We start from the raw sequence: 63787 nt of genomic DNA, 5'->3' as shown, positions 1-63787 counted from the left end.
CTCCAGTGAACTGTGATTACACCACTGCACTCCAACCTAGGTGAAAGAGCGAGACTCTGACAAAAACAAGCAAGCAAACAAACAAACAAAAACAACAACAACAAAAAAACCCAAAAACAACTATGGCAAGAGGGCAGTTCAATGAAATTCAATAGCGATGACATGTTATTCCAGCAGAAATAACTTACATATTACAGCTTAGAAAAATAAAAAATTGTAAAAATATATGTGTACTTTTCACATGTCCCTTCAAGGGAACCTGATATGAGTAGCATTGTTGACTGTTGCCCTCTGGCTTCTATACCATTAGATGCACCTGTACCTTCGCACAAAGTTCATGGTTCCCTTGGCTGCTCCCAGACAATGACCAGACACAGTAAGAGAATGAGAGCTAGGCCATTCTGGCCAGAAATGAAACTCCTTTAATGGTCAACTTTTGCATGAGGGCTCTGAACTGGCCTGGTTAAGACTTTCTCAGAGCTGCACTGAGGGCTGATACTTTTCTTAGGCAATCTTTCCTTTTCTCTCTCTTTTCTTAGTTGTCAGAGCTGAATCATGGTCTAAAGATTCTTTTCATGTTTTTCTCCCTTCTTACCCTTTACATTTCACATTTTTCCCCCAATAAGCCTATATGATGATTAATCCTATCTAGTTGTCTGCTTTGTAGAGCACTAAACCCAACACAGATCATAATGAGAGTGAAATGATACATTAGGGGACACATTTAATCCCCCAGCACAAGGAAGTGACCCAATGTTGAAAATTTTACCAATTGTGATGTGAGAAAATGCACTTGCGGAGGGAAATGCCCTGGCTGGTACAACTCTTTTAGGCATTTGAAAGATATGTGGAGGGGTGGACAATGGCAGGAAGGACAGTGGAGCTGACTGATTATTGCTATGCTATATTGAAACTACATAGAGTAATAATGACAAAATGAAGGCAGTTAACAAATAGTAAAAATTAAGTGTGATAGATTGCAAAGCTTGCAAAGATGCTCTTATCTCCTGAAGTAAAAAGGGTAACAACAACTGGGGAGTAAACTTGGGGCATGAAAATTGAGTTTTGGCCGGGTGCAGTGGCTTTTGCCTGTAATCCCAGTATTCTGGGAGGCTGAGGCAGGGAGGGCTCTTGAGCTCAGCATTGAGACCAGCCTGAGGCAACATAGGGAAACTCTGTCTCTACAAAAAGTACAAAAATTAGCCAGGTGTGGTGGTGCATGCCTATAGCTCCAGCTACTCGGGAGGCTGAAGTGGGAGAATCACTTGAGCATGTGAAGTGGAGCTTGCAGTGAGTCAAGATAGTGCCACTGCACTCCAGCCTAGTGGAGCTTGCAGTGAGCCAAGATGGGACCACTGTATTAAAAGAAAAAAATAAAAGGAAAGAAAAGAAGAAAAAGAAAATTGAGTCTCAGAACGCCATGATTGTTTAATGCTTAACAAGACAGAACTATTATACCAAGGTGTGCACTCTGGTTTAGAAAATCTGGGACAATGAAACAGGGGATATGGGTATCTGAATGGATGAACTTGAAGATGTGTTTTGCAAACTAGCTCACTCCTTTATTTGTAACATGAGAGCTAACACTACTGTTACACAGGAAGATAATAAAGACTATGGTTACTGCCCTCTCTAGATTGTATGGTTACCCATACATTCTATGGTTACGGCCCTCTCTAGATTGTCAGGCTGGTAACTATGGTTAAATTCCAGTATGATTATGGCATGAACAAGCTGCAAGAAATACATACTGTGCACTGGAAGAAGTCAGGAGTTTGAAAATTAAGGGAGCTTAATCAAGAGGATAAGATCATAAGATATAAGAACATAGAGAATAAGCAAGAATTTATTGACTTGGGAAAATTATTATGGACATTATATTGAATACCCTGGTCAGAATTCCTGGAGATGGGTCAGACTCACTATGCCAGTGACTCTTTGAAGCCTGGAAAATGTGATGGATGATGATAAGTCAAGTGGTAATGGCTGAGTTTCCCTGGCAGCTGGGCATTGCAATGCACTTGAGGAATGCAAAGATGAAGCAACTGGGAATGCTGAAATCGACATATTACATGAGGCCAAAAGAGTCACTAGAGAAGTATGTTCTGTGGAATGCCCCACAGAACATATTTCACCAATGAATACACTAGTGAGTGGGGGCACCAGTATTACTAAAATGTTCAGTTATGGCTCTCCTATTCAGAGCAGGTGTGAGGATAGGAGAGATAGTCAAAGAGCTGGATTGTCTAGTGGTTGTGAGGGTGATAGACCTTTGAAGTAACAGATAGCAAGTTGAGGCAAATAACTGCCAGAAGCCAGGGGGCAGCAATTATTTAAAAACTAGCAAGGGTAAACTAGGAGCCAAAGAGGCTTCACTTGCAGGGAGTTATGGAAATGGTGTCCTTAAGAGCAAATTAATAGGCAGCGAACAAGGGGGTTGCTTGCTGCAATCACAAGAAAGCAGGAGTGGAGGAGCAGAAAGTATAGGCAGTGGCCTCAATGAAATATCATCATCTCCCTTTTCCAGTTTTCTGAGTTGAGCCAATTTTCCTACCTAGAACCTTCTAACTGAGGACATGGACAGGACCCCAGGGATAAGGAACCTATCTGCAACACCTATCTTTCCTGCGGGAAATACACCAAGAGTACCCCATTTATAATAGTTCTATTTAAATTTTTTTTACTTTACCATGGTGCAAAAGCAATACGCATTCAGCACATTCCTCCACTTGTAATGTGGTTACATCTGGATAAACTTATAGTTCAATACATCATAAGTCAGAGTACACTTTTGACTTAATGATATTTTCAATTTATGATGAGTTTGTTAGAGTGTAATCCCATTGTAAGTCAAGGAGTGTTTGTATATTCTACTGATTGTTCCAGTCCTTTGAAAATAGATTTCTGGCCATTGACTTGGGTGACAACTCCTGGGAATAAGAGAATGTCTGGGCATTTTGATGCTATTGATAACTGGACCATCATGTCTCCCACAAGCAGTCTGCCTTTGTTAAAATGTGGGGTAGATAGGAACAGGTAATAAACAAAGTCCTGACTGAAGTCTGGTTTTCAGTAGGGTCTGTTCTCTCATGGATCCATCTATTGGTCATTCCCTGGCCTATGTCAGAAGTCTATGATCAGAAGTAATTACTACACAAACAGTCTCTGACTTACAATGGTTCATTTTAAGATTATTTTACCAAGGGGTGAAACCAATACTTACTCAGTGAAAACCTTTTTTAACACTTGGAATTTCAATATTTTCCTGGGCTATCAATATGTGATAAGGTACTCCTTCATGAGGCAGAGTAGTGGCAGTGAGCTGCAGCTTCCAGTCAACCATGATATTACTAAAACAATTCATATTGTCTAATGTACCATAGTGAATAAATAATGTGAGCCTTTCAACACTTTGTTATAAAGTAGGCTTTGTTTTAGATAATCTTGCCCAACTATAAGCTAATATAAGTGTTCTCAACATGTTTAACGTAAGTTAGGCTAAACTGTGATGTTCAGTTGGTTAGAAGCATTCTATGTATTTTCAATATTACAATATTTTCAGTTTATGATGGATTTTCAGAGACATAATGCATTGTTATTCAAGAAGCATCTATATTGCTTCCTAGGCCTTTTGGATATAGTATGTAATGATATGTGGAAAACCATAAAACTGATCCTCTAATAGAAGATAGTAAATCTTTAAAAATCACATTGAAACAGATAGAGATTAGTGACATCATTAAGTATCTAAATAACCTACGTGATGATAGTTTCAATCATATGTTGATTTACTTGTAATGGTTAATATTAAGCATCAACCTGATTGGAGGGAAGGATGCAAAGTATTGTTCCTTGATGTGTCTGTGATGGTATTGCCAAAGGAGATTATCAATTGTTCAATGGACTGAGAGAGGCAGATCTACGCTCAGTGTGGTTGGGCATCCAAATAGCTACCAAAGCGGCTAGAATAAAGCAGGCAGAAGAAGGTGGGAGAAGCTGACTTGCTGAGTCTTCTGACCTAAAACTTTCTCCCATGCTGGATTCTTCCAGTCCTCAAACATCAGACTACAAGTTCGTTGGCTTTTGGACTCTTGGGCTTACACTAGTGGTTTACCAGGGGCTCTAGGGCCTTCAGACACTAACTGAAGGCTGCACTGTCGGCTTCCCTACTTTAGAGGTTTTGGGACTTGGACTGAGCCACTACTGACTTCATTGCTCCTCAGCTTGCAGACAGCCTATCACCTTGTGATTGTGTGAGTCAATTCTATTTAATAAACTATATTTCATGTATGCCTATATCCTATTAGTTCTGTCCCTCTAGAGAACCTTAATACAATTCTCCAGTCTAACACCTACAGAAACAGGATGGATCTTGGAGAATAACTGTAGGCTACTAAAAGTTCAAACAAGTAGCATTTACAATTGCAATTGCTAGGCTGTTGATCTTGGAAAAAGTTAATATGCTCCTAGGCAATGATTTACAGCAATTAATCTGATAATTGCATTCTTTTTTAATTCCAATAAAAAAAGAGAATCAGAAACAGTGCAAAGTGAAATGAGTAACACTACATATTCTTAGCAAAACACATTCAGTAGACACTGTACCTAAAATTTTGAAAGTTACTCTTTCCTTGGGCTAGAAATATGCTGTTGTTTTTTAGCATATGTACGGCTTTCTGCAGGCCTAGAGTGGTTAATAGTGTTGTTGAAGTCTACTGTATTCTTACTTTACTTTGTGTGTATTTTTTCCTTTATTAAGTATTGAGAACGAGTAATAAAATTTCTACTTTTGCTTTTAGATTTGTTTATTTTGTCATTGAAGATCTAAAAGTTCTTGTTTCATGAATTTTGAATTTCTTTTATTAGAGGCATAAACATTTACAGTGTTTATATTCTCTTGATTAATTTACCCCTTAACATTACGAAATTAGTCTTGGTAACATACTTTGCTCTGAAATTTACTTTGATGTTAAAATAAACACTTCAAAAATCAAAATGTTCTGCTTCAAGATGGCTGATTAGAAGCAGTTAGTGTGCACCTCTTTCATAGACAGAAATCAAAATAATAAGCAAATATTCATATTTTGAACAGATTGTCTAAGACAGCACACAAGAATTCATCAGAGAAGTGACAGAAATCATAGAAAGAAAGGAAAATGCAATTACCCTGTTCCTGCTGGAGCATTTTGGCTGTGGCCCAGTGCTCTTATGAGAACCCAGTTCCCAAAGACATGCATTTTTTCCCTGGGGCTCCCACTGCCTCTACTACTGCCACCACCTCCAGGCCTGGGAGGGAATGAGGAGTCCAGACATCTTTGCATGCACCAAGGAAGGACACTGTCACTTCTGAAGGAGGGAGGCATGAGCGAACCGTGCACCTTACAGCTGCCTGAGTGGACTGCTCCTGCTACAGGAGGCCTGCCCTCTCTAGCAGCAGGTCAGCAGTGCAGCTCCCTGCCCCATTGTGAGCATTTTGGCTGTGGCTGGGTGTCCTTCTGAGAGCCCATCCTGGAGAGGCTTGTGTTCTGCCCTGAGGCTCCTGCCATCATTGATACCACCACTGCCACTGGACCAGAAAGCAAATGAGGAGAACTGGCACCCCTTTGTGCACCATAATGACGTATACTGCCACTGCTCCTGTGGGAGGGAGGCACATGTCCCTCTCACAGAAGCCTGTCTCCACTTATCCCACTGAGGGATCCTGTCTTCTTCAGTGGCCAGCCTGCAATAGAGCTACCCTGTTCCCAACTGCTCATTTCAGGTGCAGCCCAGTACCCTTCTGAGGTCTCAATCTGTCCTGGGGCTGCCACAGCCTGAGTGTTTTGCTGCTACTTGAGAGTTTACCTGACCACACCTGAGCATTCTGCTGGTGACCTTGGAACCAGCCTGACCCTACTTATCACAGCCAGCGCCAGAAACCTTGGGACCTGAGGACAAGTCAACTAGTTCAGTTCCAGTCCAGGTCCTCCTATACTTGTGCATGCCATCCAGGGTGCCATTTAGGGGCCTGAGAATTGCATAGCCTAGTTCATCACCACAGGAGCATGTTGACCTCCCTTGGGGTGTGAGGTCCGGTGGCTCATCCAGCTAACATCACCACATTTGAAACCCCCTTGCCTGTGTGGGAAGGCAGAATCCCTCCACCTCTCTATATGAGGCAGCAGCATTTCTACATTGGAGAACAAACAAGCCATAAAGCCGTCTGCACTGTTACAGAGAAACATGGGACAGTTGTTTTCTGTGACTCTCAGCTGCATTATGATCTAGAGATAGACAACAGTGACTGTCTAAACTGAGAGTCACAAGTCCCAAGACATGAGGTGACATATTCCTGCCTGCCTAGAATGTGGAGATGGTCCAGCCCCAACCCCCAGTGCACAGACCAGGGCATATTTCACCAGGAGCTTCCCTAGCCACCCAGTCATGTCTGGTGCCTGCACTTGTCATTGGAGAATTTGTGGGCAAGTGGGTAAGCTTAGCGGTTCAACTCTGCCTAACTTTGTCAACTCTCCCCTGCCATTCCACACAGCATCTCTTCCCCTTCCCACTGAATAGGGAACTCAGATCACTTGACATTCCACAGACCATCCCACCTACTGAAACAACAGAAAACATCTTCCGTAAACAAAAATTGAGCACATACTTATCTGCTTCTGTTGCAACTGGCTCTTACCCATAAGCACCACCTACTGGCCTGTTGAACTGCACAACCCGATACAAAACCTGACAGATGTGCACAGTCCTAAATAACCAAAGACAAAGGATGCTATTCAACATATACTAAAATCACAGTCACACCATCAAGGAAGGACAAGTTCCATCCAAATGAAAGTCAATTAAAAAATAAGAAGTGACAGCTTTTCCAGAAAAGAAGGAACCAATGTAAAAACTCATACATTATGAAAAAACAGAGTGTGTGACACCAATAGAGGATCACATTACTTTTCCAACAATGAATCCTAACCAAAATGGAAATTCTGAAATGACAGAAAAATAATTTAAAATATGGATTGTAAAGCAGCTCAATAAGATTCAAGACAAAGTTTAAAACCAAGACAAATAAATCAGAAAAACAATTAAGGATATGAAAAAACAGGTAGATGACATTTAAAAAAGTACAGAATTTCTGAAACTAAAAATTAACTGAAGGAATTACAAAATAGAGTTGAAAGCTCTAAATGAGACCCAGCATAATAGTACATTTCAGAGACTGAAGCCAGGTTTTTAAATTAACCTAGAAGAAAGCAAGCAAGAAAGAGAGAGAGAGAAAGAGAGAGAGAGAGAGAGAAACAGAAAGAGAGAAAGAAAGAAAAGAAAGAAAGAGAGAGGAAGAAAGAGAAAAGAAAACAGGAAGGAAGGAAAACTTAAAAAATGAACAAAGCCTTTGAGAAACATGGGTTTATGTAAAATGATGAAACCTGTGAGAGATACAGGTATTCCTGAGGGAGAAGATAAATAAATAAAAAGCTTGGAAAACTTTTTTGAGGAAATAATTCAGGAAAATTTCTCTAGTTTTGCTAGAGGTGTAGATATCCAGCCACAAGAAACTCAGAGAACACCTGAAAAATACTGTGTAAGATGAATATCACCAAGGCATATAGGCGTCAGACTATCTAAAGTCAATATGAAGGAAAAGATCCTAAAAGCAGCAAGAGGGGCACATCAAAATACCTGTAAAAGAAATCTTGTCGGCCGGGCGCGGTGGCTCAAGCCTGTAATCCCAGCACTTTGGGAGGCCGAGACGGGCGGATCACGAGGTCAGGAGATCGAGACCATCCTGGCTAACACGGTGAAACCCCGTCTCTACTAAAAATTACAAAAAAACCTAGCCGGACGAGGTGGCGGGCGCCTGTAGTCCCAGCTACTTGGGAGGCTGAGGCAGGAGAATGGCGTGAACCCGGGAGGCAGAGCTTGCAGTGAGCTGAGATCCGGCCACTGCTCTCCAGCCTGGGCGACAGAGTGAGACTCTGTCTCAAAAAAAAAAAAAGAAAGAAATCTTGTCAGAGTAACAAAGTACAGAAATCTTACAAGCCAGAAGGGACTGGGGTCCTATTTTTAGTCTTCTTTAACAAAAGTACTACCAGCTAAAAATTTTGTGTTCTGATAATTGAGCTTTGTAAATGAAGGAGAAATAAGTCTTTCCCAGACAAGCAAACACTAAGGAAATGTGTCACCACTGTACTGGCCCTACAAGAAATTCACAAAGGACTTCTAAAACAAGAAAATAAAAGAGTGATACTTGCCACAATAAAAAACAAGTGAAAGTAAAAAACTCATAGATCTTCTAAAGCAACCACAAAAATGGGACTACAAAGCAATTAGGTAACAAAGAACAAAATCTCACATATTAATATTAAGCTTGAACATGAAGTACTAAATGCTCCACTTAAAACATATAAACTGAGAAAATGAATTAAAAACAATATTCAACCATATGCTGCCTATTAAAACCCACCTAATGAGCACAGACATTCACAGGCTCAAAGTAAAAAGGCATAAAGAGATGTTTCACACAAATGCAAAACAAAAGCAAGCAGGAGTAGTTAGCTATACTTATATAAGACAGACTTTATATAAACAACAGTGAAATAAGACAAAGAAAGACATTGTGCAATGTTAAAGAGATCAGTTCAAGAAGAAAATGTGACAAAATTCTGAACATATATGCATCCAACATCAGAGCAACCAGATTCATAAAACAAATACTACTGGACCTAAGTAAAATGGTAGAAAAAATACAATAACAGGAGTTATTATACACCAGTGACCGCCCTAGACAGATCACTGTGGCAAAAAAATCAACAACAGCAACAAAACTCTGGACTTAAATTGCCCTCTAGACTAAATGCTAAACAGACATTTACACAACATTTTACCCAACAACCACAGAACATACATTCTTTCTGTTGGCACATGAAACACTCTCAAAAATTGCTCAAATGCTTGGCCAGTCTCTATAAACTTTCAAAAAATGAAATAATATCAAGCATCTTCTTAGACCACAGTGGATTAAACTAAAAATGAATACCAAACGGAGGTCTCAAAAATATACAAATACTTGGAAATTAAACAATCTGCTTCTGAATAATCTTTGGATAAACAACAAAATCAAGGCAGAAATTTTTTAAACATTGAAACACATGAAATAGAGACACAATATACCAAATCATTTGGGAAATGGCAAAAGCTGTGCTCAGTGGGAAGTCTATAGCATTAAATGCCAACATTAAAAATATAGATGGATTTCAATTTAAAACCCTAACATTATACCTCAAGGAACCAGGCAAACAAGAATAAGTAAAACCGAAAGTTAGCATAAGAAAATAAAGAACAAATATCAGAGAAGAGCTAAGTGAAATCGAGACAGAAAAATACAAAGATAAAGAAAATGGAAAGTTGATTCTTTGAAAAGATAAACAAAATTGATAGACCACAGCAAGATTCATGAAGGAAAAAGAAAATTGGAACAACAAAATCAGATACAATCAAAATGACATGACAAATGATGCCACAGAAATATAAAAGATTATTAGAGACTATAATGAACATCTCTGCAGATACAAACTAGCAAACCTAAAAAAATGGATAAATTCTGGTTAACATACAACCTCCTAAGATTCAATCAAGAAAAAGTAGATATACTGATCAGACCAATAACAAGTAGTGCAACTGAATCTTCTAACAAAAAATGCCTAGGACCAGAGGAATTCCCAACCACATTCTACCAGACATATAAAGAAGATTTAGTAATAATCATACTGACACTGTTTCAAAAAATTGAAGAGGAGGTAATCCTCCTTAACTGGTTCTATAATCCCTATTTCATCCTGATTCCAAAGCCAGGTAAGGACGCAACACAAAAGAAAATTGCAGGCAAATATTCCTGATGAGAATTGATACAAAAATCTTCACAAAATACTACAAGACAATCCAACAGGACGTTAAAAAGACAATACACCTCAGTGAAGTGGGTCTTATTCCAGTCATGCAAAGGTTGTTCAACAAATGCAAAGGTGGTTCAACAAATGCATGCCCTTATGCCCCTGAGGCCTAACATAGGAGCATAACACAATTAAAAACAAAAGACTGGCCAGTGGCTCATGCCTGTAATCCCAGCACTTTGGGAGGCTGAGGTGGGTAGATTACCTGAGGTCAGGAGTTTGAGACCAGCCTGGCCAACATGGCGAAACCCTGTCTCTACCAAAAATACAAAAATTTGCCAGGCATGGTGGTGCATGCCTGTAATCCCAGCTACTAGGGGAGCTGAGACAGGAGGATTGGAGGATCGCTTGAACCTGGGAGGCAGAGGTTGGAGTGAGCCAAGATTGTGCCACTGCACTCCTGCCTGGGCAACAGAGTGAGACTGGGTCTCAAAAACAAACAAACAAACAACATTTTAATACATGTGGAAAAAGCTTTTGACAAAATTCATCATCTCTTCGTGATAAAAACTGTTAACAAACTAGGCACTGAGGGAACATACTTAAAAAATAGTAAAAGCCGTATACATCAAACCAACAGTCATCATTACTGAATGGGGAAAAGTTGAAATCATTTCTCCCAGCAACTAGAACAAGCCAAAGATGCCCATGTTCACCACTCCTATTCAACATAATATTGGAAGCTCTCTCTAGAGCAGTCAGGGAAAACACATAAATAAAAGGCATCCAAATTTAAAAAGAGAAAGTCAAACTATCTCTATTTGCTGATGATATGATCTTATATATAGAAAACCCTAAAGACTCATCCAAAAGGCTCCTAGACTTGAAAATTGACATTGGTAACATTTCAGGACATAAAATCAAAGTACATAGATCAGTAGCATTGTTATACACCAATACTGATCAAGAAGAGAACAAAACCAAGAACTCAAATTCATTTACAATATCTAGAAAAAAATATACAATTCTTAGGAATACATGTAACTATGCTGGTGAAAGATGTCTACAAGGAGAACTACAATACACTGATGAAAGTAATTTTAGATGATGCAAACAAATATGGAAAATCATCTCATGCTAAGGAATTGGAAGAATCAATATTGTTATAATGACCATACTACACAAAGCAATCTACAGAGTCAATGTGATCCCTATCAAATTACCAACATCATTTTTCACAGAATTAGAGTAAACAATTCTAAAATTCACATGAAACCAAAAAAGAGCCAAATAATCAAAGCAATCTTAAGTAAAAAGAAAAAATCTGGAAGCATCACATTATCTGACTTCAACTACAATGCTATGGTAACCAAAACAGCATATTAACCAAAATGTATGGTAACAGCATTTTCTTTTTTGTTGTGTCCTTACTCAGCTTTGGTATAAATAAAGACACATAGATCAGTAAAACAGAATGGAGTATTCAGAAATGAAGCTTCATACTTATGACAAACTGATCTTCGACAAAGTCACTAAAATAAACACTGGGGAAAGGTCACACTATTCAATAAATGATGCTGAAAAATTGGGTAACTGTGTGTAGAAGAATGAGCCTGAACCTCTATCTCTCACTATATGCCAAAACTAATTTAAGATGGATTCAAGATTTAATCACAAGATCTAAAACTATAAATATCCTGGAAGAAAACCTGGGAAAAATTCTTCTGGATATTTAGGCAAAGAATTTATGAGTAAGTTGTTGAAAGGAAATGCAATAAAAACAAAAATAGATGAATGAGACATAAGTAAACTAAAAAGCTTCTGCAAAACAAATGAAACAACACAGTAAGCCGACAACATACAGAATGGGAAAAAATATTTGCAAAGTATGTGTCTAACAAAGAAGTAATATCCATCATCTACAAGGAACTCAAGCAACTCAACAAGAACACAACACCATTCAAAAGTGGGCAAAGGACACAGACACTTTTCAAAAGAAAATATACAGGTGGCCAACAAACATATGAAAAAGTACTGAATACTGCTTATCATCAGAGAAATGCAAATTAAAACCACAATGAAATATTATCTTACATCAGTCAGAATACCTGTGATTAAAATGTGTATACACACCGGATTTTGTCATGGAGAGAACTTATATACTGTTAGTGGGGATGTAAATTGGTCAACCTTTATGGAAAACAGTATGGAGATTTTTCAAAGAAATAAAATTAGAACCACCATTTGAACCATTAGAACCACCAGCAATTCCACTACTCTGTATTTACCATAAGGGAAATGAATCATTATATAAAAAAGATATCTCCATTTGTATGATTATCTCAGCACTATTCACAATAGCAAAGATAGGGAATCAAACTAAATGTCCATCAATGGATGACTGGATAAAGAAAATATGAGATAGGCTGGGCACAGTGGCTCATGCCTATAATGCCAGCACTTTGGGAGGCTGAGATGAGAGGATCACTTGAAATCGGGAGTTGGAGACCAGCCTGGCCAACATATTGAAACCTGTCTCTAGTAAAAATACCAAAAAAAAAAAAAAAGGAGGGCATGGTGGTGCAAACCTGTAGTCCCAGCTACCGGGGATGTTGGGTTCATGGTAAGAGAGAGGGTTGGAAATACATTGGTCAAAGTTTACAAAATTAGTTCCAGCTATTTGGAATTCCAATGGGAAGGAATTGCTTGTGACCAGAAGTTCAAGGCCAACCAGGCTTTGCAGCCTATTTTTCTCTAAAAAAAAAAAAAAAAAAAAAGAATAAAATAAAACAAAAACATAGTTATATAGGAGGAATAAGTTCAAGAAATTTATTGTACAGCATCATATCTATATGTAACAGAAATGTAGTGTATTCTTGGACAATAAGGGAGATTCAAATGTTCTCACCATAACATATATGTTAGCTTTAGCTTGATTTAGCCTTTTCCACAATGTGTGTGTGTGTGTGTATATATATAGTTTCAAAACATCGTGTTGTACATGACAAACATCTACAATTTATACAACAATTAAAAAAGGAATACAAAAAGTGGGTAAGCCTAACAAAAGAGGCATTTCTTGTGACTATATACTGAGCCTACACCCCAGTCGTAGACAATATTTATTCTTTTCAATCACATATAAAACATTAAACCAATCCAGATCTTATTCTTGTTAATGAGATCACTCAATACCATCAACAAGCGCTGTAAAGAAAAATAAGTGAAAATAGTACAAGTAACTACTGTCACAATGTATTAAAACCAATAATATAAAATTTTTAAATCCAGTGTACTTACTACGGTAGCATAGTTAAATGTCAATTAGACAACAAGATCTTATCAACTTGGCATGTAACTATTGTCATGAATAAATGGGGACCCTAATACACAATAAAAATTTATTTTGAGGAAAATATCAGGTAAGAAATGTCATAGAAATATCATACCCATGTTCACTTATCATAGTATTTCTTTCAAAAGGATCTACATATATAAGATCAAGCTATGTTACATGAATTACACACATCTAACATGAACTTTTAATCAGCTATAGTAATTCTGTTTTGAAATGGACTAGTTTTATAATGTTAAATTAAAATTATAACATTTATGTTATAATACAACATGATAATTTTTGTTAAAGCATATCTAGTTAATGCATAGCAATACATATATATGATTTTAATTAAGATAAATCTATACCACAACTTCATTTTAAGTGTTAGAACTATGAGTACTTTTAATTTCCTTATAAACACCTTTATGTTTTTTCAGGTTACTCAGCACATGTTATTATTTTTATCTTCATAAAATGGATATAAATTGTAATCAGTTATTTTTAGCAATAATAAATTTTTAATTATTGTATCATGATGATTATTTCAAGGTTTGTATATTCCTCTGAGTTTTCCTAATTTAATGTATAAGTGTAATAAGTTTAAACTTTTGATTACATTTTAGATCACCCAAATATTCATAATTCATTTGTCTCACCTGAAAAAGTAAAAATTTTATTAAAAAACTAAACTTTTTGAACCTAGGGCTATATTTGCATAGTTCCCAGCCTGCTTTGGAAAGCAGAAAGTTCTAAATGAACATTAATTAAAAGAAGTAAAATGATATATTAATACAAAAAATTTAGAAAATGGATCAGTTTATGAATGAACAAAACATTCTCTACTTCTATGCTTTTGATATCTTTCCCACAGGGCAGTGGAAAAGAAGAAAACATTAATCTGCAGTAAGTATTAAATCCTAGTCTTTATTAAAAGAACTTGTGTTCACTTTCATTCTCTCCCTGACTCATATATACACTCTAACACACAAACACACACATATGCGATTATTTGCTTATATATGTATCATTATTTGGACACTAAGAATGGAAAGTTCTTGTTCTTTCTCCTCTTCCCATAGAGGTTAACTTGATTCTCACACCAGCATCTGTGTCTCTGATATTCTTAAACATCCCCTTGGGACACATAACACATATTTCTCTTTAAGGCTCAGTTCAATATTTCATACATAAAGGAATTTATAGGCTCATGGCCTTGGACATATATTCATTCTAGGACTGTGATTTTTTTTTACCAAGATTCTTTTTTTTTTTTTTTTTTTTAATGCAAGGAATAGGAAAACCAAAATATTCCTTTTATTCTTTTTTTTTTTATACTTTAAGTTCTAGGGTACATGTGCATAACATGCAGGTTTGTTACATATTTATACTTGTGCCATGTTGGTGTGCTGCACCCATCAACTCGTCAGCACCCATCAATTCATCATTTATATCATGTATAACTCCCCAATGCAATCCCTCCCTCCTCCCCCCTCCCCATGATAGGCCCCAATGTGTGATGTTCCCCTTCCCCAGTCCAAGTGATCTCATTGTTCAGTTCCCACCTATGAGTGAGAACATGCGGTGTTTGGTTTTCTCTTCTTGTGATAGTTTGCTAAGAATGATGGTTTCCAGCTGCATCCATGTCCCTACAAAGGACACAAACTCATCCTTTTTTATGGCTGCATAGTATTCCATGGTGTATATGTGCCACATTTTCTTAATCCAGTCTGTCACAGATGGACATTTGGGTTGATTCCAAGTCTTTGCTATTGTGAATAGTGCCGCAATAAACATACGTGTGCATGTGTCTTTATAGCAGCGTGATTTATAATCCTTTGGGTATATACCCAGTAGTGGGATGGCTGGGTCATATGGTACACCTAGTTCTAGATCCTTGAGGAATCGCCATACTGTTTTCCATAACGGTTGAACTAGTTTTACAATCCCACCAACAGTGTAAAAGTGTTCCTATTTCTCCACATCCTCTCCAGCACCTGTTGTGGCCTGACTTTTTAATGATTGCCATTCTAACTGGTGTGAGATGGTATCTCATTGTGGTTTTGATTTGCATTTCTCTGATGGCCAGTGATGATGAGCATTTTTTCATGTGTCTATTGGCTGTATGAATGTCTTCTTTTGAGAAATGTCTGTTCATATCCTTTGCCCACTTTTTGATGGGGTTGTTTGTTTTTTTCTTGTATATTTGTTTGAGTTCTTTGTAGATTCTGGATATTAGCCCTTTGTCAGATGAGTAAGTTGCAAAAATTTTCTCCCATTCTGTAGGTTGCCTGTTCACTCTGATGGTAGTTTCTGTTGCTCTGCAGAAGCTCTTTAGTTTAATTAGATCCCATTTGTCAATTTTGGCTTTTGCTGCCGTTGCTTTTGGTGTTTTAGACATGAAGTCCTTGCCCATGCCTATGTCCTGAATGGTACTACCTAGATTTTCTTCTAGGGTTTTTATGGTATTAGGTCTAACATTTAAGTCTCTAATCCATCTTGAGTTACTCTTCATATAAGGAGTAAGGAAAGGATCCAATTTCAGCTTTCTACTTATGGCTAGTCAATTTCCCCAGCACCATTTATTAAATAGGGAATCCTTTCCCCATTTCTTGTTTCTCTCAGGTTTGTCAAAGATCAGGTGGCTGTAGATGTGTGGTATTATTTCTGAGGACTCTGTTCTGTTCCATTTGACCAAGATTCTTAACACCTGGAGTAGATTGTTTACAGATCACTGTTCTGCTATCCAGACATGAAGGTACTGAAAATATACAAAAGAGGGGATAGTGACAAAATTTATTTTCTGTGGGCAGCAAGATAAAGTGAAGAGAGGTTTTGGGTATATCTCGGCTGTTTATCATTTTTCCTGCTAAGTCATTGATTCCAATCACATAGTTGGAAGGAAGAAGTGTTGTGTGAGGTTGAGTTCTTTTGCAAAACGTTTATTTTCCCAAGTCAAGCATTAAAATCATTGTGAATTATGGTGATTATGATTATCTGTGTATTTCTCTATTTAAATGGGAATCCTTTTTCACTAGTGGTGGAAGTCAAGTGTGGATTACCCCCATAACAAGGAGAAATGAGAGACTAGTCAAAGAATATTTACCCATTCCTCTTGCTTCTTACCTGCTGTCCTTTACTTCCCCCAAATCACAGTCTAATTTTCCTTGGTTATTTCCTGGAAAGACTGAGATAGGACTTTTGTTTCATCTGTTTGCAGTAGCAAAATCTAATCTACATGGAACAAGCAACACTCATATGAGAAGGTGGGTCTACTAGATTGGAGGTGGTTGAACAACAACAACAACAAAAAACAAATTTATTGCTTACAGAGTTTAAAAATTAGGTTAAATAGAAGATAACATGTATCAAGATTACTTTTCCAATGACTCTTTCCACACTCCAGCATAGTGAAGTCAAATTTCTTTGCAGAAGAAGTTGAACTTTGATGTGTAGAAACTATTTTAAATTTGTTTTAGAAAGGAAACTGCATACGTTTGTAAGTTATTAATAATACTTAGATAGTTATGTAGTTCTTGGAGAGCTCTGCAAATGTGTTGAAGATGGGTACTAAATTGTTGTGTAAGCATAAAGCCAGTTTTAGTGGCTAAAGTCATACCTAAAACAAGAAAATATAGGAAATATTAATAAGATATTTATCTAGTATTTAGATAAAAGTGTGCATGTAATCTCAGAAGAAAATACATTCTATTTTCGGTTTAGGAGATATTTATGCTTCCCCTATTTTCTCTACCTAGTTCTAACACATGGATACTTATTCCACATGCAGTGGAATGATGAACACATACTTGGATATGTGCAGGTTCAATATAGATCTACAAGTATATTTTCAATATAGATCTACAAGTATATTTTCTGCACATAATTCAATGTGCAGACATTAAAAATAGCATTTTTCATTACTTGAAATAGTCACTTTAACTCGAAGAGAAGCTGCAAAAGTGCATCCTGAGCTGCTATTTACAAAGCAATGCATAACCAAAAACAAGTACTGAGCATCACATTTAAGATACTGTTCCAGAAAATCAAACACCGCATGTTCTCACTCATAGGTGGGAACTGAACAATGAGATCACTTGGACTCGGGAAGGGGAACATCACACACCGGGGCCTAATCATCAACCCAAATGTCCATCAGTGACAGACTGGATTAAGAAAATGTGGCACATATACACCATGGAATACTATGCAGCCATAAAAAAGGATGAGTTTGCATCCTTTGTAGGGACATGGATGCAGCTGGAAACCATCATTCTTAGCAAACTATCACAAAAACAGAAAACCAAACACCACATGTTCTCACTCATAGGTGGGAACTGAACAATGAGATCACTTGGACTCGGGAAGGGGAACAACACACACTGGGGCCTATCATGGGGAGGGGGGAGGAGGGAGGGATTGCATTGGGGAGTTATACATGATATAAATGATGAATTGATGGGTGCTGACGAGTTGATGGGTGCAGCACACCAACATGGCACAAGTATACATATGTAACAAACCTGCATGTTATGCACATGTACCCTAGAACTTAAAGTATAATAATAAAAAAAAAAGATACTGTTCCATATATTAACGTGAGATGGAGAAAAGAATCATGACCCTATTGAGTAGCTTGTAATAAATTTTTATAAATTATAGAAAAAGTAGTTTTATAAATGGATTGTTACCACTGTCATTAATGTTAGTTATTTTGCTTAATAATATATTGTAAAACATCTGAAAAATGAGGCATGTGTAAGAAATCTGAAAAGTATAATGGTGACTACAAATATAAAATATAAATTCACAGTATATAAATTCTGTCTGAAAGGCAGAAACTTGTAATTTTGATGGTCAAAGAAAAACATTTCATGTATTGAAAAGACTATCTTTTATGCTGTTTCACAAAATAACAATTAACACACTTCTTAAAATTCCAAAGCTAAAATTTCAATTTTTGAACCATCCACTTACCTTAATTAGAAAATTAAAAATTAGTTTATAAGCTGCTATGTAATGTAAGTGTAACTTTGGTAAGTCCTCATACTGACATTGTCCTTCCATATCAACAAAGTGAGAACGTGAATTTAAGTGTTTTTCATTATTTGTATTATAGAAAAACCTTATTAAACCTGGACAAAAAAATAATTTGGTACAATTACCTTTAATTATACAATGCTAAGTGTTTTATCTTCTCAAAGCGATCTTGACTTGCGTGTTTTAGCTTTGAATTCATTTTCCTACTATTAGTATATCCTCTCCAAGTATGAGGTACACTGTTTATCTAAAAATGTTATGTTTGCATATATTTTAAACGTTTGTGTATAATTTTCATTCTGATGAAATCTTATACTGCATATATAATTTTAAAAATTAATTGGAATTATTTCAACTTGATGGGAAGTTTAAATTGTTTTTATATCCAAAACCAATGTTTGTTCTGGCTTTGTCTTCTTATTTTTTTCTTTCCACTTTGTAGTCTCTTTGTTTCTCTGCTTTATGAGAGAGATGCCTTGTTTTGTTTATCTTTTCTGGTAATTTTAAGTAAAACTTTCTCTTTTTTTTCTTCTAGTGCTTTCTTTTACATATTCCAAGTAATATTAGGTTGGTGCAAAAGTAATTGTGGCTTTGTCATTAATGGTAAAAACCACAATTATGCTTGCACCAATCTAATAATACTTAGATTATAATTTAATAATTCTCAAAATAAAGTGTGATGGGTGATTAATTCACTTCTTCACTTATTTGTTTATTTATTTATTTTAAAATTAACATTTATTGAGTATCTAATATGAGAGATTTGATTTACTCAGCTCTGAGGATGTTTTACCAGACACTGTGCTTACATCAGTGATTTCACTGAATTTTGGAGAATTCCTAAATATAAGTTGATTTTCATAATATCATGAGGGAAATATAATTAAAGAGAATAATTATTTGAACAAATCAACTTATTACCTGTAATCATGGCTGTTGGTAGCTACATTATCTTAAAATAATTTAAAGGATGGGTCACTATCATGTTCAAAGGACATTTGAGACCTCCTAATGATGGTTTTGCTTGCAGAGTGTATAGGGATTAGCTACATTTGAAGGGAGTGGGCAAAGGGAGCACCAAGGAAATAGAGGTTTGCCTATCACAAAGCTGAGAGTGTCAGTGTGATATGAGTAGGAAATAGCAAACAGCAAGAGGAAGAGAATGTTGTTCCTACCACTTTGACCTGTCAGAATTCTAATCATGTTCCAGGTCTGAGAGCATCTGTCTTCTTCTCTAGGAGCATCTCCTGAGTCTAGGTCAGACACACAGGTGCTCCTATGACACCCAGTATAACCCTAACGTTCTGTAATGACTCGACGACACATCCTTGAAGAGCATGCCTATTAACAAGTTTAACCTGTGTTTTTCTACTATTTTCAAAACAAGTTGCCTTTTGATAAATCTGATCTGTCCTTTTGATCTTACCCAATAAGGCAGAATTTTCAAGTGACTGTATTTCCTATCAGACAATAATCTTAAAATAGTTTAGTTTATTAATGGAGGGCAGGATGAATACCTCCTCTAATGGGGCACAAAAGAGAGTTCGTTTGATGGCACTCGTGATTCCTACGGTGTTAATTTTTGTAAGTATTGCCAAAATGACTGGAAGCCTGAGAAGAAAATACAAATATGGTTATTGAGCACTTAAAATGTGGTAGCATGTTTTAACATACTAAGTCCTTTAATCCTCTTGGCAGTTAAATTTTTGTTATTATAAATTCTAACATACATATGCAATTTTACAATTAATACAATTACATGTTGATTGATTTTTACAACCTGAATCTTGTATATCTCACAACCAAATCAAGTAAGAGAACATGACCAGCAACTCACAAGACCCTTCTACCACACACTGCCTTTCAGTTATCACTCTCTCTCACTTTATAAAAAGAATAATTTGATCCATTTTTTGTATTTCATTTAAAGAACACAAGGTGTTACATACAATTTTAAGTATTTCTTTAAAAATTAACACATATTGCGAGATTCGTCTGTATTATGCATATAGTCATAGATTGTTTATTCTTATTGTTACATGGTATTTCATTGTGGGAATGTACCAAAATTTATTTACCCATTTGATGTTGGTGAACATTTAGTTCTTTTCCGGGTTTAGGCTATACTACAAATCATGTTTCAATAAGCATTCTAATTGATGTATTCTAGTAAACATATATATATATATATAGTTTTGTTGGAAATGGCAATGAGGGTCATGTGTATATTTATCATTATGAGATATCCAATAAACAGTTGTTCTAATTTACATATCTACCAGCAGTAAACGAGAGTTCCAGTTGTTCTACATCTTTGCCAATGCTTGGTATTTTTAGTTCTTTTCATTTTAGCTGTCCAGTTTGGTATGTCACTACACACCAAAAAAAGGTGCTTTGTCATGAGAGATATAATTTTTACTTTTTTCTGATTAATATAAAAGTTTCTGCCTATTTACATGTTCATTGGCACTTTTATTTCTCTTTTGAAGTGTATGTTTCTTCCTGCAACTTTTTCTTACTGATATTGTTGAAGTACTTTCTATATTTTGTGTATGTATGCATTTGGATATCTTCTAGTTTGTGTTGACTAGATACATAAAGAACAAAAAAGATATCTTGAAAACTGAAAATACTGAATCAAAACTTCATTGACTTTTTTAATTTTAAATTTTTGTGGGCACGTAGTAGGTGTATATATTTATGAGTGTATGAGGTATTTTGATAGAAGCATACAATGTGTAATAATCCCATTAAAGGCCCAGGCACGGTGGCTCACACCTGTAATCCCGGCACTTTGGGAGGTTGATGCGGTTGGATTACCTGAGGTCAGGAGTTCGAGACCAACCTGACCAATGTGATGAAACCCTATCTCCAATAAAATACAAAAATTAGCCAGGCATAGTGGCGTGTGCCTGCAGTCCCAGCTACTCGGGTGAATGAGACAGGAGAATTGCTTGAATCTGGGAGGTGGAGGTTGCAACCGAGATCGCACCAGTGCACTCCAGCCTGGGTGACAGTAAGACTCTGCCTGAAAAAAAAAAAAAAAAAAAAATTCCATTAAAGTAAATGGGGTATCCATCACCTCAAACATTTATCCTTTCTGTTACCGACAACCCAATTATACTGTTTTAGTTGGTTTTTTGTTTGTTTGTTTGTTTTGTTTTGCTTTGTTTTGAGATGGAGTCTTGCTCTGTCGCCCAGGCTGGAGTGTAGTGGCAGGATCTCGGCTCACTGCAAGCTCCGCCTCCCGGGTTCACGCCATTCTCCTGCCTCAGCCTCCCGAGTAGCTGGGACTACAAGCACCTGCCACTACGCCCAGCTAATTTTTTGTATTTTCGGTAGAGACAGGGTTTCACCGCGTTAGCCAGGATGGTCTCGATCTCCTGACCTCGGATTAACCCGCATCAGCCTCCCAAAGTGCTGGGATTACAGGAGTGAGCCAACACGCCTGGCCCTCTTTTAGTCATTTTAAAATATACAATTAAATTATTATTGACTATAGACACCCAATAAATTTACTAATTTTTGAGACTCCAAACTTCATTGAGTAATAACTTAACTAAAATTTCCAAATTATTTGAACAGTGCCTGAGTACCTATTAATAAATATCAGTCATTCATTAAGAATAAAAATTTAAAAGTCAGCATCTCATCTCTTGGATCATCAGTGAGGTAATCAGATGACTCTTCTTTAAAATAACATCTATATTGAGATGAGTATAGTTACAGTTAAGTAAGATATTCTAATAAAAATATCATTTGAAAAGTCAGAATTATACTTGATTATAAATCTATGAGATTGGGAATATGTCTTTTTATAAAAGAATTAATGTTTGATTTGCATCTGTGTTGAAAACTTAGACTGCTCAATAAGAATTTTTTACTGAATCAATAAATTAATCAATCAATAAAACTCAACAGACAAACAAAATTATTCCTCAGAAATTTTGTTATTGGACCATTAAAATGCATTATGGAATTTTTAAAAGTTGGGGTGAGAGGGAGACAGTAAACATAACCTATATTTTCTCTTGTCTTTTTCTTAACTCTAGGAAAACCCAAATAGCTCAAATTTTGAGCTATTTCATAACCTACCAGACTTATCATGCTAACACTGAACAAAACAGACCTAATACCAGCTTCATTTATTCTGAATGGAGTCCCAGGACTGGAAGGCACACAACTCTGGATTTCCTTCCCATTCTGCTCTATGTATGTTGTGGCTATGGTAGGGAATTTGTGGACTCCTCTACCTCATTCGCTATGAGGATGCCCTGCACAAACCCATGTACTACTTCTTGGCCATGGTTTCCTTTACTGACCTTGTTATGTGCTCTAGTACAATCCCTAAAGCCCTCTGCATCTTCTGGTTTCATCTCAAGGACATTGGATTTGATGAATGCCTTGTCCAGATGTTCTTCATCCACACCTTCAGGGGGTTGGAGTCTGGGGTGCTTATGCTTATGGCCCTGGATCGCTGTGGCCATCTGCTATCCCTTACACTATTCAACTATCCTCGCAAATCCTGTCATTGCAAAGGTTGGGCTTGCTACCTTCCTGAGAGGGGTACTACTCATTATTCCCTTTACTTTCCTCACCAAGCGCTTGCCCTACTGCAGAGGCAATATACTTCCCCATACCTACTGTGACCACATGTCTGTAGCCAAATTGTCCTGTGGGAATGTCAAGGTCAATGCCATCTATGGTCTGATGGTTGCCCTTCTGATTGGGGGCTTTGACATACTGCGTATCATAGTCTCTTATACCATGATTCTCCGGGCAGTGGTCAGCCTCTCCTCAGCAGATGCTCGGCAGAAGGCCTTTAATACCTGCACTGCCCACATTTGTGCCATTGTTTTCTCCTATACTCTAGCTTTCTTCTCCTTCTTTTCCCACCGCTTTGGAGAACACACAATCCCCCCTTCTTGCCACATCATTGTAGCTAATATTTATCTGCTCCTACCACCCACTATGAACCTTATTGTCTATGGAGTGAAAACCAAACAGATACGAGACTGTGTCATAAGGATCCTTTCAGGTTCTAAGGATGCCAAATCCTATAGCATGTGAATGAACACTTGCCAGGAGTGAGAAGAGAAGGAAGGAATTACTTCTATTTGCCTCATGCAGGAGCTGATAAAATCTTTCTGGAAGTACTGTATTGATCACAAAACGGAGTGCATTCTCAACATCACTGGAAGGCCCACCAACATTTCTGTATATTTTATACATTCTCAGTCATGTGAAGGACCAGTCTAATAATTAAACCATATTTTATTTGACATAACCTGATGAGTCCATTTTTTATGAAAAGAAAAATCTAAGTAGAAGGAGATGATGTGAGTCCTCTTTTCAATGATCACAATTTTCAGATTAATAGGCAGTTATTACTTTTGTCTGGAAAACATGTGCTATATATTTCTCATAACTACCAAAAATCTATTTCTTCAATGACATTTTCCTGAAGGAGAAACTAGAGTGTATCCCATAAAGTCATTACTATAATGAGTTTTAAGTCTCTAAGCATCTAACTAAATTAATATTAGACTGCTGAATAGGTCACATAATTATTTCACAACAGAATAATTGGATATTTCATTTTCTTTAAAGGGGCTTTTAAAAAAGCAGAGTCTGGAAAGAGAGGTAGAGCTCTTAACCAAAAATAAAAAACAGTATAATTTTTTTTCTAAGACCTGCATGAAAGAGGATCAAAATCTACTTGTTTCATTTTATCTCTAATTGTGAATCTAGTAAGGAAAATTGGGTATATATTTCTAATATTTAAGATTTACCCAAATTAGAAAACAAATGAGAAACTATAGAACACAGTACTTTCATATTAATGTCTCATAAACTAAGTCAATTATATAAGGAGCATAAACTCAAATTTTACTGTTATTTTTCTATGTCCAACTGACAAGAAGACACATACTTCCCTGAAATTTAGTTACCTATGGTCATCAAATTGCATTTATTCACTTAGTGAATCCTTCTTGACTATCTTGCATTTTACAAGCTGGCCAAACAGGAGCACCCTCTAAAATATAATTATCCTCCATGTATCACCGTATTTCAGTATTTGCTATACCCTAAAGCTAAAAGTTGTCAATATTCTCTTTACTTCCTCTCTTCAACCTGACATCACTCTTCTCCTAGTTTTTCTTTCTCTTATCCCAGCTGTTATCTGAAATTGCTATTGTCAACTTCACCAATGCTTTTCCATGTTAACAAACTAAACCTTCTTTGTTCATCTCACACTCTTTCTCAGGAATATTGATTTCAGTTCAGTATTTCCAATATCTTAAAAATTATATTAGCTTTACTTCAGAGACACTACATATTTCATTTATGCAATGCACTTTGTTTAACTTTGATTTGTTTTCTACATTCTCTTCCTAGGTGTTCTCCTTTAGTGTCATGGTCTTAAGTATTTGCTATAAAATTATTGATTCCCCAAAGGAAACTAAGGTTCAGAAAACTGTTTTCCACATACTCATTCTTCATGGCACACTATCTTACTTACACAGGTCAATATCTCCTTTTTCCCTCTGTATTTTCCAAGTCTACTCCAATTTTCCATCTCCTGCTCCTTCAGTTTATCTCCCAGTGATTTTGGCATAACTTTTGGTATATTTTAGTTTCCTTAAAAATAGATGCTATTATTCAGTGATTTACTGTGTTTTAATTTAAATACATTTTATTGTGCTAAACAACTTAATCTGCTAATTTCTCACTCAATACTTTAAGATGTATTTATCTTAAATATTTATCTCGGAACATGTATTTATATTTTATACTTGTCAATTTAATGTATATTACTTATTTCAAAATTGTTAAGTTGGCTAGATACGGTTTTGATAAAAAATTTGCATCTACTAACTTCACAACACACAAAAATCACTTGTGCTTCCATACACCATCCTTGAACAATGTGAAATGGAAATTAAGAAAACAATCTCTTTTACAGTAATAATATCAAAACGAATATAACACTTTGGAATAATTTTTTTTTTTTTTTTTTTTTGAGACGGAGTCTTGCTCTGCCACCCAGGCTGGAGTGCAGTGGCGGGATCTCAGCTCACTGCAAGCTCCGCCTCCCGGGTTTACGCCATTCTCCTGCCTCAGCCTCCGGAGTAGCTGGGACTACAGGCGCCCGCCACCTCGCCCGGCTAGTTTTTTGTATTTTTAGTAGAGACGGGGTTTCACCATGTTAGCCAGGATGGTCTCGATCTCCTGACCTCGTGATCCGCCCGTCTCGGCCTCCCAAAGTGCTGGGATTACAGGCTTGAGCCACCGCGCCCGGCACTTTGGAATAAATTTAACCAAAAAGGCAAAAATTTATGCACTGAAAACTACAAAACTTTTTTTTTTTTTTTAAGGAAGACGCAAATAAATGGAAAGGTATTTTATGTTCACATTTTAGAAGACTTGCCACTGTTAAAATTTTCATACTGCATGAGGTAACTATGAACTTAGTGCAATCCTTATTTAATTCCTAAAGAAAATTTTTATAGAAATAAAAAAGCAGTGCTAATATTCATGTGGCACTACAAAGGACTATAAATAACTGAAACAATCTCGAGAAAGAACAAAGTTGAAGGCCTCACACCTCATTATTTAAAAATATGTTATAAAGCCACAACAATTAAAACACTATGTATAAATAAGTATAATAAACTAAAACAGTACAGTATTAAGACACATAGACCAATGGAATAGAGAGCTCAGAAATAAATCCATGCACATATGGTTAATGGGTGTTCAACAAGGGTGGCAAGAAAACACAATGGGGAAAGACAGTCTCTTTGACAAATGAATTTGGGAAAACTGAATATCCATATGCAAAAGAATGAAATTGGACTCTTATCTTACACCACATACAAAAATAGATTCAAAGTGGATCAAAGACTTAAACAAAAGAATTAAAACCACAAAACCCCTAGAAGAAAACAAAATAGAAATATTTCATAACATTGGTCTTGCCTATGATTTCTTAGTTATGACATTAAAAACACAAGGAAAAATAGCAAAAATAGGCAAATGGGACTATATCAAACTGAAAAGCTTTTGCACAGCAAAGCAAACAATCAATAGAGTAAAACAGCAAGTTATAGAAAGGGAAATAATATTTGTAAATCATATATCTGATAAGAGATTAAAATCTAAAACATATAAAGAACTTCTACAAATCAATAAAAAAAGAAAAAGAAAATGATTAAAAAATGACAAAATGACTTGAGTGACATTTCTCCAACGATGTAATACAAATGGCCAACACGTATATGAAAAAATGTCCAGTGTCACTAAACATCAGGGAAGTGCAGCTCAAAACCACAATGAGATATTACCCTTAAGATGGCTATTATCAAAGAAACAAAACCTAAGATGTGTCGGCAAGGATGTTGTAAAAAGGGAATCATTATGATAATGTAAAATGATGAAGCTTCTGTGGAAAACAGTCTGGAGTTTCCTCAAAAGATTAAAGGTAAAACTACCAAATGATCCAGGCTCCCCACTTCTGGCTATTTGCCCGAAAGAATTGAAAGTAGGATCTAGAAAGGATGCTTTCATTCCTACTTTCATTGCAGCAATATTCACAGTAGCCAAGATGTAGAAGAAACTAAATGTCCACTAATGGATGAATGGTGAAAGATAATGTGTTATATATATATTCACTTGAATACTATTTAACAATAAGATGAGGAAATCTTGTCATGAGCTGCAAAATAGACGAATTCTCCAAACATTATACTAAGTGACATAAGCTATTCACAGAAGGATAAATACCATATAATTTCCCTTAGATGAAATATCTAAATTTATCAAACTCATAAAAGCGAAGGTAAAATGGTGATTATCAAGGGCTGGAGAAAGCAAGAATGGAGAGTTGCTGTTCTGTGGATATAAAGCTTCAATAATGCAAGATAAAAAGTTTTAGGGATTTTCTATACAATAGTTTGCTTATAGTTAACAATACTGTACAGTCAAAAATGTTAATATAGATCTCATGGGTTTTTAAATCACATTAAAAAAGATTGTTGAATGATATATTAGAAATACTGAAAGAATAAAATATGTACTTATTCATTGAGGCTTTTATATCCAGCCAAACTGTTCTTAAAAAAAAAAAAAAAAAAAGATGAAATAAAGACAATATCCCCCCAAAATATCAAAATACTAAGAAAATAATTGCTATATTCCTGCTCTAAGAAATAATAAAGAAAAACCTTCAAGCTAAATAAAATATATCAAATGCAAATTTAAATACACAGAAAAAATAAAAATAACTACAAATGGTAAATATGAAATTAAAGACTGCATTTATATATTTACTAAGACATTACCAGATGAAGGCAACTGGAGAGCTTTTTGTTTTTCACCAGCATATCTACTCTAAACAATGGCCAAAGGAAATTCTCCAAAGACAAAAAAAAAAGTAGAAAAGAAGAAATGTTGAGGCATCAGGAAAAAAGAAAGAACCTAGTAGGCAAACAATGTGTACAAAAACGATAGTCTCTTTCTCTTTTTTTTTTTTTGAGGCGGAGTCTGGCTCTGTCGCCCGGACTGGAGTGCAGTGGCCAGATCTCAGCTCACTGCAAGCTCCGCCTCCCAGGTTTACGCCATTCTCCTGCCTCAGCCTCCCAAGTAGCTGGGACTACAGGCGCCCGCCACCTCGCCCGGCTAGTTTTTGTATTTTTAGTAGAGACGGGGTTTCACCGTGTTAGCCAGGATGGTCTCGATCTCCTGACCTCGTGATCCGCCCGTCTCGGCCTCCCAAAGTGCTGGGATTACAGGCTTGAACCACCGTGCCCGGCCGATAGTCTCTTTCTCATCGTGAGTCATCTAAATTGTTTAACGGTTGAAAAAATATTATGTTTGATATAGTTTTAAATGTATTTAAGAAAATTGTATTCTAAATGGGAAAGGGTAAAATATATAATGAGAACTAAGATTTCTACACTTGAACGAATAAAATGATGGCACTAGTAGACTGTGATGGGTTGTGTATATATAATATACTATATAGAGTAACCACTAATAAAGCTATGCAAGCAGATGACCTTCAAAACGTATATGTAGATCCAAACAGAATTCAAAAAATTTCTATAAACCACAGTAAGCCAATAAATATAAAAGGAGAAATAAAAAGCAGAGGGAAAAGTTAGAAAGCAATATATCAAAATTTTGCTCTATATATGCACATATATGTATACATATACAAATATATGCACATATACATATGTATATGAATACATGCATACATATGTGCATATATTTGTACATGTGTATATATGCATATATCTATGTATATACATATATGTATGTATGTATTATATATACACACAGATATATTAGACTGAAGCTCTAACATATCCATATAATATAAATTAAAAATGTCTAATCAAAATGTTATACTCAAGCCATAACATATCAGTAATTACATTAAATGCTAATGATCTAAATGTTCAATTAAAAGATAGAGATTGTCAGAGTGGTAAAAAACCAAAACTATGGCCCATCTATATGATGTCTATAAGACTTACTTCATATATAATAATATAGTCAGTTTGAAAGTAAGGTGATTGAAAAAAGATATACAAACAGTAATCAAAGGAAAGTAAAGGCAGTTGTATTAAGAATAGATAAAGTAGACTTCAGGTAAAAGGAAATTACCAGAGACAGAGAGAAAAATTACGTAACAATAAAGGATCAACCCACCAAGAAGACATAGTAATCTTAAATACACATATGCACCAAACACTACACCAAAAAAAATGTGAAGCTAATATAGGTAGAACTGAAAAAAGAAATTTAAAAAGTTACAGTTACATTTGGAGACTTCCACATATCTCTCAACAATTGATAAAAACAACTACACAGAAATTTAGCAATGATATAGAACTCCACAACAGCATTAATCAACAGAATCTAAAAAAATTTATAGAACATACTACACAGCAATAGCAGAATACACTTTCTTTTCAAGAACCCATGAAGCAAGTACCAAATTAGATCTATTCTGAACAATGACATAAATAACACTTTAAGATATTTTGAAGTACACAGTGTATGTTCTCCTGCCAGAATGAAATCAAATCAGAATTTAATGTTTAAAAGTGAACATCTCCAAATACTTGAAAACTAAGTTAGCAGCACATTTTAAAATAATCCTTGGGTCAAGAGAAAGTGTCAAGGAAAAATGTTTAAAAGTATGTTGCAATGAAGGAAAAGAAAGTTCAACATATCTAAAATTGTGGAACACTGCTAAAAGTATTACTGTGAGGAACATGTGTAGAATTAAATGATTAGTTTAGACAAAAGAAGAAGTCTCAAATCAATAATCTAAGCTCTCACCTCAAGCATCTAGAAAAATATTTAGGTTATAAATTCAAAGCAAATAGGAAATAAAGATAAGAGCAAAATTAATAAAACTGAAAATAGAAAAATAATAGAGAATATCAATGACACATAGAGCTGTTTCTTTGAAAAGATCAATAAAATTTATGAATTCTAGCGAAATTTGTAAAAAACAAAAGAGAGAGAAGATACAAATTGCCAGTATCATAAATGATACATGAGATATCACTGAAGACTCTCTGCAGATATTAAAGAACAATAAAGGAATACAATGAACAACTCTAAACAAATACATTTGACATCTTAGATGAAATTAACAAGTATAATAACCCTGATATCGAAAACCAGATAAAGATGGAACAAAAAAAGCTATAAACTCTTATCAATATAAATGCAAATGTCCCTCATCAATATAAATGTAAATATCTCTAACAAAATGTGAACAAATATATTTCAAAGATATTTTTTATAAATTATATATCATGGACAAGGGAGTTTTATTCCAGGAATACAAGACTAACTCAGAGTTCAATATCAACATAATACACCATACTAACACACTTATATATATAAATTATATGACTTTATATTGATATTGCAAATTTATTTGACAAAATCTAACACATTATTGATTGAAAAAATCAGCCCCTCTGGAAAAAAAGCAGAAATTAAGATAAGCTTTCTCTATTTCATAAACAGCATCTACAAAACACCTGCAGCTAACATTGTATTTGATGAAAAATGGAATTGTTTCTACCTAAGATAACAAACAAGACAACAATCTTCACCTCACTACCCTTTTTAAACATTGTGTCATAAGTTCTAACCAGTGAAACAAGACAAGAAGATAAAAGACTTAGACTAAGAAAGAAAGAAATAGAACTCTCTTTATGTGTAAATGTCATAATTGTTTATGTAGAAGACACCAAGGCTATACCATAAAACCTGATAGAACTAAAAAGTGAGTTCATTAAAGTTATAGAAAGCAAAATAAACATCCAACATCAATTGTTGATACACATCCTAATAATGAACATAAGGTCACAGTTTTTTAAAATACAAGTACTGTACATGATATTATCTTGAATTCACATGTAAATATTTCCTTATTTTTCAACATCTGTATATAATATGTATACTCAAAATTTTTTAACACTGACATTTAATAAATAAAAAATACAAATAAATGAAGAGAGATAACAACGTTCATGACTGGGATGATATACAACAATGCTCCCCAAACTGATACAGGTTTAATGTAGTTCCTATAAAAATCCCAGCAAGATTTTTGGTTGATATAGACAAATTTATTTTAAAATTTATTTGGAAAGTCAAAGAAAGTAGAATAGGTAGAACAATTTTAGAAGAGTAATAAAAAAGAGAAAACAATCTTTCCAGTTTTTTTTTTTTTTTTTTGAGGCGGAGTCTCGCTCTGTCGCCCGGACTGGAGTGCAGTGGCCAGATCTCAGCTCACTGCAAGCTCCGCCTCCCGGGTTTACGCCATTCTCCTGCCTCAGCCTCCCAAGTAGTTGGGACTACAGGCGCCCGCCACCTCGCCCAGCTAGTTTTTGTATTTTTAGTAGAGACAGGGTTTCACCGTGTTAGCCAGGATGGTCTCGATCTCCTGACCTCGTGATCCGCCCGTCTCCGCCTCCCAAAGTGCTGGGATTACAGGCTTGAGCCACCGCGCCCGGCCCCAGTTTTATAATAAGGCATTATATGGCACAGTTATCAAGACTGTTGTATTTGTAGAGGATAGACATACACATCAATGTAATAGAATAGAGAATCCAGAAATAGACTCATACCAACATGTTCAACTGTGGCAGGCCATGTCTCACAAAAGCTAAACAGACAGGCCTTCATAACAATTGGTTCAGCATTGACTGAATGGTTAGGTTAAATGTTAAAGACTGAGAGAGCCAGTGCCCTTATACAAAGGCCGAAATGAGTAATAAAGCCTCACCAAGAGTCTTGCCCAGGCCTTCCTGGGCCTTTGAGCTTGACAAGACAATGAAGCAATGCTCATAATCCTGCTACCAGGACCCATTTAGGACTAAACAAGTTTTACTGAGGGGGTGGGGGGTGCTAAAGGAACTCCCCAGAGCTCCATAATTTAGTGGCAGACAAGGGTAATCATCGTCAGCACCTGGACCCATCTAAACTAAGTAAATTTACTGAGGCTCTGGAGGAAGGTACCCAAGGCTCAGAACACAGCTTCCTCCTGACAATGTTTCTTTAACCCGTGATGTGTGTTAAGAGGAGCGAACCAATGTTCTGTTTCTGACTGATTATAATGCAACATATGTACCATTAAAGTATCTCATCTACTTTGGGCCTACTTTTTTTTTAAAGTTTTGAAATGTTTTTAATAGTCCAAAATAAACTCATATTATACAGGGTTAAAAAAAAAAAATCCACAACGACTGTGGAAACTGTTTCATAAAAGAATACTTCGTATTGAATGTGTATGTGATGACCGAACATTAACTTTGCTGAATGAAACCAGATGGCAAATCATTAGTTTTGATCTTGGATACACTGCTACTGCAATCTCAACAAAATAATGCAGACTAGAAAGCACCTTACAGAGCAACTAGTAAAATATCCTTTTTTGAAATGATTGACCCTAAGTAAAACAGGATAACAGAGCTGGAGTTAAAACCTAGGTCTCTAGACTCCTTGCCTAGAGGCCATACTACTGAATATGTGACTTTTGTTGAGACCCCAGTAAACGGTGCTTAAAAATAAATTGTTTATCTATCAAAGCATAAGGTTATGCACATATAAGGCTGGCTGCAAAATCCTTTACAAATAAAAGTATACCCTATAAGTGCACACACCAAACTCACGTTTCATTTCTATTGTCAGTTTGCACCTCCATTTGATATAGTTCACGAAGTACAGAAAAACTTTTAGGCTGAACTTCAATAGGTAAGGAGGCAGCTTTAGACTAAACTTGATTTAACACATACTGACAGATACATGAGAGAAATAAAAGGCTTCCTGGCATACACAAAAATGTGATTTGATAGATTTCACCAACTATTCATGGCAATAAAGAAAAAAGGAGCTCAATAAACCAGGAACTGAAAAATAATCTTTAAAAAGTTTAAAACAAAAAGCCTAAGCATGTATCGCACTTACTGTATTATCAGAAGCATCCCAGTTGACCTCCAGATATGTGAGTGAACTCAGGAGAGAGTAGAATAAGGTCACAGACTAAGCCATGGACCGATGACTTACGACACAAATGCATGCTTAGTCTGTTCGGTTCGTTGCACCCCACAATGACAGACGCTGACCTTTCCAGGCCTCAGTGCTAGTCCTGGTGACAAATCATACCACTCATGCAAAAACACAGCTTTCACAACTCTCCTTAACACTCTACAAGTCAGCCACTGGAGAGAGTCCAATCCTAGTACCTACTGCTGGTGCACACACTCCATACTTGTTGCCCACACTTGCTGGCTGTGGGGGCCCTTTTCCAGCTCCAGGGGAAGTGATCCAATCTCCAGCAGGAAACTAAAATGCCTATGGTGGCCCCCGCTGCCGGGTCGCCAAACAGTGCCTGACATTGCATGAGCTGGGATTGATAATGGCATCCTCTCAGTCTCAGTTCTGCAGCTTTCTCCAGTGTTACCACCTCCTGGCCTCTCCCCCAGTTAGCTCCAGGTCTTTGGAAAAACAAAGTGCTCTCTGGGTGGCTTTTTGCTGCATGGATGCTTAGTGGAAAAGTGAATCCATGAGGGGACTCTGCCTCTTTTACATATTAGGGCTTCACTCACTTTTATTAGCCGAAGCCATCACAAAGCCTACTTGCCAACCTTCTCTTCCCTGCGGTCTGGAGTGTCTTTCACTTTTCATGTAAATTTCCATATGCCTTCTCGAATAAAAGCTCACACAGTGTTGATCTTTACACACCATTGTGCTATTTCCAAGGGGGTGTGGCATGCTATGATAAAAGCCTCTAATATGCAATCTTGGAAAACAAAACCTCCTATAATGACAATTCTGTGGGATAATGCATATGGTAATTAACTTGGTTTAGCCATTCCGTGGTGTATTTATTTCCAAGCATCATGTGGTACATGATAAACATATACAATTTTATCTGTCAAATTTATAATAGAATATTAAAAAATCAATCAGCCTCATAAGAAATGAGTTATTTATTGTGAATATATACTGAGCTTACACCCCAGTGATAGACAATATTCATTCTCCTCAAGTACATGTAAAATATAAACAAAATCAGTTCATATTCTTGTTAATGAGCTCACACAATGCCATCAACAAATCCTGTAATAATACAAGGAACAGCCATCACAATGTATATAAACAAACCGAATTTGGAGAATTCCCAAATATGAACCAATATTTATAGTACCACGAGGTAAACATAATTAAAGAGAATAATTATTTGAACAAATCAGTTTCTTACTCCCTAATCATGGCTGTCAGTAGCTACATTATTTTAAAGAATTTAAAGGATGGGTCCGTATCACATCCAAAGGACATTTGAGACTTCCTAATAATGGTTTTGCTTGCAGAATGTGTAGGATTAGCTACATTTGAGTGGAGTGGCAAAGGGAGCACCAAAGAGATAGAGGATTGTCTACCACAAAGCTGAGAATGTCAGTGCGATATGATAGGAAATAGTAAACAGCAATGGAAGGCAGTATTGTTTCTCCATAATTCTAATTATGGTTCAGGTCTGAGAGCCTCTTTTCTTAATAGCTTCTCCTGAGACTAGCTTAGACGCACAGATTCTCCTATGACACCCAGTATAACTCTAACATTTTGTAATAACATGAGAACACATCCTTGAGGAGCATTCTTATTAACAAGTTTAACCTGTGTTTCCCTACTATTTCCAAAACCAGCTGCCTTTGGATAAATCTGATCCATCCTCTTGGTGTTATTTAATGATGTAGAATTCTCATGTGACTATATTTGAATATTTCCTGTGATGAGGCACAGAAGAGAGTTAATTTGGTGAAATTTGTAAGTATTGCCAAATGGCTTCCAGCTTGAGAAGAAAATACAAATATGGGTATTGAGCACTTAAAATGGGGTAGTGTGTTTTAACATGCTATGTCCTTAAATCCTCCTGGCAATGCAATTTTTGTTTATATAAATTATAATACACACAAACAATTTTTACAAGTCAAATCACACATTGATGAATGTAAACTGAATCCTGTATACCTCACACCCAAATCAACTGAGAGAATAGGATTAGAACCTCAGAAGTCCCATCTACCTCATACTGCCTTCCCTATCCCACTTAGTGAAAATACTTTTTCTAATTAGTAAAAAATAATTTGATCAATTTTTGTATATTATACAAATGATACCAATCATAATACATTATTTTGTCTTTACGAAAAAATTAGCACAGTTTGTGAGATTCCTCTATATTGTCCGTGAAGTTGTAGATTTTATATTCTTATTGTCATATAGAATTTCACTATGGGAATGTACCAAAATTCATTTAACCCATCTGATGGTGATGGACATTTAGATATTTCCAGTTTTAAATTTTTCTACAAATCATCTTGCAGTAAGCATTCTAATTGAAGAGTTCTGGTGATTGCATATTTATAGTTTTGTGTGAAATAGACCTGATGGTTATGCATATCTTTATCATTACAAGATATTCGAAAATTAGTTGGTCAAATTTATAACCTGCCAGTGGTGTACAAGGTTTCCAGTTGTTGTACATTCTCACCAATACTTCATATTCTTTATACTGTATGAATCCACTTAGATAAAATACCTAATGTAGTAGAACACATAAAAGCAGAACAAAGAGCCATAGTTACCAGGAGCTAGGGGGAAAAAGAATGGGAAGTTACCATTCAATGGGCACAGAGTTTTATTCATGCAAGATAAAACAGTTTCAGAGATCTGCTATACAGTATGTTGCTTATAGTTAGCAATACTGTACATTTAAAAATATGTCAAGAGGACAGATCTCACACTAAAAACAGAATGTAATTGAATGGCATATTAAAAATGCTGAATAAAAAAATTACTTGTTTACTGTGACTTGTATATCCAGCAAAACTATATTTCAAAAAGAAGGTGAAATAAAGACAATCCCCAGAGAACAATAACAGAATGTATGAAAATAGGTGCTAGAATGACTGCTCTAGGAAATAATGAAGAAAAATTTTAAGCTGAAGAAAATATGTCAATCAGAAACTTAAATATACAGAAAAAAATAATATAACTAGAAATGGTAAATATGTAGGTGAAATTAAAGACTGAATAAGTATATTCACTATGATATCCCAAGAAGGAAAAAAAAAGTAAGAGTTTTTTTTTCACCAGCATACACTGAAACAATGGCTAAAGGAAATTCTTTTTTTTTTTTTTTTAAGTGAAAGCAAGCCTAATAAGAAAATAAAGGAATAAAAGAATGGCTACTCAATAGGCAGAGCAGTCCCAAGGGCTGCTGATTGGCTATTTTTATGGTTATTTCTTGATTTTATGCTAAACAAGGGGTGAATTATTCATGAATTTTCTAGGAAAGGAGTGAGCAGTTCCAGGAACTGAAGGTTCCTCTCATTTTTAGATCATATAGGGTGACTTCCTAACATTGTGATGACATTTATGAACTATCACAGTACTGGTGGAAGTGTCCTTTAGTAGCTAATACATTATAATTGGCACACAATGAGCAGTGAGGATGACCAGAGATCACTTTCATTGCCATATTGGTTTTGGTGGGATTTGGCCTGTTTCTTTACTGCATGTTGTTTTGTCAGCAAAGTCTTTGTGACCTGTATCTTGTGCTGACCTCCTGTCTCATCCTGTGACTGAGAATACTTTAACCTCCTGGGAATGCAACCCAGTAGGTCTCAGCCTTATTTTACCCAGCCTCAATTCAAGATGGAGTCCCTCTGGTTAAAATGCTTCTGACATATTTTCCCCTTCTCTTATACAAGGGCATCCTTAATTCTAAGGGTTTTAGAGGGAGGAAGACCCATCTTCTGTAATTCATTCAGGCTGAATAGGGGCAATGATATTTGTCCCTAGCTATTAGGGCCTCTTTTGTTCAGGGTAGAGAGGAGTTCAGTCAGAAACTATCAGTATTAGTATGTTGAGGGTCATTCATAACTTTGAGTTTGGAAAAAAAGGTGATATCTGGAAGATCAATAAGTGTTCAATTTAAGAAATTTTCAGTAAGCTTATCCTGCATTCTTACACAGAGTACAAGAGCAATATATTCCACAACAGTAAACAAAATAAGTAAAACTATCCCAAGCAAACAAAATTAGAAGGCTTTCCATGAACTAGGAAGTTGTTGAAACCAAGCTGATATGTGATTGCTAGCTGATTTCAGTATGTGCCCAGAATTAGAATATTGATCCAGATTTTTCCATTACACATCTCTCTTCTTTCTTCTGAGCTGCAGCCAGAGATCACTGGATGATTCATATGAATAAGAAGTCAGTCTAAATTGCAGAAAATAACTAAAAAACAACTGATGAGACTAGAATCTAATAACAAGTGTGCCATAGTTTTTGAAACATAATTTTTGTTTCTCCATTCTCATTTTTTTTGTTGTTGAAAACATATAATAATATGACCAATTTGTTTGCAAAAATAAGCTTTAATCTTATACTTGGCCTGATTATTTGTATAAAGTGTAGCAAGAATAATTTTTTTTTTTTTTTACATAAGCTGTTTCTAAATTGGTTTTGATGGAACTATGTTCCATATAAGGAATCTCAGATAAGAGTTTTTAAAGCCAAGCCCAGCCATGAGTTTGTACTGTCAAATACCTATATGAGTTGAGTAAATTCCTCTCCCCTTGAGATCCCAAGATAATCTGGGGCTCCTGGGGCCTGTTAGAAAGTCACATTCTTTACACAACACAGGTCAGGAACCCCATACAGGGACTGTGCAGACAAGGTATGTGGCCAGTTTTCCCAAGGGGCTTTTATTAGCTCTACAAGTCAAATCTGATTCCTTATAGGAAAGCACACCATTCTAGTAAAAGCCTTGGTAAAATACTCAGTTTCTCCAACTGTGTCTTGTTGCAAAAGAAAACATTCTTATGGCACTTATGCAAATAACTGTAGTTCTATAAGTTAAGAATATTCACAAATAGTTTCCAAATTCTGGAGAAATCAGGTAGAAAAAGAAACAAATATGCTTCAAATTTCACTTACTGGAGTATATTCAATTGCTACAAGCTGTAAATAACTTAGGAAAAGTTTTCTTGGCTTTGAGAAACAAAACAAACAATCAACAATGTTTTAAGCAAAAGGTAAAAAAAAAAAAAAAAAGAATACTTCAGACTCCTATTAGTTTAGTCCATGCAGTTAATTTCTGTTCTGCTTGATATTTATGAACATTCCAGATCTCCATGATAGTCATGAAAATTTTTTCCTTTATTCTAAAGTCACAAATAACAATTTTTGAAAGTCATAGATTCCGTTTATGTCTTTAAAACATTTAGCAAACCTAGTATCTGACCTGCCTAGTCTAGACCAAATGTCTAAATTTTGAAGATATTTTTGTTTTACCAATAATCTTTAAAACTGTTTTTATTTCTCAGCACTTACTAAAGTCACATGCACTAAAAGCATTACAGTTTTAATTTTTCTGACAAAATATTTGATTTAAGCACTTGTTATTTTAATCACCACTCTCTTATATATAAATATCACTCACACAACACATATAAATACACAGACAGAAGATCCAGTACTTGTAAGATTTTTAATTTGACAGTTTCTTAATTGGATTACTGGCTTTGGGGTGGAGCCCTTGAAGGAACAGGGCCAGTAAAGCATTCGTTTTCTATGGCTTAATAAGCAGGCACAGCTGGAAGGCAAAAGAGGTCCCAAAAATTAAGGGTCCCATTTTTATGCCAGATCCTGGATCCCCAAAAAGAGGGAATCAGCCCATCTCCCACAGGAGTCTTATCTCTCAGTGGGGGATTGGGAACATTGCCATACCCTCCATGCAGCCAAGAGTGTGATTCTCTAATCCAAATGTACAAAGAGCTGAGTATCTCCCCATAACTGCCATTAGCTATCCCCAAGAGTATATTTCCTACCTAGCTGTTACACACCAAATTTCTCTCATAATATGAAGTAATTTCTGATTCCCCACAAAAGTCAAAAACATCAGACAACACAATGCAAAACAGACCAGAGCCTTAGATTTTGAGAAGGATCTATCCATTTCTAACTCCTGGGGATTCATGAGGAAAACAGAAGTTTTTTCCAAAAACGGGGTTTGTGGCTCCCCCTCTGTTTTTCCCATGGAGTCCCAGACTGTTAGAGTTTGAATATTCACTTTTAATTAGTTGACTCTTAACCATAGCAGTCTTTTTACCAGACTCTAGCCAGGTGAAATAACCAATATTTCTGGATTTGAACTTTACCAAAGGCAACCTCCAAAGTGCTCAAAGAAAGAAAAATTCAAGATGGGAAGTCAGCAGTTGTACATGGAGAGGAAGAGAATAAACAAATGGTAAAGGTCATGCAGATATCAAGCAAAAAAGAACTCATTCTCTAAGCCAGGAATTGAACATGAACTCAGTCAGTGTGAAAAGATAAAACCTTAGCTACTGAACTATAGCATTGGACAGTTTCTATTTACCTTCCCAAAAGGATCCTAGAGAAGTCAGTTTTGAGCTTTTAAAGGCTTTTAACTGCTTGAGATAGTACTTAGAGCTTTCTATGACTTGAGCCCCTAAAACTTTTGTCCTCCAGATGGCAGAGACCAAGAGAAAGTACCATGTGGTTACAAGGTCAAGATCCCAAGGACAGAATAAGATGAGAGGGAAACTTCACCCAGTTTCCCTTTACCACAGTAAAGTTTGTAACTGACCAGTTTACTGGGAGGTCATGAACAGCAGGCTTAAAGAAGTTCTAGCCCCAAATTCTTTCCTATCATGCTCCTTTTTCTGACAGGAAGATATAGAAAGACAAACTCACAGTACAAAGTACACCAGATTTGCTACAGCTTAAGACCAGCCTCAAAAATCCCTTTTCCCATTAATCAAAACTTTACAGAGGAGATAAACAGTGATTTTTACCATTCACTCAACCAGTTTGCACAGAGAGAGGGAGGCCAGAACTCTATCTGGAAAGAAATTCTCACCCTTTTGCCAGCATGCCAGGATTCTAGGTTCTCTTTCTCTGAGCAGCCCCAATGACTTTGCTCATGCATCAAAGACCTGAGGGCCAAGCTGTAATACAAAGAAAAATAATCTTTTTTCATTTCATGGAAACACAGACAAAAGCCTCTCAATGTTGTAAGATGCTGCCCAACCAGTTGCATGGAGGACCCAAATTAACATTTTCTATTCCTACCAGAGCAAAATACATGTGAGAAAACATAGACATTAGCCACTCCACTTAACACTCAAAATCGAATTGGCAAGCCTCAAACTTGCCCCCAATTTTGCTCTGTCATCTTTAATCCATTCAAAGTGGGGTAGAATGACCTTCTGACCAGAAGTTTCAAAATGTGTTCTCTGGGCAAGATGAGAGTGGACATTGCTCTGAGTAACAGAAAAGATATGACATATCAATATTTACATTAAATGTTATTGTGCTAAATACACCCGTTAAAAGATAGAGATTCTCAGAACGGATGAAAAACATGAACCATGTATATAATGCCTAAGAGGCTCACTTCAAATATAATTACATAGTCAGTTTGAAAGTAAAATGATTGGAAAAAAAGATATATCATGCAAACAATAATCAAAGCAAGGTAGGAGTGATTATATTCATAAGAGAGTAGACTTCAGATAAAGAAAATTGCCTGAGACTGAGAGGAAAGATATGTAATAATAAAGAGTCAATCCACCAAGATAACTTCAGATAACACAATCTTAAATATATATAGATACATAACAATCTTAAATATACATGTTGGGGTCTGTGTGTTTCCTAAACAAAGGAATGAACACACAAGACAACACAAGACAAGACAAACATGGCGGCCACACCGAATGACATGCTCTGCTTTATTTTATACAGTCATTTGTGGAATGTTACCAAGTCACAAGACACATTGTTGTTTTTCTGACCTTTCCCTGACTTTCTGGATTTTCAAGATGTTTACATATAAACAAGCCCCCAGGGTCTGCCGCTTGCAGCTGGCTCCTTTGTCCATCCTGCAAACAGGGAAGGAACACCCTGCTTTCGTTTGCAAGAGTAGGACCTATCGGGAACGCCCTACTTCGTTTGCAAGAGCAGGACTTATCAGGAACATCTCATTTGTGAGCACGTAGTCCTCTACATTTCCCCTTTCTTTATTTACAAGTTTGAATTTCTTTCAAAACCATCATTACATGTTGGGCTCGCTGGGATTCGGTGTTTGCCCTTTGGCACCATCTCCAGTAGACTATGAAAATGACAAAAGCAAGAACAACAATCAATATGTTGCTAGAAACAGAGGTCGGCAAAGTTTTTACAGGGCTCATAGGGTTCAAAGACATCAAACTTTGTGCAATATCAGTCATCAAATCTGTACCAGTCAGCAACGGTAACTGATTGCGAAATGTTTCAGAAATGTTCTGTGTTAATTCTTGTATTTCTAGGGAAAGATTATTATGACCAATTAAAAGTCTCTTTATCTCAATCCAATTATGTACAGTGCTGTTAAAAGGAACAGGAGTAATACAAAATTGGGTAGTATTCTAATCACATTTCAACAAAGCTCGGGTATTCAACACTGTTAGCTGATCTCCCAACCAAGAAACCCCTTGTTCCAGATTATCCACTTGTTCAGTCAAATGAGCATCTATGTCTCGTTGCTGCTGCCACAACAAATGTGATTGTTCATGCCATTGTTGCACAAATTCTGCATTTTGTATACTCTGGTGTAGAGCTAATCCAGCAACAGCAGTGGTGGAAGCAATTGCTACAAGTCCTATCACTATGGTCACAATGATTCCAACCATCCTCCGACTGCGGTGGACAAGATCTTGCATAACCTTGTAAATTTGAGTAACCCCAGTAGATTCACTCCAAGTACGTGTTAAGTTTACAGGTAGCCAGGTTTCTTTTCTGGCTCTTAGTATATATAAATCGGAATGAGACTCATTCCAATTATTATTCCACCAAGTAGTATTTATACAACTTAAGAATGTACAATTGTTTGTACAGTTAACTACCCCTGTATTATTATCCCATTAAAAATTCCTGTCAACAACAAGTAAGGCTTTCTTACACATGCAATAACATATCTAGAACTATTTCAATGCAAAGATATATGGAAAGGGTTAGCAATATTAGTAAGATTTAAGGACATGTTTCCCATTAAAGTGAACATTGGTTTACCAGCAGCTAGCAACTTCCAAATATGTGCTTGTATTTGTGAAGTATTAGCCAAATATGGCATAGGGGGTGATAGACCACCATCATGCCAAATAGTAGTTTCGTTGCCATCCGCAGCAATGCTGTGATTACCTTTATGCCAACGTAGGTTGACATGACTAAATTTAGTTTGAAAGTCTCCAAGCACACTCCAATCTGTGATAAGGTAATTACGACTTTTTCCTTTTACTTCTAATAATAATCACGGCCCACTACCACAAACTAGTCCACTCTAATTGGGAAAAACCTCCAGACAAAACTTTTCCTTTTAAATATTTCCCTTGTAATGAAGGATAATACACCCACAGATTACTGTTTTGTGGCTTTTCTAAAGGCTGTTGAAAATGTTTCACCGCTGCAGACTGCTGTAATTGGTGCCAATGGTTGAGAAAATTTAAAGTAAAAAGGGCTTTCAGAATTTGATGCTTTGGGGAATCTCGCCCATCTCCCCCTTTTTGTTTTAAAAGTTGTAATTTTAGGGTAGCATTGGTTCTTTTAATACTAATTCTATTTTCTACAAATGACAATTTCTTTTTTTTCTTTTTTTCTTTTTTTTTTTTGCTACAGGGGATAATTGACAAGAACTATTTAAATCTAAATCTCTTTCTAAGGTAGCAAATAGATGTATCGTTTACACATATCAGATGGTAACCTTTTTTCTTTTAGAGCAGAAGAGCCTAATTTTTTCTGACATTCCTTTTTTTTAAAATGACCAGGTTTCCCACACTGATAGCATATACCTTGTTTAGAATTGCCTTTTAACGCCTTAGAAAGTGCCCCAGCAAACAATTGAGCATTGTAAATAGCTCCCCCAACTCTTGCACAAGCCCGAATATACTCATCTAAATTAGCTCCACTGGCCTTTAAAGGTCTTAATAATTTTTGTTGCAGCTTTCATTTCTTTCAAAAATTTAAATTGTAGGGCTGTAAAAGTCACATTCTGGCCACCGTTTGGGAACTAAGCATTGGGGCCGAAAGCAGCCCGTGTTATTGGGAATAGATCTAATTCCTCAAAATCATCTTTTTCCTTCAATTCCTTCTTTTCTCCTACAGAAGGAAAAGGCACAGAGAAAACTTGACCTGACATAGGCAAAGAGGTTGGAGGTGGAGGCAAAGGGAAATCTTTTTAATAGGGAAGGCTTGTGGCAGAGAGATAGGAGAAGCAGGAGCAGCAGCACCTTGCAATTTTAGCAACTGTTGTAACATCTCTAAAATACGCTGCACATCAGAATTTCCTTCAGAAGAAGGAGGCATTAGCTCTTCTTCCAATTCCTTGTCCTCAGCAACTGGGGTGTAAATATGTTCCTCTCTAGGATTGTTCCTCTCTAGGATCATTCCTCTCTAAAGCTTCAGATGCCTCACCTCCTGTGGCAGTATCGCCATGCTCTGAGTCAGTTTCAAATAACTCTAATGCCTGAGTAATAGAACTACACAAAGTCCACAAAGTCAGAGGCATCGTTTGCCCTCGCTGATGAGCTCAACGCAGGACTTTAACCACTTGTAACCATTCCTTTCAATTTAATTGCACTTTGGTTTGATATTGAAACCAATAGCAATGTTGTTCAACATGGGCAAACAATTGCTTCAAAGTCTTATATTCCTTAATTAACTTCTACTCCTATAGACATCAACAGTCCCTGGAGTAACCGCAAATATTTCGAGGCCGGAGAGGTGGAATTCCCTATAATTTTCCCATGGGTCCCCTTTCTTATTTATTTACCTGCCTGCAGTCTCCCCGCACCTGCCCAGGGTGTTCCCTCTCCAGTTCCTTGCTCTCATGGAGCCACTGACCCTGCTCGCTGCGCCAGATGTTGGGGTCCACGTGTTTCCTAAACAAAGGAATGAACACACAAGACAACACAAGACAAGACAAACATGGCGGCCACACCGAATGACATGCTCTGCTTTATTTTATACAGTCATTTGTGGAATGTTACCAAGTCACAAGACACATTGTTGTTTTTCTGACCTTTCCCTGACTTTCTGGATTTTCAAGATGTTTACATATAAACAAGCCCCCAGGGTCTGCCGCTTGCAGCTGGCTCCTTTGTCCTCCCTGCAAACAGGGAAGGAACACCCTGCTTTCGTTTGCAAGAGTAGGACCTATCGGGAATGCCCTGCTTCGTTTGCAAGAGCAGGACTTATCAGGAATGTCTCATTTGCGACCACATAGTCCTCTACAATACGAGCACAAACAAGACAGGATAAAAACATGGGAAGCCAAAACAAGTTGAATTAAAATGAGAAATTATGAAATCCACAGCTATAACTGGGGACTTTAACTCACTTCTCTTAACAATTAAAAAAAAGTTATACAGAAAGTTAGCAATGATATATAAGAACTTATAACACAATCAATCAACATAATCTGAAAAACATTTCTAGAACATGCTACTTAACAAGAGGAGAGTACGTTTTTTCAAGTGTCCATGGAACATGCCCCCAAACCTCTACTCAACAATGAAAGAAACCCAAACTTTTAAAAATAATTTCAAGTATACAGAGTGTATTCTCCACATAAAATGAAGTAAAACTGGAAATAAATATATTATTCTTTACATATAGAACATAATTATAATGATAGCATATTTTATATATATATATGGTAGCATATATATATATATAATGAAAATCTCCAAACAATAGAAAACTAAACAGCACATTTCTAAATAATCTTTGGGTCAAAAAGGAAGTCAAGGGATATTTTAAAAAATATATTGCCGATCACAGTGGCTCATGCCTATAATTCCAGCACTCTGGGTAAGGCAGGTAGATCATCTGAGGTCAGAAGTTTGAGACCAGCCTAACCGACATGGTAAAACCCTGTCTCTACTAAAAATTTAAAAAAAAAAAAAAAAACTTAGGCATAGTAGCTCATGTCTGTAATCCCAACTGCTTGTGAGGTTGAGGTAGGAGAATCCCTTGAACCTGGGAGGTGGAGTTTGCAGTGAACCGAGATCATGCCACTGCATGCCAGCCTGGGCAGCAGAGTGAGACTCTGTCACCAAAAAAAAAATTGTATTGAAGAAAAATGATAATTCAACATATCAAAATGTGTGGGACACTGCTAAAGTATTACCAAGAGGTAAATTCATAAAATTAAATAATTATATTAGGAGAATTAAAAGTCTCAGATCAATAAGCTCAGCCACCACTTCAATAGTGTAGAAAAAGTCAGACTATAAACCCAAAGCAAGTAGAAAAAAGAAAACAACAAAGATAAGAGTGAAATCAATAAAATTGAAAACAGAAAAATAATAGAAAAAAATCAATAAGGCATGGAACTGCTTCCTTGAAAAAAATCAATAAAATATATAATTTCTCACAATACAGTTATCTGTCTGATTGATTTAGAGATATGAAAAAGCCTTGGAATTGTGTAGATAGGATCAGTGGGACATACTGAGCATGAGAATTCCAAGTTCAGCTGTAACATATACAGTGTGATATCAGGCAAGTTTCTTACAATTTATGTGCATCAGTTTCTTTATCTATAAGGTGTAAAAATATTGGTGCCTAACACAATGGAGGTTATTATGAGTGTTAATTTTTAAAATACGTAACACACAAGGAATAATTTCTGTCACGTAAGAAGTACTATATAAGCGTTTGCTATTTTTGTTATGAAATAGATAAAGTAGTTCTGAATATAGCTTCCATTAAAGGAAAGTTTTCTGTCAATTGTGTGACATGGTTGGGGAAGGTGTGCTGTGTACACCATGCACATGCATTGATAAGCATAGACTATGAAATATTATAAAATCATATGGATTTCTTATTTGTGTATGTTCATGTGAGGTTAGCAGAGGAAGTAGGTAGGATGGAGTTGACAAATTGAATTCTTCTGCAAACTATTCCTAGGGTTACCCAGAGAGAATCAGGCTATTCTACATCCTATCAGAGAGCTAAGCACGTCATCTTCCCTTCCTTTTGTGTAATGAAGCTCAGAGTACCTAAGCCAAATACAAGAGGATGCAAGAATTTCAAACCTCTATCCTATGGTGATTCATCAATTACTTAGTGTTATTTGACCTCTAGATCTCACTACCTCAATTATTTTTGGAGTACTTTCCTCAATATTGTACAAATCCTAGAGATACAAATTGAGAGAAAATCCCTCTGAAATTTCTGTATGTATAAAACTTAAAAATGTAGGAAGAGGTTTTTTATTGTGCTTTTCCTTAAAAATAATAAAAACTAGATAAAAAATAAAACTTTCCCAAAGCCTTCCTCAAAGAGAAAACTATCATAAAATTTAGATATTTAACCCTTTTATGCCTATATTGAATAAAAGCTAGCTCTACCGTGCCCAAATTAAGATTTTTAGCAAAATGATGTGATTTGTTCCTAATTACATCTATGCCCTAGATTTGACTTGCTTCAGGCTAATTAGGTTGTACAACTCTAGGGAATAGACTTTTCTTCCACTTAAGCAGGTCCCTGAGTTTCTCTGCACTGGTCATAAAATCCTAGTCCATCTTCAGCGGCTGTAAACCAGCTCTAGGTATACTGAAGATCACTACATATGACAAATCTTACACAGGACCCCACAGTAAGTACATAGCTGGGGCCAGAGTCAGTCTTTTTAATCTTTGCAGAAATTTGGGAATGCCGTATAGAAGGGTAAGCCTCAGCCGTGATAGAGGCATCTACATAATGCTTCTTTAATGACTCTATGGAAATCATGAAATACACTTCATGTCATATTAATCTGAATACTGGAAAATTTTATAGAACCTAATACAACAAAATGTTAGACATTTCATTACCACTGTATCTTAATATCTAAAAATAAAAGTATATTACCACCAGCATTTTTAGAATGATATTTCTGTTAATTTATTGTTTCATTGTATCGTATTTTATTAGATACTCTGGAGCTTTGTAATCCTTCCCAAAATTTTTTCAAGCTCAATGTTTAGCTTTTGTATTAGACATTGTCACTCTCCAGCTCCATTTTTTTTTTTATACATATTCATGCACATGTCTTTCCTAGCTTGCTGAAACCTAATATCTGGTACCAATTTCATGCTATTAGGTATCAAAGGCCCTCATTTAAATTTACCACATAAATATTAATTATCCCATTTTGCAAGAATTTTAATTAGGCATTTCAATAGAATTTGATTCTTAACACACTCCAGAATCTAGAAATGAATTATTATATTTCATAGAATAGAGTCAAGAATTCTAGAGGCTAAGACTTTTGTTGAAGTTCATAGGGGCACACAGAATTGCATTTTCACCCAAAGTACTAGCATTTTTGCTGAACTGTGAGAATAACATATTTACGTGTGTGTCTTTCAATTGGAAATACTGGAATTGGAAACACACTTAGAGTCTCATATACACCTGCCAAGAAGTAATATTAATGTTTAGCAATCATCAATATATAAATATAATCCATTGTAAGAATAAATTGTACAGTTTTCTTCCAAGCAGTTTTTCTTTTTCTTTTTTTTTTTTTTTTTTTTGAGACGGAGTCTCGCTGTCTCGCTCTGTCGCCCAGGCTGGAGTGCGGTGGCCAGATCTCAGCTCGCTGCAAGCTTCGCCTCCCGGGTTTACGCCATTCTCCTGCCTCAGCCTCCCGAGTAACTGGGACTACAGGCGCCCGCCACATCGCCCGGTTAGATTTTTGTATTTTTTTTTTTTTAGTAGAGACGGGGTTTCACCGTGTTAGCCAGGACAGTTTCAATCTCCTGACCTCGTGATCCACCCGTCTCGGCCTCCCAAAGTGCTGGAGTTACAGGCTTGAGCTACCGCGCCTGGCCCCCAAGCAGTTTTTCGTCATAAAAGATTTATCTTAAATTTTCCTGGTATTTCAAGCTAGATCATTGTATTTTCTAAGACAGATGCCACATGAATTTTTCTTTACTAATCTATTGAACAGTGGACCCTTACTTCATTGAAGAAAAATTGATTTACTGTATTCTCTAGCAATTGAAACAATTTTTCTCTGCAGGCCATGTCCAATACTATTTTATATTTGATTCATTTATCATTTAATACCCTTGCTAAATTTTTCTAAATATATGAATGTCTATTGTTTTTTATGGTTTTTGATAATTTTGCATGTTGTTTTATGAAATTTATGATATTCTTTGTTACTTCTCACTCATTACCCAAAACATCACTCATATTCATGCATCTTCTTTATGTGCTTATGATTGGCAATCTCTTATTTTTTGCAAGATATTTACATTTAACTCCTTTGGTACAAATATACAGTTAAATAGAATAAATAAAACAGTATCTGATAGATCAGTAGATTGACTAAAGTTAACAATAATCTATTGTACATTTCAAAATAGCTGGAATAGAATGATTTAAATGTTCCTTGCATCAAAGTATCACATGTACACTGAACATCTGTACATTTATTATGTATTAATAAAAAAAGACAAAAACAAATAATTCACAAAAAAATCTATATTACTACCAGGTTTTGTTTACATATTTATTTAAAGAAATATATTTAAATGTACTTTACCATAACTATACTTTGTCATTTTCTACTAGAATTTCAAGCTTAGGTTTTGTGTTTGGCTTCATGCTAGTCACAAATACTATATTATCCTGTTAATGTCTGCTTATATCTTTTCATAATTATTTTAACTGAACTACTAATTTTATATATGACCTTGTTACATTGGTTTTCTTATCTAAGAATACCTGATTTATTCTGCTTTCAAATTTTGTATTAAAGTTTCTTTCAAAAATAGTACAGTTTTAAAAAATGTAACCTGAGAGTCTCTTTTTTAATCAGCAATTATAATCTATAAGAGTCAGTATGTTTACAGATGCATATGAATTATCTTTCATGTTTTATAATATGTATAATTTTATTTTTATTTTTCATTTTGTCTTGATGAGATATCTGCTATTCTCTTCTACCCTTGGTTGTTTCAACATGATTCTTTTTTCAATCCCTGCCTTCTTCCATTGCATTTTATTCATTTATTTATTTATTTATTCATTCATTCATTCATTCATTCATTTTTGAGACGGAGTTTCGCTCTTGTTGCCCAGGCTGGAGTGCAGTGGCACCATCTCGGCTCATTGCAACCTCTGCCTCCTGGGTTCAAGCGATTCTCCTACCTCAGCCTATTGAGTAGCTGGGACTACAGGCAGGCGCCACCACGCCTGGCTAATTTTTGTGTTTTTAGTGGGGATGGAGTTTCACCATGTTAACCAGGATGGTCTTAATCTCTTGACCTCGTGATCCGCTTGCCTGGTGTCCCAAAGTGCTGGGATTACAGGCGTGAGCCACCACCCCCGGCCTCCATTACATTTTTAATATGCTTGTATATCAGTAGCCCTAACCTCCTCATAAGCAATACAAGACTCATGGACATAAAACTGCTTATTTCTCCTTCAGTATTCATTCACATAATATAAATTGAGTGCTTATTAATGGTCTGTCTCTTGGGGAAAAACAGTGACATAAATAACGAGTATCCCACACCTTTAGGTTTCTATGGGAGATACGTATATCAACTCAATGACCTACACACTGATATATATTTTTCCTTCTTTGGGCAGTTAGACACAATATAGCATTCCCCAAGCCACATTTTAATTAAGCATTTAATTTTATGCTTAATTTAATTAAGCATTAAAAATTTGTAGAAACAATTTCATCAATGAACCTTATTTTGTTATAATATAATATATTATTACCTAGAGTAAAGTGAATATATCCCCCAAGTCAACATAACATTGCCTCCTCTGTATACTCTATAATTTTAGCACACAACTTTTAAAAATAATATTTTACCTTTATATTGTATCTTTAATATTTTAAATACTTAAAAGGAAGGAAGTAATAAATAGTGCAGAATAGTACAAGTAAAACATTTCATGAAAATTTGTTCTGAATATTTTAATTCAAATAGTAACAAAAGATTATAGAAAGGAGGTGTCAGATATAGAGAGATTAGATATTAGGAGACGTTTTGTCAAAGCATTGCTCTCAAAGTCACTGATTTGCATGCATGTCTATGTTTGTGTGTGCATGTGCATGCATGTTTTTAACTTCTACTCCAGTCATCATGGCCATATGGCCATTAGACAGCTCCCAAAACCAAAAATATGTGCAAATAGAAATAAGTAACACAAAACTATAACCAACTAAATTTACAGAACACTGGTATTTCCAAACCGCATTAAACTCTTTCATATTTGCATGGATTTACACACTTTATTAGAATGCTTACACATCAATTACCTCACTATAAAATGGGTATACTAACTTAGCATATACATTTTAATAAAAAGTAAATAATATGCATCAATACTTCATAAATGTTTAAGTACATGAATAAAGAATAGTTCACTTCTATATATTCTGTCATCAAATATCTTACCTAAAAAGCCTTCACGCATAAAAACCACTACTGTGAGTTTATACATTAGGTCTCTAAAGAAACCAACTCGTTGACAAAGACAAACTTAGGAAACCAGGCTGTGATACCAATCACTTTCAACTTGTCCTGCTCCTGTGACTTACTGCATGGAAGCTCTTAAACAAGGTCCTGATTTTATAATGTCCTATACCTTAGATATGAAAAAGTGGAAAAAATATGACCTACATTATAGAGTATTATAGATGATTAACTGAGTTATCACAGAGAATATACCAAATATCACATAGGATAATACATATCCAATAGATGTAAGTGACAACATGAGATTAACCAGGCTGAGTCACATCTCAATATCATGATACTGGGTAATTATTTTCCCGATACTTTCATAGAGATTATTAGAAATACTAATATCAAATGTTTTTCCTCTTAGTGGTGCTCCAGGAGCTCAGAGATTCCAACAGCTCTAAGTTCCAGGTCTCTGAGTTTATCCTGATGGGATTCCCTGGCATTCACAGCTGGCAGCACTGGCTCTCCCTGCACCTGGCTCCACTCTACTTCTTAGCTCTCAGTGCTAGCATCCTTATCCTGATCATCATCACCAAAAGGCAGCACTCTACCAGCATATGTACTATTTCCTGGGATCTTGGCTGAGGCAGACATGGGCCTGGCTACCGCCATCATGCCTAGGATTTTGACCATCTTATGGTTCAATGCTAAGACCATCACTCTCCCAGAGTGCTTTGCTCAGATGTATGCCATACATTGCTTTGTGGCCATGAAGCCAAGTACCTTTGTCTGCATGGCTATTGATAGATATGTAGCCATTTGTCAACCACTCCGGTATCCATCAGTTGTCACTGAATCTTTTGTATTCAAAGCAACTGTGTTCATGCACTGAGAAACAGCTTGAGTCTCATCTCAGTGTCTGTCTTGGCTGCCCAGAGGCATTACTGCTCCCGGAATCAAATTGAGCACTGTCTTTGTTCTAACCTTGGAATCACTAGCCTATCTTGTGATGATCGAAAAATCAATAGCATTAACCAGATCCTTCTGGCTTGGACACTCATGGGAAGCGACCTGGGTTTGATTATTTTATCATATGCTTTAATTCTTCACTCTGTCCTGAAGCTGAATTCTCCAGAAGCTGCATCCAAGGCATTAAGTACCTGCACTTCCCACCTCATTTTAATCCTTTTCTTCTACACAGTCATCATTGTGATTTCCATTACTCATAGTACAGGAATGAAAGTTCCCCTTATTCCAGTTCTACTCAATGTGCTACACAATGTCATTCCCCCTGCCCTGAACCCCATGGTGTATGCACTCAAGAACAAGGAACTCAGGCAAGGCTTATACAAAGTACTTAGACTGGAGTGAAGGGCACCCAATATGGAAAAGATAAGCAGTTTTTGAAAATTTTCTTCACATATTTTTGCATTATATTCACCAACTGCTGCAAATGCAGAACAATATGGAAATAACATAAAGAATTGGTGTCAACAACTGACACTTCAGAACAAAGGAGATGGAAGTAATATTTGAAATACTTGGGAGTCAAGCAAAAATCTTCATCACAAAGGGTAACAGTGATGTTATTTGTCTCAAGGAATTCAAAGAAAAGACTAGTGTAATCTGTATTTCATGTTCTTACTCACTTGTCTTAGCTAGAACTTCCAAACAGTGTTGAATAGAAGCAGTCAGAGCAGATAATATGTCAATCTATTCCTTTTAATTGAAGAGCTTGATATTTTACATTTGATGTAATAATTGATAAAATAGGAGATACTTCTGCATTTTCATTATTTGCTTTATAATGTGTCTTAAATTTTTAATTTGCAAAGGACTTGAATAGACATTTCTCTAAGATTATATGCAAATGTCCAAAAAACACATGAAAAGATGCTCAACATAACTAGTCATTAGTCATTAGGCAAATTCAATGCAAACCACAATAACACACCTTTTGGCCCCCTATATTATACATATAAATGTACTGCAAATTTATTTTTTGCAATAAGAGATTAGCAAGTGTTTGCAAGTATATGGATACCTTGAAATCCTAATACATTGTTGTTGGGAAGTAAAAATGGCACAGCTGCTGTGGAAGAGTTTGACAATTACTCAGAAATTTCAGTGCCATTAACATATGACCCAGGACCCAACTCTTAATAATACACCCAACATAATTGAAAACAAATGTTGATACAAAAACTTGTACACAAATGTTTACAGTAGCATTATTAGCCAAAAAGTAGAAGCAACTTATATATCTATAAGCTGTTGTCTTAGTCTGTTTTGTGTTGTTACAATAGAATACCTAATACTGAGTTGGAAATATAGGTTTATTTACCTCATAGTTCTGCCGGCAGGGTACTTCAAGGACGTGTCCCTGGCTTCAAGTGAGGACTTTGGTGCTACCTCATAACATGGCAGACAAGGTCAAAGGGAAAACAGACATATGCAAAGAGACAAAACCCAGTGGGCTTCCCAGCTTTATAACAACCCACTGTCATGACTAATCCACCTCCCAGAAAACTGATCCAGTTATGTAACAGAGAAAACTCAGTAACTGCCGCAAGAATAGCACCAAATCGTTCATGAGGAATCCATCCCCGGGACCCAAATGTCTCTTACTAAGTCCCCCTTCGGAATCCCACTACAACGGGGATCAAATTTCAACCTGACTTTTGGTGGAGACAAGCAAACCCTATCCACACCATAGCAGCTGCTGAATGGACAAACAAAATTAAGTATATCTATATTAGGAATTATTATTTAATAAAAAGTACCTATATGAGAAGATAGATATACTAGTCAATTTCACTATAATTATTTTGCTGTCTCTATCCCATAATCTCATGTTGTAAACCTCAAATATATATAGAATAAAACTTATCTTACAAAAATTCAACTTGATTGAATTAAAAATATGCAAATTTAACAAAATGATATAGAAAATTTTTTTAGGCCGGGCGCGGTGGCTCAAGCCTGTAATCCCAGCACTTTGGGAGGCCGAGACGGGTGGATCACGAGGTCAGGAGATCGAGACCATCCTGGCTAACACGGTGAAACTCCGTCTTTACTAAAAATACAAAAACTAGCCGGGCGAGGTGGCGGGCACCTGTAGTCCCAGCTACTCGGGAGGCTGAGGCAGGAGAATGGCATAAACCCGGGAGGCAGAGCTTGCAGTGAGCTGAGATCCGGCCACTGCACTCCAGTCCGGGCGACAGAGCGAGACTCCGCCTCAAAAAAAAAAAAAAAAAAAAAAAAAAAGAAAATTTTTTTAGTAAACAGGAAATATAAAAAGGGAATAAATTCTCCCAACAACAAACCAAAATAAATAAAGTACTGGTACAATCTGCAGCACACATGAACTTTGAAAACATTATTCTTAGGTTAGTGAAGAAAGCCAAACACCAAAGGCTAGTGTCTGATTCCATTTGTATGATATCCAGAATAGGTTAAGTCTATAGGAAAAAAAAGCAAATTAGTTGTTAGTAGGGAATGGAGACTCTGGGCAATAATGAGAGAGACCAACTAATGGTTATGAAGTTTCCTTTCAAGGTAATGGAAATATTGTGAAATTAGATAGTGGCAATGGTTGCATAGCATAATGAATGTAGTGAAAGTCACTCAATTGTATGTTTTCTTTTTTCATTTTATATAAAATTAGGGGGGACAACTGAATTTTTGGTACATGGATGTATATCTATGTGTATAGCCTGGCTGTGGTGAAGTCTGGGCTTGAAGTGTACCCATCACCAGAATAGTGTACATTGTACCTACTAAGGAATTTCTCATTCCTCACTCCCCTTCCATCCTCCCACCCCCAAATCTCCAATATTTATCTACTTCAAACTCTATGCCTATGTGTACACATTAAGTAGTTCCCACTTAAAACTAAGAACATGTGATATTTGCTTTTCTGTTTCTTAGTTATTTCACTTAAAATGACGGCCTCATAATCTATGCATGTTGCTGCAAAAAACATTATTTCATTTGTTTTCATGACTGAGGAGTATTCCATTTTATATCATACCACATTTTCTTTATCCAGTCATCTATTGATGGATACAGGTTGATTCCATATCTTTCCCTGTTATAAACATACTAGTGCCAATATTTTTAAGTGTAATTATTTTAAATGCAATTATCTTATTTTGGGTAGATACCCAGGAGTGACATTGCTGGATGAAATGGTAGTTCTAGTTTTAGGTTTTTGAATATTTCCACATTGTTTTCCATAGAGGTTATACTAACTTACACTCAATATAAAACAATATAAAAAACTGCTAAAATTATTATCTACATGTATATTTGCTATATAATTTTCTGTAAAATAAAAGAACATAGATGTCTGAGAACAGGAAAATACTTAAGGAAGTGTGTAAAATATAATGTGCTTTTATTTAATCATAATACTGAACAATCTTTTTTTGAATGTGCTTAATATAAACATTAACTGAAAATGATAGAATATTTATTTTAAAATTGATATTATCCAAACATTTGTCAAAAGCATATATAGCAATTGTATATAAAAGAGTGTACCAAAAGTTACCTCTACATTATTATAGAATTAGGTTCTAATTATCTCTGTGATGATCTCATTTTTATTTTTACAATTAATAAAGTAAACCTTTTTCTTCTAATTAAAAACACATAAAATTAGATTAATTATTGTCTTATTATCACACTTATTGCATCACCATTATTATCTCAAAATTAAGGCATCTATTTATTGCTAGTTCAATATTCATGTGTAATAAGTCTGAACTTTTGATTACTTTTTACAATTCCATAATATTCATCACCAATCTTCCTTGGAAATAAATTCCTTGAAACTCGAAGCCCATGTTTTCTGATGCTTTTTTCGTAGTTCCTAGACTAACTCTGAAAGTAAGAAGCATTCAATGATGTTACTTAACACATGAAAACATAAAAAAAGGAAGATGCAAAAGTGTCTGTGTGAGCTATTAACACATTCTGTGCTTGCTGCCAATTTGTATGCCACAAGGCCTTAAGCAAAAAGAAACAACTCTGCAATCTTATTAATATCATAATTTTTAAAATAAAACATCCTGTGTTCTTTTTCATTTCCACCCACATATACATGACCACACATAAGCACAAGTACAGATACATTCATAGGAAAGTATTCACCAGTTACTTATGTGGCATCATATAGGTGATGAGCATAGAGTGTTTCCACCCTTTTATCTCCTGTGAGCATTGTCTTAATTCCAACACTGTGACCCTAATTATATGAAATATCCCCTTGGGACATATAACACATAATTTTCTTTAAAGGCTCATATCAGTAGTAAAGGAATCAAGGGATTTTAATGTTGAGGGGAGTACATGTACATATATTGCAGGATTCTCAAGTGTTCTTTGACCAAGATTCTGAACATTTGGACCAAACTGCATTCAGCTCATTCTATTGGCATCTGGAAATTAGGTATTAAAAGACATAAAAAGGAGACAAGGGTAGTGACAGGATTTTTCTTGTTGTAGTTCATAGTAGATAAATTGGAGAGGTGTTTTGCTAAAGTGTACAGAAACTTTGAGTGTATACTATTGATTATTCTCAGAAATAACAGATTTGATTTCATCCACTTAGTTTGAAGGCAGAAGTTTTGCAGACGTTTGTTTTGCAGAAATATGTTTATTTCCCCAATTTTCAGGTTTTCATTCAGTGAAACTTTTCATGATGATTTTGAATATTTATAAATAAAACAAATAAGAATCATTGAAAATGATAAAGTCAGGTATGAATCAACCGATAGCATGGAGAAAAAATAGAAAACAGTTCTTACGGTCAGTGTTCTGCCATAATCAAGTTTTTACCTGCCCTCCTCTTTTCCCTTAGAATAAAAATCTAATTAACTGGCTTTACTCCTAGACAGACATAGTTGTGACTGTGTTTCATTGACTTTGGATAGCAAACATACTTGGATGAACCTACAGTTATTTTGAGAGAAGAGCATGGTCTGTAAAGATTGAGCACGGTCAAGTGAGAAAACAAAGTTACTAGCTACAAAGATTGGGATGAAAGTACACAACCGATGATATCAAAACCATACTTTATAAATGGTGGTATTTGTGTTTAATGTTATCACTTAATAGACCTACTCACTCTCACAGCATAATACAAATCTATTATTCTTGCAGAATTATAAAGTTATATAGCATTAAAAACATTTTGTAAGCTTCTAGTTCTTGATGAGACTCATCACTTTTTTTTTAAATTGTGGCCCTCATTCAAATTCTGATAATTAGGAACTCATCATATTGGGGACTAGAAGGTATTATAATTTCCCTTTTTCATAAAATATTAAGCTGAATTATCTTTCTCTCATCACCAGCAATTATATAGGTTTGTGTAAATTTACATTGCCACAGCAGTCACATTGCCCAGCTGAGTTGCCAGCAAGTATAAATATCATTCTCAGAGGCAATTTATAGTACATTTCAAAGAGACATCTTTCTCAATCAAAATCTCTTTCCCTTTGACTCTCTGGAAGCACAAATTAGAGAAATATAGAAAGTGGCATGTAAGAAAAAATGAAAATTAAGCTGCTGTACTAAAAGAAGAGAGAATTAACAAAGTAGAATACATTTTTGCTAACTTTTAAAAAAAAACATTTAAAATTTCTTTTGGAGAAAGTATTATATAACTTGTGCTTAGTGCTATATTATTTGGTATCAACAAGATCTTTAACTGAGATGCCTGTAAATGTAATTGAGATGAGAACTAAACTTTTCATGTAACAACAAAGTCAGTTTTAGTAATTAAAACTATATAAACAGGAAACACAAGAGACATAAACAGGATATTTATGTGTTTCTCTTTTATAGTTATACTTTTAATATATATCTATATATAATATATAGATAATATAGAGATATATATTAATATAAAGTATATTAATATATAATATATAGATATATGTTAATATAAAGTATATTAAATATATAATGTGAGATATATAATTGAATATATAATGTGATATATTATATATAATGAAAGATAAATGTATAGTAAATACAAATAAAGTAAAATATTATAAATAAAGTAACAATATATATAAAATATATATGATGTTAAATAAATATATAATGTGAGATAAAGACAGCATAAGTCATCTCAAAGATATATTTTTTATTTTCAACGTAGAAGTATCTTTACTTTCTCTAATTTCTCTACTTGCTTCTGTTACAGAGACACATAGAGTTAAGGGTTGATTGCTTAAGGTTCTAGGGAGCCAAGCAAGATGGCCAAATAGAAACAGTTCCAGTCTCCAGCTCCCAGCACCAGCGACACAGAAGTCAGGTGATTTCTGCATTTTCAACTGAGGTACCGGGTTCATCTCACTAGGGAGTGCCAGACAATCAGTGCTGGTCAGCTGCTGCAGCCTGACCAGTGAGAGGTGAAGCAGGGTGAGGCATCACCTCACCTGGGAAGCACAAGAGGGAAGGGAATCCCTTTTCCTAGCCAGGGGAACTGAGACACACAACACCTGGAAAATCACGTAACTTCCACCCCAATACTGTGCTAAACCAAGGATTTTAGCAAAAAGCACACCAGGAGATTATATCCCACACCTGGCAGGGAGGGTCCCATGCCCACGGAGCCTGCCTCATTGCTAGCACAGCAGTCAGCGATCTAAAGGCAAAGCAGCAGCGAGGCTGGGGGAGAGGTGCTCACCGTTGCTGAGGCTTAAGTAGGTAAACAAAGTCGCAGGGAAGCTGGAACTGGGTGGAGCCCACAGCAACTCAAGGAGGCCTGTCTGTCTCTGTAGACTCTACCTCTGGGGACAGGGCACAGCTAAACAACAACAACAAAAAAAGCAGCAGAAACCTCTGCAGATGCAAAGGACCCTGTCTGACAGCTTTGAAGAGAGTAGTGGATCTCCCAACATGGAGGCTGAGATCTGAGAACGGACAGACTGCCTGCTCAAGTAGGTTCCTGACCCCGAGTAACCTAACTAGGATACATCCCCCACTAGATGCAGACCGGCAACCCACACCTCTCATGGTGGGGTACACACCTGAGAGGAAGCTTCCAAAGCAAGAATCAGATAAGTACACTGGCTGTTCAGCAATATTCTATCTTCTGCAGCCTCTGCTGCTGATACCCAGGCAAACGGGGTCTGGAGTGGACCTCAAGTAACCTCCAACAGATCTACAGCTGAGGGTCCTGACTGTTAGAAGGAAAACTAACAAACAGGAAGGACACCCACACCAAAAACCCCATCAGTACCTCACCATCATCAAAGACCAAAGGCAGACAAAACCACAAAGATGGGGAAAAAGCAGGGCAGAAAAGCTGGAAATTCAAAAAATAAGAGTGTATCTCCCACTCCAAAGGAATGTAGCTCATTGCCAGCAATGGATCAAAGCTGGATGGAGAATGACTTTGATGAGTTGAGAGAAGAAGACTTCAGTCAACCAAACTTCTCAGAGCTAAAGGAGGAATTAGGTACCCAGCACAAAGAAACTAAAAATCTTGAAAAAAGAATGGAAGAATGGCTAAGTGTAATAATCAATGCAGAGAAGGCCGTAAATGAACTGACAGAGATAAAAACCAGGACACGAGAAATACGTGGCAAATGCACAAGCTTCGGTAACTGATTCGATCAACTGGAAGAAAGAGTATCAGCAATTGAGGATCGAATGAATGAAATGAAGTGAGAAGAGAAGTCTGAAGAAAGAGGAAAAAGAAATGAACAAAGCCTTCAAGAAGTATGGGATTATGTGAAAAGACCAAATCTATGTCTGATTGGGGTGCCTGAAAGTGAGGGGGAAAATGGAACCAAGTTGGAAAACACTCTTAAGTATGTCATCCAAGAGAACTTCCCCAACCTAGAAAGGCAGGCCAACATTCAAATTCAGGAAATACAGAGAACATCACGAAGACACTCCTCGAGAAGAGCAATTCGAAGACACATAATTGTCAGATTCACCAAAGTTGAAATGAAGGAAAAAGTGTTAAGGACAGCCAGAGAGAAAGGTCAGGTTACCCCAAAAGGGAAGTCCATCAGACTAACAGCAGATCTCTCAGCAGAAACTCTACAAGCCAGAAGAGAGTGCGGGCCAATATTCAACATTCTTTTTTTTTTTTTTTTTTTTTTTTATACTTTAAGTTCTAGGGTACATGTGCATAATGTGCAGATTTGTTATATATGTATACTTGTGCCATGTTGGTGTGCTGCACCCATCAACTCGTCAGCACCCATCAACTCGTCATTTAAATCAGATATAACTCCCAATGCAATCCCTCCCCCCTCCCCCCTCCCCCCTCCCCATGATAGGCCCCGATGTGTGATGTTCCCCTTCCCAAGTCCAAGTGATCTCATTATAGTATTCCATGGTGTATATGTGCCACATTTTCTTAATCCACTCTATCACTGATGGACATTTGGGTTGATTCCAAGTCTTTGCTATTGTGAATAGTGCCGCAATAAACATACGTGTGTATATGTCTTTGTAGCAGCATAATTTGTAATCCTTTGGGTATATACCCAGTAATGGGATGGCTGGGTCGTATGGTACATCTAGATCTATATCCTTGAGGAATCGCCATACTGTTTTCCATAATGGTTGAACTAGTTTACAATCCCACCAACAGTGTAAAAGTGTCCCTATTTCTTCCCATCTTCTCCAGCAACTGTTGTTTCCTGACTTTTTAATGATTGCCATTCTAACTGGTGTGAGATGGTATCTCATTGTGGTTTTGATTTGCATTTCTCTGATGGCCAGTGGTGATGAGCATTTTTTCATGTGTCTGTTGGCTGTATGAAAGTCTTCTTTTGAGAAATGTCTGTTCATATCCTTTGCCCACTTTTTGATGGAGTTGGTTTTTTTTTCTTATAAATTTGTTTGAGTTCTTTGTAGGTTCTGAATATTAGCCCTTTGTCAGATGAGTAGATTGCAAAAATTTTCTCCCATTCTGTAGGTTGCCTGTTCACTCTGATGGTAGTTTCTTTTGCTGTACAGAAGCTCTTTAGTTTAATGAGATCCCATTTGTCAATTTTGGCTTTTGTTGCCGTTGCTTTTGGTGTTTTAGACATGAAGTCCTTGCCCATGTCTATGTCCTGAATGGTATTCCCTAGGTTTTCTTCTAGGGCTTTTATGGTATTAGATCTAACATTTAAGTCTCTAATCCATCTTGAATTAATTTTAATATAAGGAGTAAGGAAAGGATCCAGTTTCAGCTTTCTACTTATGGCTAGCCAATTTTCCCAGCACCATTTATTAAACAGGAAATCTTTTCCCCATTTCTTGTTTTTCTCAGGTTAATCAAAGATCAGATGGCTGTAGATGTGTGGTATTATTTCTGAGGACTCTGTTCTGTTCCATTGGTCTATATCTCTGTTTTGGTACCAGTACCATCCTGTTTTGGTTACTGTAATATTGTAATATGGTTTGAAGTCAGGTGTCGTGATGCCTCCAGCATTGTTCTTTTGACTTAGGATTGTCTTGGCAATGCGGGCTCTTTTCTGGTTCCATATGAACTTTAAAGCAGTTTTTTCCAATTCTGTGAAGAAACTCATTGGTAGCTTGATGGGGATGGCATTGAATCTATAAATAACCTTGGGCAGTATGGCCATTTTCACGATATTGATTATTCCTCTCCACGAGCATGGTATGTTTTTCCATTTGTTAGTGTCCTCTTTTATTTCACTGAGCAGTGGTTTGTAGTTCTCCTTGAAGAGGTCCTTTACATCCGTTGTAAGTTGGATTCCTAGGTATTTTATTCTCTTTGAAGCAATTGTCAATGGAAGTTCATTCCTGATCTGGCTCTCTGTTTGTCTGTTACTGGTGTATAAGAATGCTTGTGATTTTCGCACATTGGTTTTGTATCCTGAGACTTTGCTGAATTTTCTTATCAGCTTAAGGAGATTTTGGGCTTAGACAATGGGATTTTCTAAATATACAATCATGTCATCTGCAAACAGGGACAATTTGACTTCTTCTTTTCCTAACTGAATACCCTTTATTTCTTTCTCTTGACTGATGGCCCTAGCCAGAACTTCCAACACTATGTTGAATAGGAATGGTGAGAGAGGGCATCCCTGGCTTGTGCCAGTTTTCAAAGGGAATTTTTCCAGTTTTTGCCCATTCAGTATGATATTGGCTGTGGGTTTGTCATAAATAGCTCTTATTATTTTGAGATACGTTCCATCAATACCAAATTTATTGAGCGTTTTTAGCATGAAGGGCTGTTGAATTTTGTCAAAGAACTTTTCTGCATCTATTGAAATAATCATGTGGTTTTTGTCTTTCTTTTTTTGTTGTGTCTCTGCCAGGCTTTGGTATCAAGATGATGTTGGCCTCATAAAATGAGTTAGGGAGAATTCCCTCTTTTTCTATTGATTGGAACAGTTTCAGAAGGAATGGTACCAGCTCCTCCTTGTACCTCTGGTAGAATTCAGCTGTGAATTCATCTGGTCCTGGACTTTTTTTGGTTGGTAGACTATTAATTATTGCCTTAATTTCAGAGCCTGTTATTGGTCTATTCAGGGATTCAGCTTCTTCCTGGTTTAGTCTTGGGAGAGTGTAAGTGTCCAGGAAATTATCCATTTCTTCTAGATTTTCTAGTTGATTTGTGTAGAGGTGTTTATAGTATTCTCTGATGGTAGTTTGTATTTCTGTGGGGTCCGTGGTGATATCCCCTTTATCATTTTTTATTGTGTCTATTTGATTCTTCTCTCTTTTCTTCTTTATTAGTCTTGCCAGTGGTCTGTCAATTTTGTTGATCTTTTCAAAAAACCAACTCCTGGATTCATTGATTTTTTGGAGGGTTTTTTGTGTCTCTATCTCCTTCAGTTCTGCTCTGATCTTAGTTATTTCTTGCCTTCTGCTAGCTTTGGATGTGTTTGCTCTTGCTTCTCTAGTTCTTTTAATTGTGATGTTAGAGTGTCCATTTTAGATCTTTCCTGCTTTCTCTTGTGGGCATTTAGTGCTATAAATTTCCCTCTACACATTGCTTTAAATGTGTCCGAGAGATTCTGGTATGTTGTATCTTTGTTCTCATTGGTTTCAAAGAACATCTTTATTTCTGCCTTCATTTCGTTATATACCCAGTAGTCATTCAGGAGCAGGTTATTCAGTTTCCATGTAGTTGAGCGGTTTTGATTGAGTTTCTTAGTCCTGAGTTCTAGTTTGATTGCACTGTGGTCTGAGAGACAGTTTGTTATAATTTCTGTTCTTGTACATTTGCTGAGGAGTGCTTTACTTCCAATTATGTGGTCAATTTTGGAATAAGTGTGATGTGGTGCTGAGAAGAATGTATATTCTGTTGATTTGGGGTGGAGAGTTCTATAGATGTCTATTAGGCCTGCTTGCTGCAGAGATGAGTTCAATTCCTGGATATCCTTGTTAAGTTTCTGTCTCGTTGATCTGTCTAATGTTGACAGTGGGGTGTTGAAATGTCCCATTATTATTGTATGGGAGTCTAAGTGTCTTTGTAAGTCTCTAAGGACTTGCTTTATGAATTTGGGTGCTCCTGTACTGGGTGCATAAATATTTAGGATAGTTAGCTCTTCCTGTTGAATTGATCCCTTTATCATTATGTAATGGCCTTCTTTGTCTCTTTTGATCGTTGATGGTTTAAAGTCTGTTTTATCAGAGACTAGGATTGCAATCCCTGCTTTTTTTTGTTCTCCATTTGCTTGGTAGATCTTCCTCCACCCCTTTATTTTGAGCCTATGTATGTCTCTGCATGTGAGATGGGTCTCCTGAATACAGCAGACTGATGGTCTTGACTCTTTATCCAGTTTGCCAGTCTTTGTCTTTTGGTTGGAGCATTTAGTCCATTTACATTTAAGGTTAATATTATTATGTGTGAACTTGATCCTGCCATTATGATATTAACTGGTTATTTTGCTCATTAGTTGATGCAGTTTCTTCCTAGCCTCGATGGTCTTTACAATTTGGCATGTTTTTGCAATGGCTGGTACCAGTTGTTCCTTTCCATGTTTAGGGCTTCCTTCAGGGTCTCCTGTAAGGCAGGCCTGGTGGTGACAAAATCTCTAAGCATTTGCTTATCTATAAAGGATTTTATTTCTCCTTCACTGATGAAACTTAGTTTGGCTGGATATGAAATTCCGGGTTGAAAATTCTTTTCTTTAAGAATGTTGATTAGTCTGATGGGCTTCCCTTTGTCGGTAACCCGACCTTTCTCTTGGGCTGCTCTTAAAATTTTTTCCTTCATTTCAACTTTGGTGAATCTGGCAATTATGTGTCTTGGAGTTGCTCTTCTGGAGGAGTATCTTTGTGGTGTTCTCTGTATTTCCTGAATTTGAATGTTGGCCTGCCCTACTAGGTTGGGGAATTTCTCGTGGATGATATCCTGAAGGGTGTTTTCCAATTGATTCCATTTTCTCCCTCACTTTCAGGCACCCCAGTCAGATGTAGATTTGGTCTTTTTACATA

At 36.1% G+C, this 63787-nt stretch overlaps 2 protein-coding genes across 2 annotated transcripts; both read left to right on the top strand.

The window, feature by feature from the left end:
• Positions 1–22363: 22363 nt before the first annotated feature.
• LOC117080983 (olfactory receptor 52N4-like) lies at positions 22364–23328 on the top strand. The gene is given in 3 exon segments (XM_033206501.1): positions 22364–22495; positions 22497–22735; positions 22737–23328. Coding segments are annotated over 3 exon segments (963 nt in total).
• Positions 23329–50758: 27430 nt separating this feature from the next.
• On the top strand, positions 50759–51721 carry LOC117081307 (putative olfactory receptor 56B2). Its single transcript, XM_033207128.1, is given in 4 exon segments — positions 50759–50945; positions 50948–50977; positions 50980–51234; positions 51237–51721. Coding segments are annotated over 4 exon segments (957 nt in total).
• Positions 51722–63787: the final 12066 nt, after the last annotated feature.

This window comes from Trachypithecus francoisi, unplaced genomic scaffold, assembly GCF_009764315.1.
Source record: "Trachypithecus francoisi isolate TF-2019V2 unplaced genomic scaffold, Tfra_2.0 Lachesis_group8, whole genome shotgun sequence".
In the NCBI taxonomy this organism is placed as follows: Eukaryota; Metazoa; Chordata; class Mammalia; order Primates; family Cercopithecidae; genus Trachypithecus; species Trachypithecus francoisi.
Note: the sequence above shows the minus strand (reverse complement) of the source record. Positions and strands in the feature narration are given on the sequence as shown.